The sequence below is a fragment of the Lolium rigidum genome, chromosome 1, assembly GCF_022539505.1.
Source record: "Lolium rigidum isolate FL_2022 chromosome 1, APGP_CSIRO_Lrig_0.1, whole genome shotgun sequence".
Classification (NCBI taxonomy): domain Eukaryota; kingdom Viridiplantae; phylum Streptophyta; class Magnoliopsida; order Poales; family Poaceae; genus Lolium; species Lolium rigidum.
In genome coordinates, this window is record NC_061508.1 from 334560182 (window position 1) to 334632270 (window position 72089).

Consider the following 72089-nt stretch of genomic DNA (forward strand, 5'->3'; position numbering starts at 1 on the left):
TACTATGACATATAAAATGACCTCACGCGACTCTGTGGGATTTTTTGACTTCGTTCAAATTGCCATCTGGCCAAAATAGGACCCCCGAGACATGCGGTATCGTCGTACCGGGTGTGCGGGTGCACCCATTCGCGAACAAACTAAACGGACAAAAATTAGCACATATAATGATGCGTCGTTGAACTAAAAACAATTTTTCCGGAATTTCTGGAGCGACGGATAGTTGACCCCTAGTTCAAATCCGGTCAGTTTCCAGCGGATACGGCGGGACACCGCCGAAGCCGCATGGGTTCCAAAAAGCTAACGCGTGCACATGTCATCTGATAGGTGGTGCGTAGGTGGTCTACTATCATCGCACGGAGGTTTCACTTCATACTAAAATGCGCCCCATGTAGCTGCTTCACAAATAAAAACCGTTTGGACACGCTAAAAATGAAAAGATGGCCGACCGTGGATCGGATTAGAAATGCGCATCCGGGGTGTTATTTCCCATCCTAGGGCCCACACACGTGCCAAATATGATCTCATTTCGGCAAACTATGCCATGCCGAGGCCGTTTCCCACCTCATTTCCCTTGAAATCCATAGAACTACGGATGTGATAGCCCTTTTCGTGAAGGGTTTTTCAAAATAATTGCCGTATCCCAGTTTTAACAAACGGAATAGTTACTATGACATATAAAATGACGTCACGCGACTCTGTGGGATTTTTTGACTTCGTTCAAATTGCCATCTGGTCAAAACAGGACCCCCGAGACATGCGGTATCGCCGTACCGGGCGTGCGGGTGCACCCATTCGCGAACAAACTAAACGGACAAAAATTAGCACATATAATGATGCGTCGTTGAACTAAAAACAATTTTTCCGGAATTTCTGGAGCGACGGATAGTTGATCCCTAGTTCAAATCCGGTCAGTTTCCAGCGGATACGGCGGGACACCGCCGGAAGCCGCATGGGTTCCCAAAAAGCTAACGCGTGCAAATGTCATGTGATAGGTGATGCGTAGGTGGTCTACTATCATCGCACGGAGGTTTCACTTCATACTAAAATGCGCCCCATGTAGCTGCTTCACAAATAAAAACCGTTTGGGCACGCTAAAAATGAAAAGATGGCCGACCGTGAATCGGATTTGAAATGCGCGTCCGAGGTCTTACTTCCCATCCTAGGGTCCACACACGTGCCAAATATGACCTTGTTTCGGCAAACTATGCCATGCCGAGGCCGTTTCCCACCTCATTTTCGATAAAGTCAGTCAAATTTAAACTAGAGGTACTTGATCTAATGCTCATGATTTTTGGGTAAGTTAACTTTGTAGGTTCAAAAGATGATATGGATGTCATATTTGTATTCCTCTCATTTTTCCAATCAATTTAGACATATTATTTGCCAAATTCGCATTTACTGATATTAATTATTCCTTATTAAATAAAAAATAAAAAATAAAATCATTTAATTGTTTTTCAAATTCTATATTAGTATTATTCATATATATTCATTGTTGTTTACTTAAATAATTGTTTAGAATTTAAAAATATAGAGGTGTGACATCACGGTCAAAGGGTTAATATGATAGATATGGTAATATTAACATCAAGGTGTCATTTCTTTCAGGGAAGCTCATCCGAAGAGAACCAAGAAGTTAAGCGTGCCGGGACGAGAGTAGTGTGAGGATGGGTGACCAAGGACGAGAGTAGTGTGAGGATGGGTGACCAACTGGGAAGTTTGACCATAAGTGCAATTTGACCTAAGATTAAGTGTACTAAGTGTGATTGTGAAAGATTAACAAGTAAAAAAGTAGAAGAAGAAAAGTGGAAAAAAAATAATTTTTTTTTCAAAAATTTTTTTGAATATTTTTTTGGAATTTTTTTTGAAAATTTTGAAATACTATGCCGACGGTTTTACGGTCGGCACAACAATCTATGCCGACGGCCAGTCTGTGCCGACGGTGATCGGGCAGTCCCCGACCAGAACTATGCCGACGACGCTATGCCGACGGTCACCGTCGGCACAGTCTGTGCCGACGGCCTTCTAGGCTGTGCCGACGGCTGGCGGTCGTCGGCATACTCCATCTCTCCCGTAGTGGTATAAATATGTTGGATTCTGCTGTACAAGATCCCTGCGATTCTCTCCAGCTCCTTCTTTTCTAGCGTCCATGGTAGCGCCCGGCTCTAGTCGAAACAAACCCACACGGAAAGAAAAACTGGAGCGCCGGCGCAATCAAATTTCCACCGATCGATCGGGATTCAAGGAAAACGGCCGGGATCTAGCACCTGCTGTTAGCATCTGCATTGTAGATGCTCTAAGAAATCAATGCATATTCCATTCATTCATATACGTAAAGAGTACTAGGGATCAACAAAAAGTCTAAAACTAACAAGTTTCTTCCAAAAACACTTTAAAGCTATATATTACTCCGTATATCCTAAAAAGATAACGCGCAAAATTAGCAACTAATTCCCTAAAAAAAACTTAGCAACTAAAGCTACCGCGCCCGAAAATAGGCATCATCCGTTGTGTTGTGTGGCTGTTGAAGATCAAGGAACATATTCTCGATCAAGGAACTCCTTCAAAGGCTCTTCTAGCGCCTTCATCACGGCCTTCCACCCGGCATTGGTCGGGTGCATCTCGTCCCAGTAGAAGAACTTGTCGGGATTCTCGCATAGTTCGTAGAGGCGCTCCCCTGAAGGACTGCGCTGCCCACAATACCCGTTATCGTAAGCGCTAGCACAGCACGGGGCCAAATTGCGGTTGAACTTCTTGGCATCATCGGACAGTCCACCTGCATATATATATGCACAAGGAATTTGCATATATGATCAGATGCAATTTCAGATGTTGAATCACATGCGTTCATGAATAGACACTTACCGGAGGCGTGGTTGACGATGTCGGTGAAGGCTGTGTAGACAGTGGCGAAGGACGAAATTTTTTTGAGGTCGGGCGAACTTTATAACAAGAAAAATTGACAAAAAAAATGGTCTTGACACAATAATATTTTATATGTTGTTACGCATAGTCAATGGTACTATGGTAATAAAAACATATTCAAATATAAGTATAACCTACGAGCACGTAATGAAGCTTTAATGTCTTCTAGAAGTTTCAGGCAATGGCAAAGCTCTACCTTCGTTTTGAAAATCTTTTTTAATTTCACCAAGATCAAGACTCTTGATGTTCCATAACAATTTCATTTCCATCAGATTCATGGGTGCTTGGTGAATTAGAGATGGTGCGACTAGCAAGTGGCATAAAATATCTTTTTATATCTGCAATCCACAACATTAAGACATGAGTATTCAGTTCTGTGAGTATTTGCCAATTTACCTAGTTCACAATTCGTAACTTCAAACCCCACTATCCGCATCCAATAATGAAAATATGAAATCATTACATAGTCAAAAACATTGTACCTCCTCTGTTTGCAGCTGCAGTCCCTTCATTTTTCTGTACTCGATCGGCGATCTACTCCTGAAGTCCGGATGCCGGCCTGGCCTAAGCGTTCGCCGCTGCTCCGTTCTCTCCAGTAGGCAGCAGCCAGCAGTAGTCCTCGAGGCTCCAGCAGAAGAGCAGCACAGCGCCTCGCTGTTTTTGGTGGGGGAATCGGAGAAGAGTTCACGAATCACGCGATGGCGTCGGTGCGTGGCGAAGAAGAGGTCCGATCGGCGATCGCATCGAGCGACCGGGGATTCAGGGACTAGCGAACGATGGCGTAGAAACAGAACCAACGATCGTAGTGGCTTCAGGGCCTTCTGCGCTCGCCCAGTCGTGGCTCCCCGCGAGCAGCCCATCAGGCCCAGTTCGGCCGAGTCAATTGGAAACCAGCCCAGTTTATGTACTTCTCTTCATTTATTTCCCAGAAACGAGCAGAAACGAGCTGAAACTGCTGTACCTCAAATATACACTGACAAATACCTATATATATGTAGTTTTTTGCTGAAAATCAAGGTAGGGCGGCCGCCCTACCTTGCCCTACTGGGAGCTCCGCCCCTGTGTGTAGAGGTCTAGTATGTGGGCGTTGTTCTTCCTGCCCATTAGCCTTTCCAGGTTGCTGTTGTGCAGAGCTGCGCCGTAGTTGCCGAGAAGGTCGCAGGAGGTGTAGTTGCTGGAGCTAGATTGCAGAGGCGTGCAGCCGATGGGGTGCAGGTTGTTCACGATCACCTTCCTCAGGCCGAGCCTCTGCAGCCGTTCCACGTTCTTCACGATCTCAGAGGTCACGCCCGCAATGTAGGTATTCATCTGCAGGAGAAGTTGATTAGTAAGGTGGAAATATTTATGTTTGTACGTGTGAGGTACTCGATCTGTTATTACTCACGTCGCTGAAGCTACTCAAGTGGGCGTGGTCGACGTCGGCGCCGCTGAGGTAGTCGTTGCCGGAGATGGCGACGAGCGCGACGGAGCGGCGGAGCTGGTCCTTGGAGATGACCCCGTCGTTAACTAGGCTTGCGAACATGTTGACCTGCGCGTCCAGGGTTGGCGCACTCTTCGATACCGTGTGCACGCCAGCGCCACCAAAAGCAAAGGTCATCCCGGATGGATCGCAGGATTGATCTGGGGTGAGCACGTACGCCGGAGGGGCTTCGGTGAGACCCAAGAGTCTTGCTGCAAGGACAAAACCATATGTATTAGGGTTTAGGAGTAAACATTAGCCATCAGAAATCTAGAAATTAAATTTGCTAGCTAGGAATCTGAGTATAGCGTACCGATGAAATCTGATTGAATGTTTTTTTTTTCGAAATAGGGAATGGAACCCCGGCTTCTGCATCGTAATGATGCACACGGCCTTTTATTAATAAAGTAATATTACAAAATTAAAATATCTTAGGCATCGCCTAGAATTGATACAAGAATCAACCAGCGAAAGACAACTAGAAGAAACGGACTACACATCATTGTATCCGTCTATTGTGCCGCCAGCCAGCCTGGCACAAGATATCCTGAGCGACCATCTGGAGCCGTGTGCATCCAGTAGCCATAGCATCCCGCTGTCCCTCTGGTGACAGAGAGCCCACAACCGGACCCAGTGTGACACCATATGGATAACCTGCAAAAAGTGAAATGAAAGTTTCTTGTTAAAAATAATATCATTCCTTGTCCTCCGGATAGACCAACGATAAGGCGTAAACCCCTATACGGATGAAAGCCTTTGATTGTCTATCAACTCCATTTAGCCAGTTACCAAACATATTGGTAATACTGGTTGGAGGTGGGAGAGCAAAAATAAAATTAATCGTACGCCAGAGAATTTTAGCTAAAAGACAAGTGATGAACAAATGCTCAATAGTCTCCTGCTCACCACAAAAAACACATTTTGTACAACCATTCCATCTTCTCTTGGCTAAATTGTCTTTAGTGAGTAAAACTTTGTTGCTTAAGAACCACATAAATATTTTTATCTTTAAAGGAACTTTAACTTTCCAAAGATATTTTCGCAAGAAAGGGGTGTGATCATTCATTAAATCCTCATACATAGATTTGACTGTAAACACGCCATTTGTTGTCAACTTCCAAACAAAATGATCCTTCTCATCAGATAAATTAACCCTCATAAGTTTTCGGCATAAATGCAACCATGAAGTCCATTTGTTACCCACCAAAAGCCTTCTGAAACTAATATTCAGAGGCGTTTGAGTTAACACATGAGCTACAGTTACATTCTTATGATGCACAATATTATATAAGGATGGATATTGTTGAGCTAATGGAATTGTACCCATCCAGGTGTCTTCCCAGAAACGAATATTTCTACCATTACCCAACTTGAAAAATCCTCTTCTAAAAAAATCGTCCTTAACCCTCATCAATCCCGTCCAAAAGGGAGAGTCTGTTGGTTTAGCTTGTACCTCGGATAAGGTCTTTTGTCTTAGGTATTTATTCTGCAGCAGCTCCTGCCACACCCCATCCTCATTAAGAAGTTTATAGAGACACTTACTCAATAAACATCTATTTTTTAATTCAAGGACCTCAATACCTAAACCTCCTTGATCCTTGGGTCTGCAGACGATATTCCACTTGGTGAGTCTATATTTCCTTTTATTTTCCTCAGATTGCCAAAAAAATCGAGATCTATAAAAGTCCAATCTTTTCCTTACCCCAACAGGTATTTCTAGAAAAGATAACATGAACATCGGTAAGCTTGTTAAAACTGAATTGATAAGGACAAGTCTGTCCCCATAGGACAGTAATTTGCCTTTCCAGCATCCCAATTTGCTCTCAAATCGGGTCTCTACTGGATACCAATCAGAAATTCTAAGCTTTCTAAAATGAATAGGGATGCCTAAGTATTTAAAAGGTAAGGAACCAGCATCACATCCAAAGATCTGTTTATACTGGTTCACTTCATCATTTGCCTTCCCGAAGCAAAAAATCTCACTCTTGTGGAAATTAATTTTAAGCCCAGAGAGCTCTTCGAAAAGACATAGAATTAGTTTCATATTCACTGCTTTCTGGAGATCATGTTCCAAGAAAAGGATAGTATCATCGGCATACTGTAAAATAGAGATCCCCCCTTCAACCAGATGAGGAATAAGCCCCCCTACCTGATTATCATTTTTTGCTCTCTCAATTATGATAGCAAGCATATCCACTACAATATTAAAAAGAATAGGAGACAAAGGATCACCCTGTCTCAAACCTTTTTTTGTCTGGAAATAATGACCAATGTCATCATTTACCTTAACACCTACACTACCCCCTTGGACATATTGGCTGATCATCCTACACCATTCAGGAGCAAACCCCTTCATCCTCAAAGTTTGTTGTAGGAATGACCATTTGACTTTATCATAAGCCTTTTCGAAGTCAATTTTAAATAAAACCCCATCTAATTTCTTATTATGTAACTCATGTATAGTTTCGTGAAGAATGACCACCCCTTCAAGAATATTCCTTCCCGGCATAAAAGCGGATTGTGTTGGTCTTATAACTCGTGGAGCAATCCCCGTTATACGATTTGTACCAGCCTTAGTAAAAAATTTAAAGCACACATTCAGAAGACAAATAGGTCTATATTGTTGTATTTGCACCGCGTCTTCTTTTTTTGGTAATAATGTAATGACGCCAAAATTCAATTTGTAAAGAGGCAAATCCCCAACACTAAATTGATTGAACAGCGCCATTAAGTCGTCCTTTATTACCACCCAAAATTTTTGGTAAAACTCAACCGGAAAACCATCAGGTCCCGGCGCTTTATTACGTTCCATCTGAAAAAGTGCGTCATGAACTTCTTCCTCAGAAAAAGAAGCTGTCAAAATCGCATTCTCAACAGTCGATATCCCTGCACCTCCTCCTCAACCAAAGAAACGTTGTTTGACGCCTGTGCCCCGAATAATTTTTTATAGAACTCAGTAATGTAGACCTTCAAGTTATCTTCCCCAACAATGGTTCCTTCTTGTTGTTCTAATTGGAAAATTTTCTTTCTTCTGTGTTTCCCATTTGCAATCAAATGAAAATACCTTGTATTACTCCCCCCTTCTTGGATATGCTTAACTTTAGCTCTCTGCGCCCATTTAGATTCTTCCTCTCTCCGTAGTTTATTCAGCTTATCATTTGCATCTTTAAGCTTGTCTCTTTCGGCCCTCGATAAGGTACTCGTTTCAGCTTTCACATCTAACACATCAATAATTCCTATTAACCTATCCTTTTCTTTTTTGTATTGCCCGCTTTGGTTCTTAGCCCATCCTTTAAGAAATTGCCTAATGTGTCTCAATTTATTCAACCACACATCCATTGGATTTAAACCCACTAAAACAGACTTCCACTCCTTTTCAATCATGTCAAAAAAAACCTTCTTGTCGCAACCAATGCAATTCGAAGGAGAATTTTGGCTTATTACCCAGATGTGCTTTCACCCCTGAGTCAATAAGAATCGGAGTATGATCAGAGTCTGCTCTTGTCAATGCACGCACAGTGACTAGGGGAAATTTTTGTTCCCAAGAAATGGAGGCGAGCACCCTATCTAGTTTCTCATAAGTTGGTATATCCCTTCGGCTTGCCCACGTAAACTGTCTTCCCGATAGAGCAATTTCGCGCAAGTTCAAATGTTCAATAATGGCATTGAAAACAAAAGGCCAACGAGCTTTAAAATTATCATTATTTTTCTCCTCACGCTTTCGAATAATGTTGAAATCACCACCTACCAACATAGGTAATGTTTCGATCTCACAGTATTCCGACCAATTCGGCTAAAAATTCAGCTTTATGTGCGTCTTGGGCAGCCCCATAGACTGGCACAAGTATCCATTCAAAACCATCCCTCTTACACTTAATATGGATCTTAACACAAAAATCTCCAGTACTCACTTTGAGCACTTCGAGAGTATCAGAGTTAATGCCAACCAAAATGCCTCCTGACCGACCATGCGGTGGTAAACAAAACCAGGAATAGCTATAACCCGCCGCCAATTGGTTTAAAAAAGGAATAGAGAAATTAGACCTTCCAGTCTCCAATAAGGCTACAAAGTCTAATTTATGTTCTCTAATTGCCTCTTTTACGAACAAATGCTTAGCGGTATCCCCAAACCCCCCAGGATTCCAATTCATTCCTTTTAGATTCTGCATCATGAAAATTGTTTTTTAATTTTTCTTCTCGTACTTTTGCGGATATTATTAGTATCATACGTTTTCCTCACCCTAGTCTTCTTTGCCTTAATTACCGTATTCAAATGTTCCAACTGATCATCTAAATCCAGTGGAATGCAATCATCCTCAACCAGATCATCACATAGGGTAGAAACCTTAGACATGACGAGTGTGGAAGGGTCCTCCTCCCTATTTACATACTCCTCTACATTTTTTTGCAGAATAGTTAAAATGCGTTCCTCTTCTCGCAATTTAATTCCCTTAATAGTTTTCCCTACCTCTCCTTCAGATTTACCTAACGAGATACCCAAACTTTCCGCCTTATGCATAATCTCATCATCAGACATATTGACAATAGAAAATTTAGGAGGAAAAGAATTACCTATGCTCGAAGCCCCATCTCTCAACTGTGCATTTCTCATAGCCTTCTCCATTTGAAACATATCCCCATCAGGCTGGCCACCCAGTCTAGCACTAGTCCTCACATCAAGTGAAGGCTGAGGGATTCCTCCAAATGCAATAACCTCCTCCATAGTTGGGCGAGCTGGCACATTATCAATAGAATTTTCAATTAAGGATAGACTCACATTAGATATCACCTTCACTGGAGAGTTCCCTACAGTATCTAAAGGCTTACCAGTGGACACTGTAGATGAGGCAACCCCCACCGCTCCTTTCATGCCCTTGCTTGAAACATCACCCGTCTCTTTTGCCAAGACCTCCTTAGTAAAACCTTTCTTGGATTGTTCTACCGACCCACTTGAACTCATTCCTGTATGACCACGTTCAACATTAGGAAGTACAGGATTACAAGACAAATCGAAATCATATCGCTGCAAAAAACCAGAATTTAGATCATCCAAAATATTTTCAACATTCTCACCAGCAGGCACAACATGGGCCACAACATTGTGGTACACAGCCGATCCGAGACCTCCAGTCCTGACGCCAATCATTGGCCCCAGACCAGTCTCGTTTGGCGAGCTGTGCCCTGACCGGCTGAGTCCTGCATGCGGGATTTTCTGTGGCACAGGCGAAGACGCCGCAGCCGGCGCAGCACCTTTCCTCAGCACAGAAGATCCAGGGCCTCCGTCTGCACGCGCACATGCAACCGCATGAACGACAGTGGCTGGCACAGCGCGTCTGCTATTGGAGCTCGACATCCCGCCAGGCGACCTGACGTCTGCGGGTCCTGACAGCAGCTGTCGGCGGTCAGAGAGCACCCCATTGGCTGCATGCTGAGAAGACACCGTCACGGGTGGGTGGACGTCTGCGGACCCTGGCAGCTGTCGGCCAGCAGGCGGCACCCTACTGGCTGCATGCTGTGCAGACACAACATCGGGCAGCACCTGCCCAATAGCAGGCTGCTGACCCTGTGTATCGATCCCAACGTCCACCGATCCCGAAGCAGCTGTTCTGGGAGGCAAATCTGCATGAGAGACCGCGCCAAATTTGTCATTTTGTACAGAAAATTCAGATTGAGAATTAGAGATGGACACAAGGTCGATTTGATTCAAATTTTTTGCAGTATACGGATTACCTTGAGATGCGCAATCAACATCTAAAGTCCCAAACTGAATGTCCTCTAACAAATCACATTGTTCTTGCATACCTTCCACTCCCTTCTGGGAGGTCGAACCATCTTGATCAGTATCCTTAGTTGCCTCATCTGCATCCTTTTCTTTGTAATCCGTGTCCATGTCATGAGCATCTCCACTCTTCCCCTCACCCTGGTTACCATCATTATTCTCATCAGAACCATTGTTTGCATCAGCCATGTTAACCTCCTGAGACTGCTCTTCAATTTCCACCTCAAACCGTAATTTATAGAACCCTCTCCTGATGAACATGTCACTATCTTCTGGGATAAGTCGATAATCAAGGCATCCAATCTTTGTTCTGAGCACTTTATTCTTACGAGTATAAGCCATATCCACATCCAGAGTTTTGCCAAATAAGGTTCCAACTCCCCATAAGGTTAGATAGTCCGATCTAACATCCGATGGCAAACCCGACACACGAACCCACACCTCTGGAAGCATGTGCAGGGGCTCCTCCACTGAGGACCATGAATCAAAAGCCAAACAAGCCTCCTTGTCAGTACAGATATAAGTGCCAAAATTCTTCAATCGCTGAACCTCTAACTTGCTAGGGAGCTTAACTCTATAGATATTGTCCTTGAAATGAAAAACCTCCCAGTTAAACTTTTCAGAAGGAACAATTTTCTTGAGCTGTTCTATAATCTCTCGGAATAGTCAAGGTATCACCTTCAACAGCTTACTCTCGCCAATTTGGGATTTTCTCGCCTTAGCTTTGAACACACCACATGCGAGCTCAAAAAACATAAGACCCTCATTGGCATACCCATGAAGAATAGCAGTTGGTTTCGGAGCATTTAACGAGGTGGCAAGCAGCAGTGACATGATGGATAGATTCACAAATGTCACAGAAAGGAGCAGGACAATCATCAATATAATGCCCAGGCTTTTTACACCGAAAACATCCAGCTTTATCTTCCTTTTTCTTCTTAGTGGCTCCCTGATTCTCATTCTCTTTGACAGTAGCATCCGTCTCAGCACCTTCTGTAATCACCTGTGTCATCCCCACTTGTTGTGGCTCAGACGCCGGGGCCTGCACAACCGGAACAGCAACAGCAACCGGCTCCGAAGCCTGCGCAACCACAGGACCATGAGCAACCGGTGCATCCTTGGTCTTTGTAGCTGCCGTAACAGCCGCGACCACAGCCTGGACAGTTTGCTGTAGAAGATCAGCATCAAAGCCTCCGCGAAGAGCCCCCTCCGCCTCCTGACCCCTATTCCGATTTACCATGGCATCACCCCGACCTGAGCTCCACCTTTGCTGATTCCCACCATACCGCGAATTATCCCAATTTCCATTAGAACCTGCCCCCACCGAGCTACTTGATTCCCCCTGGACAAAATTGCGGTTACCTCCAAAACCACCATAACCATTACCCTGGTAGCCACGCCCGCCGCCGTAACCTGCATTACCATGACCAGCAACATAATTGTACCTTCCTCTCGGAGCAAACTCAGCGCGGTTGTTGCCGTAGCCGCCACGACCAGCGCCATAGCCGCCACGACCGGCGCCATAGCCAGCCCGACCACTGCCATAGTCACCGCGCCCCCCACCAGGGCCGTGGTCACCGCGGCCACCACCAAAATCGCCGCGGCCACCACCAAAGTCCCCGCGACCACCATAGTTCCCGCGGCCTCCTCCATATCCCCCTCGCCCGGGGTTGAAACCACCACGCCCAGGGTTGAAACCGCCCCGGCCTCCCTCTCCGCTCATGGCAACCTCGACAGTGCGTCGTCGGATCACCGGAGCCGCCGCCGCACACTTTTTCCAGGTTAGCCCTAGGAATTTTCGAAACGCAAACCCAGCAGTCGCGTTACCGACCTTGGCTACCCTGGGAAGGAGATCACCTTCCAATTGAACGAGAGACGGATCAGCCTGTCCATGCCGATTTGGGCCAGAACGGCGCCCAGTTTTCTGTGTACAAGCCCGCAACCGAGCTTGGCCCACAGACAACAAATTTGACTTCTCCGTCAACCCCGGATCTTGGACCTTCCGGACGGACGCCGGCGACCAACGCCACCGACGAACCAAAGTCCAGCCTTCCATTGATTCGTCAACAAAAACAGACGGCGCAAGGACCGGCAAGTTCTTGTGACTAGCATGGTAAGATTTCATGTCAAACCGCGAAGAGGAAGAAGATCCCGTACCTTCACCAGAAGAGAAGAAAAGAGCAGCGCGAGCCGCCAGACGCTGACCATCCCGCCGTCGAAGCCTCTTCAACTGCCTCTGATTCAGCTCGGTAGAATCTTCAACCAGATCTGGATTCTGCGACGGCGTTGGAGTGTGGCATAAGTAGTATGCCAAGCGCTCACCGGCACGACCAGACGAACTTTCATCTCCAGCCTCCTCCTCCTCCTCAACTTCGCTCCCAACTTCTTCTTCAACCTCCGACTGCAGCGCCTAGAAACGGCTCCCGATGGGCCTCTCCGACGAGCAGACAGATTTCCCAAGCAGCGCCTCATATGCCGGCGTCCCGGAAACCAGCGAGCCTCGCAACGGCGGCACCGTCGCCGGCGTTGGGGAGGCGAGATCGCCCCCCCGCGTCGCCCACTTGACTCCCAACGGTCATATTTTCCACATGTGTTAAAGCTACGAAACATCCACAAGAGTGAGATTTTTTGCTTCGGGAAGGCAAATGATGAAGTGAACCAGTATAAACAGATCTTTTATCTGATTGAATGTGATAGTTGGAGAAGCGTCCTGTCGGAACAGGGGTTTGTCCCCGAGAGCTAAGATATGAGCCGTAGGGATAGCTCCACTGACGGGTGGTGTCTTCACCGATGGATTCAGATGCAGTCTGGCCGCGCTTCAGCTTGGGTAGATTGCCGTTGTCGCCGAAGTCGTCGCCGAAGACGAACATGCTGGTCCACTGGTTCCTTGACCCCTGAGCCGAAGGCGTGCCTCGGGCCTCCACACGAGCAGCTGTTAGAGCAGGTCTAACAGGCCCCTTATAACCCGCGCACCCCGTAAAATTCCGGCGACATACGGGGCAGGCGCAGTTTGGGCCGTCTAGCAGGCCCCGTATTCGGGCCGTCCCGTTTCGGCGGAATACGGGGCCCAGGATATCGGCCCCTCCGCCCACTATTTATATCGGGCCGCAGGTGCGAGTGAGGGGTTAACCCCTCACTCGCTACCCTAGCTCCGCCGTGCGCCGCCGCCGCCTCCACCCTGCTCCGGCGAGCAATTACTTTCTCCCCGCGCCGCATTCGACCCCAGCTCCGCCATGGACGCCCGCGGCCGCAGAGCGCCCTCCGGCGAGCGGATCGAAGCGATCCCGCTCGCCGGACAACGTGGTGGACGCGTGGCGCTTGAAGTGCAAGCGCTCCGCCGCGGGTAGCCGTCGTGCGGCCTGCAAGTACGCCGGTGCGTACTACATGCCGGAGAAGCTCCAGGACTTCGCGGCCGGTGGGCGGTGGTACCGACAGGATCCGCCGCTCAAGCCTATGAGCGGCGCCGACCCGAGGCGTGGCGCGCTGAGTGGGAGCGTGATCGCGCGGCGAAGGCGGCATGGGCTGTGCGCATCGGCAGCACCAGCGGCGGAGGAGGCGGAGGCGAGGAGGAAGCGGAGGCCGGCGAGGAGGAAGCGGAGGCCGGCGAGGAGGACGCGGCATTACTGCGGGCGTTGGCCGAGTCGGAGGTGGAGGCCGCCGAGAAGGCGCGGGCGGAGGCAGAGGAAGAGGCGGCGGCCGTCGCCGCCGTGGCTGAATTCCAGGCGAAGGAGGCCGCCGCCAGGGCGGAGGAGGAGGCTGCCGCCAGTGGCGGAGGAGGAGGCTGCCGCCACCGTTGATTTCGTGCCATACATCATCCTCGAGTAGCTAGGATCGCTATGTATATGTATGATCCAATGTATGATCAATGAAGAAGAACTATGGTTTCATTTTCCCGGGGTTTTAATTTTTAAAAATACAGGGCCAAATACGGGGTCTGCTAGACGGAATGGTTGAGCAAGACGCACTTTTGGGATACGGGGCGAAAAAATAGCGTTATACGGGGCAGAGAAATAAGGAGCCTGTTAGACATGCTCTTATACACGTATACATATGATCATGTCAGTGGCGTACATGGATGCAGAACATAAACGATCCCTTAACGATTGACCAGATCGAAATAGTACTTTTTTGTGATAGCTGATAGATTGGAATAGCACTACAGTAGCTAGCAACGCAGCATAAATTATATATCGATCTAAAAGAAGAGCAAAGTAGGCAGCTAGCTAGCAAGGCAATATCAAATACGTAGTATCGATCTAAGGAAGAGCAAGGAGGTGGTAGTGCGTAATGCATATGCATACCATCGAAAAGGAGGACGAGGACAATGCAGCAGACAGCGGCGGCCGGAAGAAGCTTCATGGTTGCTAGCTGGCCGGCGCCCGACGAGGAAGAAGATCGGTCGATATCGTATGACCGTACGGGTGGCTATAGCTATATTTATAGAAGATAGTTACCGCCATCACACAGTCCTAGTACTCAACTGCACGTATGAGTACAAGGTAGGAGTACAATAAGGACTCTGCAAGCATATATACACTCCCGTGCGTTTACAGGGTTTACGCGGGGCGGCTAAAAACAACAGCTGCGTACGCCCACGCGTGCAACGGGATCGATCGGAACAAAGGAGAGTTGACGCGCAACGTAATTGAACTGATATCCCACGCGTGAACAGGTTTCTGGAACTAGCGGCTTAGCTAGGTCACTCCTCAGTCTTCATCGTGGCGGTGTTGTACTCTCCGTCCCATTAAAATTTCTCTCCGTTCCATATTTTTTTGCGTGATTTTTCTTTGGATTTTTTTTTTTGCGAATTAAGAAAATTTATTACGCTACAGGAGAAGCCTCCTGTAGACAGCACTGAACAACGTTTTCAGGATCAGTCCTGATCCAGGTTACAGATGTAGCGGTCGAACGACCATAGTTTGCTAGTAAATGGCTAGCTCTATTCAGGCTACGATCAATAGTAAGCAACTGAAACCTAGGATCTAACTGTATCATCCTCTTTATTTCTTCAACAACATGTGTGAGCCTGCATCTGTCCACCACCGGTGAGTTCAGCATGTGCACAGCTTCGGTACAGTCCATTTCCACGATGCACGGACTGGACGTGTGCTCACGCGTCCGTGCAATTCCTTCACAGCACGCAACCAGCTCTGCCTCAAGCGGAGAGGAGCAACTGCATTCAGAGAAAATGACAGCACCCAACTCGTCACGCAAGATAATCCCAGCACCGCCATTTCCATATTTCTCAGAGTATGATCCATCGATGTTCAGTCCCTTGAGCTGGCTTGGTCCAAAGGCGAGGTTGTTTCAAGTGCTCCAAGTTCCTCTGCTGTGACATCTTCAAAGCTTTATAGTCTGTAACTAGCTCTTGCTTGCCCTTAACATCATCAGCTTGCGGATGATACTTGATCGACATCAGGGAGTCCATGTAACTACACAGGAAGTTTCTCGATCTTTCAACCGACGGTGTTGGTTTATTATGGACGACTTCATTACGGACGTGCCAAATCCTCCATAATGTCATCAGGATCCTGGTACGCTCTAGCTCGGTTCTCCCATCCAGTAGGTTCAACACCCACTCTTTGTCATAGCCTGCCAGCTGCTTCACTTCTGGGAGGCTCCATTCTTCCATCATCTCCCGCCAAAGCGCTCTTGCCATGGGGCACCTACAAAGGGCATGGTGTGTGCTCTCGCATTCCATACCACAAATAACACAAACATTAGTGATTTCCATGTGTCGCCGACACTTATTTTCCCACGTGGCTAGGGAGTTTGTTGCAAGCTTCCATCCAAATATGCGTACCTTTAGGGGGGCAGGGCACCCCCAAAGTTGCTCCAAATGGTCCTACGACCATTCGGTGCCCTGCTAGCGGCGCCTTGAGTAGGCCGGCGTTTCTCCTCAAGGCCAAGCCAGTAGGCTGACTTGACCGAGAAGATGCCAGTACGTGTTGGTTACCATGCTAGTAGGTCCTCTTGTCCACGCGAGGATAGCTTGGTCCTGAAGATTGCATCGACATCCACCTGCAAGAAATACCTGCGAAGCTTGCCGACGTCCCAAGTTCCCTCCTCAGTCAGCAGTTGAGACACCCGCCGAAGCCGACAATTATTTTGCCTAGAGATTGGCCTGAAGGAATGAGGTCGAGGTATCCACGGATCACGCCAAATGCGAACATTTTCTCCATTACCAATTCGCCATATAAGGCCTTTTTTCAGCAGCTCTAAGCCATACTGTATTCCTTGCCATGAAGCCGAAGCATTAGCAGAAAACACAGTATCTTGTAGTTGTCCGTTGGGGTAGTACTTTGCCCGTAACACACGAGCACATAAGCTCCCAGGATTCACTAACAGCCTCCAAGCCTGCCGAGCCAAGAGAGCCTGATTGAAGATGCGGTAGTCTCTAAATCCTAGCCCACCCTGGGACATTGGGCAAGTGATTTTCTCCCAGGACTGCCAGTGTGTCTTTCTCTTTCCTTCTCGAGAACCCCACCAGTAATTTCGGACCATACGGGTTAGATCATCACAAACTGACATTGGCAACTTGAAAATCCCCATAATGTAGGTCGGAATAGCCTGAGCCACCGCTTTAATCAAGATTTCTTTCGCCCCTTGGGATAAGAGACCATCACACCACAACATAATACGCTTCAGTAATTTCTCCTGCAGATTTGTGAACCGACCCTTATGCATGCGCCCCTCAGGTGTAGGTAAACCGAGGTACTTCTCCTCAAAGGCATTGGCCTGTGCCTGTAGTACTTCTTTAACATCCTCCTGCACTTGCTGCGGACACCCATCACCAAACAGAATTGAGCATTTAGTGCGGTTGATAAGCTGACCCGTGGCTGAGGCGTAGGCTTCTATGGTCGATTTTTCTTTGGATTTGAATACCACTTCTGCTTCCGTGCTTCACCCTTGGCAAAATTTTGGCGACATAAACAAGGACGGTGGAGATTTTTTCATACCCCTTCGTAAGCGGGTGCATGATCATAAAATTGAAAAATATGAATATACGTACAACCATGTAGTGACTCGTATGACCAGCGTTGTCTTGTAAGAGTAATTTCTGCACGTATGGCGTAACAATACGGTCACGTGCGTGTGTGGTGTCATGGTTACCTGGTCACGTGGCCTCTTTTTTTTCTAACACGGCATATAGATACGTATGTATACAGACAAATATACATGGTCTGGATATGGCTTTCGGGGGGCCTAAGATAGGAAAAAAAAACTTAAATATAACCCCTCAACTTCGGTTAGGGAGGAGCACTGAAGCAGGGCTCTTCAAATACAGTTCGGTTATCGTGGTTCTTTCTCTCCTTGCTTTCTCTCATGCTTGCTACCGACGATTCACATTGTAAGAATTAAGAAACAGAGGGAGTATTTCTCAATAGTTACAAATCAAAACAGAGTACTTCTAAATATAAATCCAACCCCTTGAAGAAACAAGAGGAAGAGTTATAACACAAGGGTGACTTGAGGGTTTGATATTCAACATAATGTTATAGAAGCAAAGGCAACACTCTGTATATCTTAAATCTGGTTCGTGGAGTGTTCACTCACTAGAGAAGCATTATTGAGATATGTTGCATTATCTCAACCATAGGATGTAATGACCATATAAATATTTATCAAACACAAGATGAAGTTACATCAATAGTGTGCTTTCTTTGAAACCATTTTAATTCCATCATGTTTAAAAAAGAGTAGACAAGTAAAATTATGAACCCAGACCATTTTTAATCATAACAAAAACCTTTCACTTGCATTTACACACTTTTACATTTTTAGCAATTAATTAATCCGAAAATACAAAATTAATTATCACACTTGCACTTAGTTTATTTCATATAATTTAAACCACTACCATCACCCCACCACTTTACTTTTCAATAGTATTTAGTTTACCTTCCATATTGCATTTATTTTACTTTGCTTGTTGCATATTTAGTTTATTTACAACACTTTACATTTTTTAAATTCTAATATGAAATCTTTTGCTTGAAACCCATTTTGTGGAGTTGGGACACAAGTCAATAATATTTTATTTTATAGGTTATTGGTAACCTCCAAAAATAGGGGATCACTGTAGCACCTCTCAATGTGAAAGTATGGGTAGCGAACCGCAAGAGCAAGAACAAAACCTATTTTCTCTCTTTAATTAGAGTGTCACGGTTTTAGTTGTGTATGCAGTAAACAAAACAAAGTAATAAATGGGGTTTAACTTGATGCTTGAAAGTAAAACAAACAAATAAATATAAAAGTGTCACAATCCTGTAATATGCAAGAGGACAAGACATATGTTTAACCTTTATGAGAAAAATGGATATGGGTTCATGATTACACCTGATCTCTCTCTTTCTCTCCCAAATAATGGTGGCTATCATCTTATAAGATGATAAAAGTACACACAAATTGTCATGATTTAATGGTTATCATTTATAGGGGCAACATGTCCTAAAACAAATAGCTGAAAAGAAGAATACATGTGTTTCTATGCCACGCATCGTGAGATTATTGTCACTTCTCTAAATCATACATCTCCTCTTTTACCCCTAGATCAATAAAGGATGATGGTGGTACCATTTCTATCGCTTGGATGTGCCATTGTTGTCATTTTCTTACACACCTCATCTACATACACCATATTCCTTTATACAAAAAAACACACTAACATAATATAGAAAAACTTGTTTGTTGTGTGAATATCGCATCTCTCTCATCTTCCTACACTCAATGTTGTAAAAGACCTTGTGATGTGGGCAGACAAGGAATTACCACTAGCATTACCCTGATGCTTCCATGATGTATAATAATAAATCAATGCATAGATATCATAACCATGCTAGCAAATTATGACATGCTATAAAGTCTCAACACAATGGTAAATTCATAACATGTATCATGTCATACCACAATATCCACCGTAGGAATTACATTGTCAGCACCATGATCATATAGGGAAGTTCATACGGGCTAGAAATATAGAGGTTGGATCAAGGTACTACCACAAACCCAAAGTCCAGGGGTGGACTACTCCCCTCTCATGGTGGAGAGAGATGCGGAGTTGTTGATGAAGAAGAGGAGGTGGTCGGAGGCGATTGGGCAGCGGTTCCTCCTCCAATTTTCTGCTGGCGTCGAACTGCAGACTCTCTGTTTTGTAGTTTTCAATCTCCGCCTCCACCCGTCGTGAGATCGCGAGTGGGACCCCTTTTATAGATGGTTTAGGTCAATATGAAGATATTGACATGAAGACAGATGGCATTGGAGCTACACGAGCGAGATGGGTTATGGAGGCGCGGTCGGGGTATTAGGGCATGCCGCCTACCCTCTTTCCGCCCTCTAGCTGGCCCAGGTGAGCTACAGGTGCTTCATGAATTCATTTTGCATAAAATAGTAATGTAGATAAAAATCCCAGATCTTTTTGAGTTCGCGAATGTCCCTGACAGTCAAAAATACAAAAATAGGGTTTTTTCTGCCCTGCGGGTTTATAATACAAATAAAAGGGATCTTTTTATAAAATCCCTAAAATCATTCTAAATCATGATTATAATCAATAATATGAATCAATTATGATGCAATATGGCACAATAAACTGCAAAGAACATATATGTATTTTCGCATTCCCAAGGTTAACCTATGCATGTCCTAAAGCATAAAGGTGGTAACTAAATGGGCTTTGTAGTTTGTTGTCAATAGATAAACATTACAGAATTTATGATCATTTCTACTAAGAGTGTAGTGGTTCATTTATAAGTAAACTACATCAAGCAATCATCATATGAAGTAAAAGAAAAAATAAACTTCATATATGAATAAGAGTAAAGGCATCTTCCATAATAGTAATGAACAAGTACTACTGACAATTAAGCAAACTTGTATGCAAGATATAAATGATTCATAAGAAAGCTTATGCATTCAGAATTGTTCCTAACATTTGGTCTTAAAATATATGTTTTAAGAAACTTTGTTTCTTTGACTCGGAAATAAGTAGGAAGTAAGGAGGGATTCAACATGAGTAAAACATCTATATTTGAAGTTAATGGTTAAGATCTTGGTTCATAATAGTGTTGATTTCTATTGCCCCTATCATAAGCATCTTTAATAGCGTTTATAGCCTTTTTATGTCCCATATGTTTTAAGTTAAACATGACATAAGAAGAGTAGAGTTTGACATGAATATTTAGAGTATATATCACCCCTTTGTACGAGTAGTCACACCTCGTTAACACCATCATGTTTATACCAATGACTATCCATACTCTAATTATAATAAGATCGCCCAGATATGTTATTACCTTAAAAGGTACATACGTAAGAGTGGATTAAGTTAATGGTCCAAAAACCATATCCAACTCAACTAAACAAATGACATATGCAACGTTTGCAACTAACATATTTATTTTTCTTTTCTTTATCATAAAGATGATACCACCCAAGATGGAGGATTTATGCCCTCATATTTTAAAACTCATTTTATTATTATAAGGGTGGTTGTGCTTGTCAAGTTCATGGTCACCCCACAGCTATTTCACTATGCCAAGAATAGAAAAAGGTACAAAAGTTTTGGAATATACATAAAGTATTCCATGAGAAATATACTTCGACTGTAATTGAAAGCGATATATAGGTAGATATGGTGGACTCACTAGAATAACTTGGCTCATATTAATTTAATGCACACACACTATATGATGTTTCGTATGTGAAAGGCTTGCAATAGGGAGAAGTTTGGCCAATAGGAAAATCATGCAAACATGTCCATATATAGTCCTAGTCATGACCTAACATGAAAGATAAACTTAAAACTAAACATAAAAGTGGTAAATGAGTGATGGTAATACATGTGACACTTTCAAGATATCATAAACTCAAGAATAAAATATCACACAAAGTGTAAGACTAGTCACGAGTTCCTCATATGTTTTTAATAGAAGCCACACTTAATTTAATATCAAACCATTAGATAAATTATAACAGCTAAGCACATTAATAGGTGGTGGTATTTACTCAAAAGAAATATTGGTAAACAATAGTAAAAAACTAAAATTGGATAAAGACGTTCCAAGTTTTTGTGAAAATCCTATGTTGCTAAAAAAAGTTTAGCTGTGCAAACCCACAGTGTGATAAATCCAGTGGGGTGCCTTGCGAATCCCTAACTTTAAGCTTTTCACCATTCTGTGATAGTTTGTTGTTCCTCCGTTAAATGAAAAAACTTCAACACAAAACATTCTCTTATTCTTCTATGTGGGGTGACATTTGTGGCATAAAGATAATAGGGATTTCTAGTTTCGTGCCCCTGGTTCGTTAGTTGTACTCAGTTTTCCCCAGTCCCTTAGTTTTTCCTCAGTTTTCCCCTCCTCTAGTTTGAAACACGCACAAGTGCTGGAACGGCCGGTAGCCGTCAGGTCAGAGGCCTTGACCGTTAGTCTGACCGGGTGGGGCCGCACAGGGGCAGCTCCTCCCTGACCGTCTCGTGCCGACGGGTAGGGTCGGGAGACACGTCGGAGCAGCCATCCATCTATCGCTGACGTGTGGGCCGTTTTATTTCATGATTTTATACGCGGTGCTGCCAATGACAAATGGGGCCGCTCTATAGGGCTGCCGCAGCCAATGACCGGTGGGGTCGTATATTTTTCGATAAAAGACATATATTGCCGCTCCGTGGGCTGCCGCAGCCAATGACCAAGTGGGGTCGTCTATTTATTTAGGGAAACTCATATATTGCCGCTCCGTGGGGCCTCCGCAGCCAATGACCAAGTGGGGTCGTCTATTTTTCGAGAAAAGACATATATTGCCGCTCTGTGGGGCTGCCGCAGCCAATGACCAGTGGGGTCGTCTATTTATTTAGAGAAACTCATATATTGCCGCTCCGTGGGGCCTCCGCAGCCAATGACCAGTGGGGTCGTCTATTTTTCAGGAAAAGACATATATTGCCGCTCTGTGGGGCTGCCGCAGCCTATGACCAGTGGGGTCGTCTATTTATTTAGAGAAACTCATATATTGCCGCTCCGTGGGCTGCCGCAGCCAATGACCAGTGGGGTCGTCTATTTATTTAGAGAGAAAAAATCATATCTTGCCGCTCTGATATATGTCTTTAGAGAATATCATAGAGAGAAGCAACAAGTTCGCTAATTAATTATTCTTAAGCTAGACCGGAGAACCGCCGGCAGCTCGTTCCCCACCGTCGGACGGAGCAGCCATCGCCGGCGGCGCGCCGGCGCCTCGTCGCGCCGCCGGCTCGTCCCCCGGCGGCGTCGGACGAACGGCGGCGCTGCACGTCAACCACGGCTCCAGCACTTGTTTCGTCCGCACGCATTGTACCCACCGCAGAAAGTCCGCCGCAAGCGCATCCGCCGCCCACGACGACCGGGATTTGTTCCGCGCACCAATTGGTAGACCTCCGCTTCTGCCTCCCCCGCCCCCTAATCGATTCGGTTCCCGTAATTTATTGGAGTTTGCAGTGTACGAAATAGTCCTCAATGTCTCGTCGTAGCGGGTACACCGGCGAGGGTGGGGATTCGATCATGTCGTGGCCACGTTCTACTTCTCCTACCTCGTCGGAAGTGCAGGTATATAGCTTCAGCTCTCCGTACTACCGTTGAATTTGAAGTTCCGCCATGGCCTCGTTGGGGTGATTTCAGTTGTTCTTTTTTCCATTATTGTTACAGCTTAGCCGAGCAAGCCGATGATCCATGGTACATTGCATACCAAGATGAATCAACCCGGTGGTGTAGCCAGAGGATGGATTTGGAGGAGAAGGTGGCCAATTTAGGTGATGAATTGGCCCGTAAAAACCTGATGATATTCGAGCTGAAGCGTATTGTGGATGAAGAAAAGAAGAATTCGGAGCTTATTCGCAAGGAGAAGTTGAGAGTTGAGACAGATCTTGCCGTATTTGATCAAGTGGTAGAAAATCTAGAACATGAACTAAAAGTGATGGGAGAGGAGAAAAGTAGATTCATCTGTGCAGTTTTATTAGGTGTCATCCCTGTCCTAGCAGTTATGTGGTTCTGGTAGACGATTTAGTATAGAATTGTTATTCAGTAGATGGCTCTAACCACTGTATTTTGTTGTGGCTCTAAGCACTGTATTTCGGTGTACAATTTCCTACTTGTGCTAAGTATTGTGCACGATAATTTTAGCAAGGGATCCCAAAAGTGAAAGCATGTACCAGCCTCCGGATCAAATACATATCAATATCTTCCCAATCAAGTTGGGATAGAATTCAAATCATACATACGGATGTACATGGACACATCAAGAACGTGAAGAAGCTTTTTTTGAGACGGAGGTAGTAGTTCGAACAATTTTATCCCATTTGGAAATTGAAAAATACAAATTTATAATAATTTATCCCAATTTGCGGCGTCGAACACGGTCGCGCAGCGATGGGCAAGAAAGGCCGGGACGACGGGCGGCTGAGGGGTGGTCATCCGCGCCATCAAACGTTGAAGCGATGTTATCGGCGATGGCTTCAATGTTCGTGGCATCGATGACCGGTGTCGGAACCGCCGCTGTCTTGGTGTTCTTCATCGCCGACGGATCTGCGGAGGGCTGGATCGGCGGCTTTGCAGCGCGGTTGTAGACGATGGCTTCAATCGTCTTGGCATCGATTCGCACTCTCGGCACCGGAAGTGAGACATCAACAGGCTCCGACATTGAAGGCTGGGTCTGCGCCGTCGAAGCGATGTTGTAGGCGATCGCTTCAATGTTCGTGGCATCGATGACCACCGTCGGCACGGCTGCCGTCTTGGTGTTCTTCATCATTCAACAGATCTGAGAATAGAATCGAAAGTGAGACAGAGAGAGACATTTCAACTATTTCTGACGGTTAGATCCTCACCGGCACTCTTAGATCCACGGTGCACGCACGGTTAGATGCACGCCGCCGCACGCACGGTTAGATCCGCGCCGCCGCACGCCGACGCACGCACGGTTAGATCCCCGCCGCCGCACGCCGCCGCACGCACGGTTAGATCCGCGCCGCCGCACGCACGGTTAGATCCGCGCCGCCGCACGCCGCCGCACGCACGGTTAGATCTGCGCCGCCGCACGCCGCCGCACGCACGGTTAGGATCCGCGCCGCCGCGACCGCCGTAGTAAGAGAGGAAATACGAGAGAGGAGGATGCGACTGGAATATGCGACTGCCATGGTTGGTAGGTATGTGCTCTGCTCTTGTCTCCGTATGCGTCCATCGTGGTAGAGAGAGAGATACAGGCCGTCCGATCATAAATGATCGAACGGTGCAAGCGTTCGTTGAGCTTTCAACTAACCAAGATCCGTGTGACATACATCTCGACCAATCGGAGATCAGCCAGGTGAGTACAAGTTAGGAAAACTGAGTAGAACTAAGAGGGGGAAAAGTGAGGAAATGTTTATCGTAAGGGCAAAACTGAGTATGACCGAGTAAAACAAGTGGGCCCGGAGGGGGAAAACCGAGTAACACTAAGTAAAACAGGGGCACCCAAATAATAAACGGACTAAGGGAAATTGAAGCTTTTGGCATAAAAATTGTAAAATTGTGTTATTTGAACAATATATTACATTTTGGCCGACTAGATATTGTTTGCAACTCAAAGATACACAAGTGTGACGAATTTGGACTCATTTGGACAAAGTTTGTAAGCATAGTGTGTATTTGGGAGGTGTATTGAGCAGTAAAGCCCCGCATCTTCATATCTAGTAGCTCATGGACTAGGAAGTGGTTTTGAAGCTTTTGGCATAAAAACTTCATATCTCTATATTTCCTTTTCCATTATTATTTCTCTAGGTTGTAGGTAACATAATAAGGCTCCATGGGAAGGTTCCACCATGTTTTGAATTATTTTGAATTGAACCCTAAAACCCTAAAACCCTAAAACCCTAAAACCCTAAAATGATAAATGTGGCTTAAATGTGGCATACAAATTGTTCATACAAATTCAAATTGTTCAACACAAAGGGATCCCCAATACAAAGGGAACCACAATACAAATTGTTCATACAAATTCAAATTGTTCAACACAAAGGCATCCCCAATACAAATTGTTCAACACAAAGGGATCGCCAATACAAAGGGAACCCCAATACAAATTGTTCATACAAATTCAAATTAGTTGTTCAGAATAAAATCTTTCTCTTGCTCCTGGTGTGACTCGCCGGGGCCACCACCTTACTCCGGGTAACCCTAACAGGGATATTACCGGTGTCTACCTTCCTTTTGCCCTCTTTCTTGTTCTTCTTCTTCCGCAAAGCTTGTGCTTTTTCTTCGCCATGTACTCTTCGAAGTTAGCTTGTATCATGGCCTTACCACTTTCGTGGCATTCTCGACTATACCTGTTCCCTCTCCTCTAGACTCATCGGTTGAAGCCATTCTATATCCATCTTTTCCTCTCGCTCTCCATCCAATGGTTCAAGCAGCTCTACATCCATCCGTTCCCCCGCTCTCGATCCATCGGTTCAATCTCCTCATGTTGAACTGTCTGCTTCAATCTCCTCTCGCATTTGCTGCTTCAATCTCCTCATGTTGAACTCGCCGCTTCAATCTCCTCTCGCATTTGCTCGCTTCAATCACATCATGTTGAACTCGCTCGCTTCAATCTCAAGTTGAATTGCTGCTTCATTCTCCTCTCGCATTTTCTCGCTCCCGCCCGATCTTCCATTCCAAAAGCTGGGTCAACTCCATTTTTACAAAGCCTAGCAATGTGTCCAGGGATTCCACAACGTTTGCACTTACGTTTTCGAATCGGTGCACCACCCTCTCGCACTAGCTCTGATCCTATTCTTCCTCGGCCTACCTGCCGGTCTAGTCAATACTGGAGAGTACAGTTTGAAGCCTGGATCGACTTTCATCCATTGGTCTTTTCCCAACAAGGTAGGAACATTCATAGCACACTAGTAGGAAAACCCTTATAGGCGAAGCTTAGTTCTGTGGCGCACCGTTTTGAGTGCGCCACAGAAACTTATTTTGTGGCGCACGAAGCTCGGTGCGCCACAGAAATAGCTTAATTTTGTGGCGCACTACTAGACCGTGCGCCACAAAAACTTGGTGGGCCCCACACCCTGTCACCCCCAATCATTGGTTTTACAATTTCTATGGCGCACAAACCTCGGTGCGCCACGGAAATTACTTCTTCGTGGCGCACGGCGACAGTGCGCCACAAAAATAAGGTATTCCGTGGCGCATCGTATTGTGTGCGCCACGTAAATAAGTTATTCCGTGGCGCACTCGCGCTCGGTGCGCCACAAAAATAAGCTATTCCGTGGCGCACCGTGGTTGGTGCGCCACGGAATTAGCGAACCGGATCTACAAAAGTGAGCAACCTCCCACCTACCACACTACACAAGCCATTCTTCTTCCTCCATCTAGCTCGTCCCCCCTTCTCTCTCATACCATTTTGACTCCACTTTTCACTTGCTTGGGTATTTATTACACTTACTTTGGTTGATACTTAATTGGAGTTGAGGAGAAGGCTCTCCATACTCTCTCCTCCTCTCGAAGTCATCGATCGCGGTCTCGTCTCGGTATCGAATCTAGAAGGTGAGTAGTTGGAGGAGACATACATATGCTTGGAGGAGACATGCATATGCTTGTAGATCTTGTGTGGCCGTCGTGTGTATGGATGCTTGTTGCGGGTGAAGCGCTTGTGTGTGTGCCGGTGTGGTGCATGGATGTTTGCCGAAATGTTGATTCATTTCCGTTTCGGCAAGTTTTGCACTACCCATATGTCCTACTTTGAGGAGAGGTCATGCCGAATTTTTCCACTCCATGTAATACCTTGAGGAGAGGTACGGCCCATGCATGTGTGTGCATTTGGTGCGGTTCTAATTTCCTGTTCTATGTATACCATTTGCGGGCAAGCATGGTCCTCTCGATGAGTTCCGCTCGAATCTCTAGATACAAGATAGACGCGAAGGAGGACATGATTCGGAACAATAGGCGCCGGATAAGATGTCCGTGTCGATCATGCAAACTCGAGCGCCGGATCAACCCCGATTCCGGACAACCGGAGGAGCACTCCGCCGAGGCGCGGTTTCATGCAAGACAACCAGGCGCGGCCGGCCCCATCAAATGGTGCGCATGAAGACCATGTCGAGCGAGACGACTATCATCATGAAGAAGACTATCATCATGCCGACGGGGACTATCATCATGAAGAAGAAGTCGACGGAGAAGATCATCATGAAGAAGAAGATGCCGGCGGAGAACATCATCATGATGAAGAAGAAGATTCCGGCGCGACCACGCTAATTTCGGCCTTGCGGGACTCTCATGTTCAAGATCTCGCTCCTCCAGGAGACGAGCAACGATAGAGTTGCAGCTAGAGAGAGAGCCAAGCTGTCGCAAATGGAGAAAGACGGGATGACTCCGATCTTTCCCGGGTGTCGTCCGCAGGATACGCGCTTGCATGTAACGCTTGATTACCTGCGGATGAAGACGCGGAACAAGTGGACCGATTCCGGCTTCGGCAAGAGCTTAAAATTCTGGCACGATCGTCTCCCGGAGGGGAACACATTGCCAAGTAGTACCGAGGAGGCCAAGAAAGTCGTGTGTCCCCTTGACCTACCGCACGAAAAATACCACGCCTGCATTAATGATTGTGTGATTTATAGGTGCGAGTACAAGGACAGAACCACATGTCCGGTGTGTGGCCACGGACGGTACAAGGTTGGGAACAAGAAGGTACCTCGAAAGGTGGTATGGTACTTTCCTATCACTCCCCGTCCGCAGCGGTATTTCGTGGACCCTAAGGAAGCAAAGCTCATGCAATGGCACGAGGAAAGGCGAAGCCCGAAGAAGATCCGGAGATGGGCTATATGCCGACACACCCTTCGGACGCCGGACAGTGGCAAACATTGGACATCGCCTTCCCTAGGTTCGGGGCGACGCAAGGAACATCGAGCTGGGTATGAGCACCGATGGACTCAATCCGTTCGGCAACCAGAGTAGCACGCATGGCACCTGGCCTGTGTTTGTATGGCCTTACAACCTACCCCCGTGGCTGTGCACCAAGCAAAGGTACATACACCTGAGTATTCTCATTCAGGGGCCGAAACAACCAGGTGTCGACATGCATTTGTATCTCGGGCTGTTGAAAGAGGAGTTAGACACGTTGTGGAAGACGCCACCCCGTACGTGGGACGCCTACACTAGAACTTATTTCGATATGAGAGCCGCGTTGATCACGACGGTCACGGACTATCCTGGTTACGCATATGTATCCGCCGGATGGGCCACGGATTCAACGGCTGTGTGAAGTGCATGGACGATACCCCGCATCTACAACTACCAAGGGATCCCGGGTCCTCGAAAACCGTCTACCCGGGTGCTCGAAGGTGGCTTCGCTTGGATCACCCGTGGAGAAAACGCGGTGATCTGTTCAATGGTAAAGATGAGCCCGATGGACCCCCACGCCCGAGGAGCGGCGCAGAAATCGATGATCTTCTGAAAATTGGAAGGAGTGCCCAGCGCCGGGAAAGAAGCGACCGAAGGCAGAGCCGCTGCTCGGTGTATGAAAAAGCGAGGTCTGTTTTCCACGACTTGGAGTACTGGAAGGTCCTCCACACGCCCCACAGCCTCGATGTCATGCACATTACGAAGAACGTTACCGAGAGTCCGCTTGGCACTCTTTGCAACTTACAGAAGTCCAAGGATGGACCGAAAGCAAGATACGATCTTAAACATTTTGGCATCAGGAAAGATCTTCAAGCCCCCGATACTGACGATGATGATGATGATGATGATGATCAGACGGAAGGGACTCAACGTCTCCGTAAAAGGGCTAAGAAGAACGCGGTGCAGCTTCCCGCTGCCTGCTTCACAACGAGTCCGGAGGAGCTCGAGCAGCTTTTCGGGTGCCTCCTAGGAGTGAAAGTTCCTCACGGTTACTCGGGAATATAAGCGGATATCCGGACGTAGCGAAGAAGAGGTTCACCGGGATGAAGTCTCACGATTGCCACGTGCTAATGACGCAGATACTTCCCGTTGCGATCCGAGGCATAATGGACGAGCACGTCCGTGATACGCTGTTTGGCCTATGCAACTTTTTTGACGTTATCACCAGGAAGTCGATCGGCGTGAGGCAGCTCAAGATGCTACAGGATGAGATCGTGGTGATACTATGTGAGCTCGAGATTTACTTCCCGCCCGCATTCCGTGATATATGCGTCCATCTCCTTCTCCATGTCGTTGAAGACATCAAGCAGCTCGGCCCAACGTTCCTCCACAACATGATGCCTTTCGAAAGGCGGAACGGTGTCATGAAAGGATACGTTCGCAATAGGGCCCGTCCCGTACGCAAGCATGGCCAAGGGGTTTCTAACCTACGAGTGCATCTCCTTCCGCCAGAATTATCTAAGCACCGAGGACGACGAGGATCATGTTGGTCTACCACCCGGGACGCACCTCGGGAGGCTCGCCGGAGTCGGTCACCGCGAGGGCTACCGCTCAGTCCATGTCGGCATTGAAAATCGACGCGACGACTTTGACAGGGGCTCACCGGGTCGCGCTACAACACTTAAAACTGACCGAACCTTTCGTGCAAGAGCACAAAAGCATGGTCGAGCAGAATTACATCGATATGGGCCGGCCGAGGAAGATGGGAGACGTAACCAAAAAGCACAACTCCAGCTTCACGCGTTGGTTCAAGCAAACTCAACCTGGTTGAAGCACGAGAGAAATACGCCTTCTACCGAAGATGAAAAACTCATATACACCTTATCACAGGGACCCGCGCATAACGTAAGGACCTATCAGGGGTACGACATCAACGGTTACAGATTCTACACCGAGGAAAAGGACAGAAATAGTGAAAATCAAAACTCGGAGTAACTATGCTCGTCATACGCCGATGACGAGACTAATGTCAAGGAAAGATTTTTTGGAAGGATCGAGGAGATATGGGAGCTCAATTACTGTGGAGAGACGGTGCCAATGTTTCGTGTGAGATGGGCCAAGAAGGTCGAAAAAGAAGGCCGATATTTCACAACCATGGTTATACCCGATGCAAAATCGAAGAACGCATCCGCGAAAAATGAGCCATGGGTACTCGGTAGCCAAGTTGACCAATGCTTCTTCATCACCGATCCGTCGAGGCCTAGCCGTGTTGTCGTGAGGAGGGGCAAGAGGAGCATCATAGGAATGCAAGGAGACGCCAACGAGGAAGACTTGGACAAGAACGGTGACCCGAAGATGGAGGAGGAATTCGACGAGCACTTCGACATGCCTACTACTAGTAAAGTAAGAAGGAAGACCTCCCTACCCTCTAAAGGTTGTCCATTCATGCGAAGAAATCTCAAGGTGGCCGGTATAAAGTATTCAACCGCCAACAACCGAAAGGGCAAGAAGATTGCGAAGAGACGCTAGCTAGAGCTCGGAGCCGGGACGAAGAAGATCTTTTTTTGGTCTACACATGTGTGTGAGTGTGTGTTAGACAAGTACATGCATGTGTGTGTGAGAGAAACACGAACGTACATGTTTGTATGAGACAAGTAATTTATAATACTCTACTAATTACTAAATAATGTTGTGTTATTTATTGAAATGTAACTAAAATATGAAAAAAAGGAAGAAAAATTGTGTGGCAGCCGGGGTTCGAACCTGGCTACTAATGGGCTAACATTGACCTTAACCACTGGGCTAGTGCTAAGTAACTCGTCGGTACACAGCGAGTAAACCATTTTGTTTTGCTAAGTGTCTAAATTCACGTGGCGCACGCCCCTTTAGGTGCGCCACTGAATTAAGGTATTCCGTGGCGCATGTCATAGTTGATGCGCCACGGAATGCTTAATTCCGTGGCGCATATGGAGTGGTGCGCCACAGAATTTAGACACTTGGTGAAATAACTCGATCGACCCTTTCTTCCCCACTCACAACGGCGGTTTCTTCCCCGACAACCCTAGCTCGCCCACTGCTCTCGCAACCACCACCACCGCCAAGCGCCGCCACCTAGCTAGCGCCGCTGCCACCGAGGAGGAGGAGGAGGACCGCCACGCCACCGTCGAGCAGGACGCCCAAGCCCGAGCCGCCACCGCAGATCGAGGAGGAGGACGCGCGAGCCCGAGCCGCCTCCGCAGAGGAGGAGGAGGAGGACCGCCACGCCACCGCCGAGCAGGACGCCCAAGCCCGAGCCGCCCCGCAGATCGAGGAGGAGGACGCGCAGCCCGAGTCGCCGCCGTAGAGGAGGAGGACAACGCCATCACCACCGCGCCCTGCCACCGCCGCCGTTCGGTGAGAGTCCCTCTCCCCCTCCCCACTCCCTTGTCCCCCTCCCCACTCGTCTTGTGCCCGAATTTCGGAGAAGAAGGGCAACATTGGTCAGATTTTGTATTGTCTCATGTTCTCGTTCCACGCAAGCTGCCCCTTGTACAATATGTTGTTTGCATTGCCATGATCCAAGCCATCAAAGAATTGCCATGATCCTAGCAGTAGCTAATTTCTTGGTTATGGCATTATATTCTTTCTATGTGATGAAATTCAGGGGCTCCATAGCTAGATGTAGAAACAAATGACCTATATCTACTTTGGTGGCATGCTGTAGTGTAGTATGTATATGTTCATCCTTTCGTATTAAAGAGTTTGCAAGGATGTGCGTCGACAGACACTACATCATGTAGGCCAATAATACTTAGTAGTGTATCATGTAGGCCAGACACTACATCTCCATTGAACAATCATTCATGAAATAGAATAATGACTCCAATGCTACTGCTAGGATTTGTTAGCAATTCTTGGTGAAAGCTAATGATGCTACTGGTTTAAATGGAAATGATGAAATGATGCTATGATGCTATGATGAAATAATGAAATGTACAAGCTAGAAATTGATTTAGGTTCTCTTGTTCATGCAAATGATGCTACTGGTTTAAATGTAAATGCAAATGATGCAGTCAAATGCTATTTAATTTATTGCTTGCTATTTTTTTTATTCATTGGTTGCTGTTTTTTTAATTCATTGCTTGCACTAGAGCTAATAAAGTTCTTGCTATTTTTTTTTAATTCATTGCTTGCTGTTTTTTTAATTCATTGCTTGCGAGTAGAGCTAATGGTTCAATAAAATGAACAATGCAATAGGGTTTTTCAATACAATACGAGTAGGTTTTTTAATAAAATGAAATGCGGATGGTAGGAAATAATGTATGTAATGTAAGGTTAAATGATGCTCATGCTCACATGTTGGCAGTAGCTACTTGGTTGGCTTGCTCTATAAGCTTGTATTCTTGGTTATGAAGAAGCACATACTGCCTTTTTAAATTTAAGTAATTATGTACTAAAATTTGATTAGCTATTGGTATAATTCTCTTTGAATTTATAAAAAATTTAAGTCACTAGCTACTGCCTTTTGTAATGTATATTTATGAGTAATAGCATTTTCATTTGAAGACACTAGCATTTCCATATGATGCTCAAGCTTCTGCTATTTAATTATCTCTGGAATTTTATATGTTGATGTTCTTTATTGCTACTGCTAGCTAGGATTTGTTAGGTTTTTTAATACAAATGAAAAAATGAACAAGCTAATCATGAAATGATACTGCCTAGTTGATTTTGAATGAAATGCTACTGCCTACTATTGAAGTCATTTTTCTAAGTCATTAGCTACTGCCTTGGCTGCACTAAATATGCTAACGAGTTGGTTAAAAAGATGCTCCAGGTTTGTTGTAGTGCTCCAGGTGATTGCTCCAGGTTTTGTTTGATGTATTGTAGATTCTCCAGGTTAATTTGTTGTATATGCTCCAGGTTAATAATATTTGTTGTATTGATGCTCTAGGTTAATAATGCCAGCTGTATTGATGCACCAGGTTTTGTTTGATGTATTGTAGATGCTTCAGGTTAATTTGTTGTAGTGCTCCAGGTTAAAAAAATAGGAACTATATATGTCCATCAATATATGTCCGAGGTTTTCTGGTTTATGGTGGATATGGTGGATATATGGTGTATATGGTGGATATGGTGGATATATGGTGTATATGGTGGATATTTTTGCAGGGATTTCATTGAGTTGCCCATTTCTCCCGAAGCGTTGATTAACTTCCGTTTCGGTTGAGAAATGGGCACTCCTACGTAGAAAAATTAGCAAAAGTCATGCCGAATTTTCTGGTTGACTTTTGTACTAACTTGTTGCCTCTTTTTAATGAAGTGCAAATAAACATGTCGGGCAACACTTCTAAGCCCGGGAGCCGAACGATGAAGCGAGAGAGGCCAACAAGGACTTCCGGGAGGGCTACGAGCAGCCCCGGAAGGCCGCCGCCGAGTCGCCCGACGATGAGGAAGAGGGCCGGGACGCCGCCTCCGAGGGAGAGGGCCGGGACACTGCCTCCGAGGGAGAGGGCCGGGGGGGCGCCGCCGACACCGGCGACGATGACGATACCTGGGACGACGCCGCCCAGACCGGTGAAGAGACGGCCGGTGAAGAGAACACGGCCAACCGCACGGAAGGTGATAGCGGCGGCAACCCTCAGGAGGGTAAGAAGAAGAGGACGGCGAGGAGGCCAAGGAGGGATCGGAGGCCGCAAGTGCTCGCCAACGTCACCGATCATTTCACGGTAGTCTCCGAAAGTGGCCTACCCTTGGAGCCTTCGTGGGTTGCCAAAGGGTACGGCATGCAACTAGGGTGCATCGTCCGTGAAACCGTGCCGATCCTAACTCGGGACCTCGAAGCAAGGAGAACGAGGCTATCGCCCAATCCCTCCTCCGAAGCTTCACCAACGATACACGTTCCCGGAGCCGTTAAATAAGAAGGTGGACTCTTTAGCTCTCACGAAGATGAGCACCGCCTTGAGCAGCTGGAAGAACCGGCTGAAGGGAAAGATCGAGGCCGGTGAAAGCCGGGAGAGGATAAGTAGCAAAGACCCGTCGCTCTCCTTAGAAGACTTTAATGCATTCAAGTCTTACTTACGGAGTGACGCTGTTAAAAAATGGACCGCTCGGGGGAAGAAAATGCGGGATTTGAACTTAGGGACCCACCATTGCGGAAGCGGCGGTTACCGAGGAAAACAGCCCACTTGGGACAAGGAGGATGCCGAGATGGTACGTCCGGGGAAAGAAAACTCCGGCACAAAATCCGGGATGAACGAGGCTAGGAACTTTGTCCGGTCCCGCTACTACTTAGACCGGAAGACGGGGGAATTTATTACGGATCACGAAGACGTGAAGGGTTTCGAGAAGTACCTGGTAAGGATAGTTCTATATTATTTCGCTCATCTTATTAGGCAATGAAGCCAAATGGGCTAACCTTAAGTTCCTTTGTCTAAAGGATGAAGAGTTGACGAAGGCTGGCCCGTCGTCCCGGGGGTCGACGGAACCGTGGGACACGCCTTTCAACAGGGCGATGAACAAGTACAAGGAGAGGGAGCCAGACAAGCCACCGACGTCGGCTGGCCGTGTGTCCGGCTTTGGCACAAGTATGAAGCTATCCGAGTACTACGGATCGGATGCCAAGACGAGAAAGTTGGAGAGGAGGTCATCGGCTAAGGATAAATCCGAGGTTCAGGAGCTGAAGAAGAAGGTGGAGTCACTAGAGAAGCTGGTGGCCGAAAAGCCCGTGGAGAACACGGAGATGATGAACAAGTTATTGGACGAGAAGATCCGCAGATCATCCCCCCTGGGTTGATGGAGGGGTTAGCTGCTTGGAATGCGGGAGGTCAAGTGGGGCCGATACATGTGCCCAGCCTTAGCGGCAGCAACTCAAGCTTCCACGTGTCGCCGACGGTGCCGCTCCACCCGACGCCGGCGTCGGGGCTCCACCAGACGCCGCCGCAGCTCCAACCGCCGCCGCAGCTCCAACTGGTCGCATCGACGCCCCCAACCGCCGCCCTTGTATCGACAGTAGCCGAGATCGACGCCATCAAGGAGGTAAACTCATTAGTTACTCCTTCGCGTCATCTTCTTTAACTATATATGCCTTTCGTGACTGCCATCTCACGATGCCCAACATGGCGCCCCGACTCAGGATGAACAATGCATACTTCGCAAACGGTGGAGCCCGGCGGCAAGTTGGTGGAAGTTGCTAGCGGCTTTGTCATGGCTTCCCGCGTTATGCACGGCGCTACATTGACGGAAGACGTGGCGAAGGTCAAGTTGGTAATGGTAGTGCCGGAGTACCGCTACGCCATCCCCCCTTTCAACCTCCGGGCACGAAGAAGGCGAGGTTTTGTCCCTTGGGGATTGCACCTCATGGCTTATGAAATGGCCGAAGAACCAGCATTCGTCCGGGGGGGGGTCTTCCGAGTTGTAAGAGAAGCACCGGCGCCACCTCCCCTATCATCCGGCCCAAGATCGCCAACGCCGACGACACCCTTAAGGAAACGGCGGTCGCCGCCCCCACTACCCTCGAAGGAACCGACGGTCGCCGCCGCCACCCGGAAGGAACCGACGATCGCCGTCACCACCGGACGCCACAAACAGCTTGTTGGGAGCGCTACCGCAACGACCGCCTACTAGACGCACGGGACGCCAAGCGGCGGCATCGCAACCGCCACCACCTAAGGTCCAGGACATGGCGCCACTTGATGGCAATGATGTAGATGATGATGATGACATCGATGCCTACATCAACACTGGCGCCTGCAGCCAAGATATGTACATGCCTCCTATGGATGAACAAGCCTTCCGCACACACGGCGATCAACTTAGTCGTCCCCCTACGGTCACGAAGCAGCGCCTGGTCTTCACGGGTCTTTCTCAAGACACTCCTCCGGAGGCTGGCAATCCAGCTCAAGTCAAGCCTCGCTACCGTTTTCAGCCCTAACACGCTCGCGTAAGACGATCATCGGGGATCCACCCAAATCAACCCCAAGCAACCTCGGAAGCACCACCAAGCACCCGAAGCACCACCATCGGCACCACAAGCACCCCCGGTAGGTCAAGTGAAGAAGGGAAGGAAGAGAGGAGCCAAGAAGGGCGCATCTTCGAGCCAGCCTGCTCCTAAGAGGATCCGGGCCGACGACATGGTACCACCTACACCGGATGGCTTGCCCCGGTGTCATGAAGTCTGGTAAACCTATACTCGCTCCGGACATGGAACACCTCGCAAGTGGACAAATGCTCCCTTTGCAGCACTCTATTCATTATCAAGAGAGCGTCCTTCTTAAAGAAAAGGATCCAAATTACCCGGTGTTCTCGGTCAAGGTGCCGTCCAACCAGAACTTCGTCAATGAAGACCCCGCGGATATCTTCTTCATAGCGTTCGAGGACGTCTTCAATCTATTTCACTCGAAACGGCTCGACTATAACTTGGTCCGCCTATACGCGATTAATCTTCGGATGAAGATCAACGAGAGAGAGACCCCGCCACATCGCGGTAGCGGATCCCTACTACATGCGCGATAGCCGGCTCCGGGACGGCTCAAGGACACGGACCAAGGCGGTGCGGTACCTCCGTAACTTCATGCTCATGCACAAAGAGAGCAACACCATTCTTCCGCTCGTCTTTCCCGAGTAAGTACACATCCGCTCACGGCCGTCGTAACTTATGCTTTCTTATATATTTCTTCCATTGCCGATCATTTCCAACATTCCATTTCAATTGCATGTGTTGAGCAGGGACAAATACGCACACTCATCATCCTAGATCCAAAGTGGTCACTAGCCCGATATTTCGACTCGTCGAGTACGACGACGAAGAAAGACTACACGAGAATAAGGGGTGTTCTCGATGAGGCTATCCTTGGCTACTCCAAAAGTGGAGGCACCTTCGACAAGAATGGGCAATATATCAGGCCGGACACTAAAAAGATCGGTTTCAAGCACGTGATCAACTTCCCCTGTATCAAGCAGCCAGCTGGCAGCATTAAGGAGGCCTTCTATGTCCTCCATCACCTTAAAGGGTTTGTCGAGGATGCAGAGATGATGTCTCTGCCACCTAGTAAGCGAGACCCCATTAAAATGTCGAGGGAAATCAGTGATGATGATCTTAGAGAAGACTTCCATCGCATCCAAGTAAAGCTCTCGGAAATTATCTTACAAGATGTATCCAACGGATCGAGGCTCTTACACGTAGCCAGAGCGTTGCCTAAGAGGGATATCGAAGAACGCCTACATAAGCAGGGTGATGGAAGGACGTGGACGACGAAGGACTTGTACAAGCCGTTCCCGCAGCCGCTCAAGAAGACGTCTCGTTGACCGAGGCCAGTGTGCCTAGCATTACTTTGAATCGATAGACAATTTGCACCATGTTGTAAACTAAACTTGCTTAATTTGCTCGAAACGGTGGTCGTCGTTGTTGGACTTCAGTTACTATTGTAGTCGTTATCGTTGAACCATATTACTTATGTGATACCGATGCTATATTTCTTTTAGGTTTATTATTATTTCCTTGCTTTAATTCTTGTGAATATGTATGCATGTGAACCCTCTAACTCTTTCCATTGCGTTATATACTAATATGCCTTGTGTCCATAGAGATGACGTACTACGTCGTGTTCGAGGGGAGGGTTCCGGGAGTGTACGAGGAGTGGGAGGAGTGCAAGAAACAGGTGCACAAGTTCAGCGGCAACTCGCTACAAAGGGTACCCGACTAGACACGAGGCGGTTGCCAAGTGGAGGGCGCACCAAGCTAACAAGAGCAAGATGAAGACCTTCCTTGTGCTCTCGCTCTTGCTCACCATCGTCGCGGCGGTACTCTATTTCATCCTAGTGTAGGCGGCGGCCGGTGTCACTTCGTTTGTATCTAGAGATGATGAGAACTTTCTTAATTTGCATGGATTATGAGTTGTATGGAGCTATATGTATAACTCGATCGGGCTCTAAGTAATGTGATGATGATGTGATGATTATATATGTCCATATTATATCTGTCTATATTATATCAGTATATAACCTGTATACGGTGTATAAAACCAAGTATAAAACCCGTATAATACACCGGGGAGCACAAAATCGAGTATACTCGTACATAGTTCCGTGGCGCACCAAAAAATAATTCCGTGGCGCACTCGTTTCGTGGCGCAGCTACACCACATGCGCCACGGAACTACTTATTTCGTGGCGCACCCGGCCCGGTGCGCCACGGAAACCTTATTTCGTGGCGCACGACCGGGTGCGCCACAGAAAGCTTATTTTTGTGGCGACGTTTCTGTGGCGCACCACCCGTGCGCCACAGAATCACATTTTCGTGCGCCACTGATGAGGCTTTTCCTACTAGTGGCATATGCAGCCCTAAATTTGGCAACAGAGAAGTACTCTGACACATACTGATCAACTTCACCATCTTCACCCCCTATAACACTCATGAAAAACAATGCGTGTATGCAGGGTATCCCACGGATCTGCCATCCCCTACAATGGCATGTCCTATCAACCAAACTCACCGGATACCTCCATCGCCTATTTTCTTTGTCGGTGTAGGTTACCTCAGCCTCCATTCCTTTTCGACGCACTCGCATCCTCAATTGTTTTGCCCTGGCATGCAAAGACTTAATCAAAGACGGGAGCATGAGATGGCCAACATAATTTGTGGATGCAATTCTTTGACGCAGATCGATCTTTATCATGATCATCCGCCTAATCTTATCAAATATTTGCCACAAGCATAAGCCCTTTCAATGACTTGACCTTTGAATTGAAACTCTCCGCAAGGTTACTTGTTACATAGTCTACCTTGCAAATTTCATTGAATTGGCTTCTTGACCACACCCTACCATGATGTTCATCCAAGTACTCCTTCACCCCGAGGTTTTTGTTTATACAACACATCCAAATGAAACGGATGCTTCCTAGAGCTGCATGTGTATGAAGCTGGCCATAGGTTGTCGAGTAAAAACTTTACCCTTGAATTTCTTTGTAAAATTCTGTACCAAGTGTCGCATACATTCCCTATGCTCCACTCCGGGGAATACTTGCTTCTACCGCGAGTCTCCAAACCTTTGCAAGCGTCCGTGTGGATAACAAGTCCTGTTGGATGACCTATAAGGTCGCGCAAATTCTGTAGAAACCAAGTCCAACTTTCCAGTGACTCAACCTCCAAAACCCCATAAGCAACAGGGAACATCCAATTATGTCCATCAACTGCAGTAGCAGCAACTAGCTGTCCTTTAAACCTGCCATGAAGAGCTGATGCATCCACGGCCAAATAAGGCCTGCAACCGTCCAAAAAGCCTTTCCAGCAAGCTTTGAAACAAACAAAAGCTCTTCTGAAACATTCCTTGTGCATTACCTTCCCGCTTTTCAATTTGTAGGGAACTCGTATGCTTGTCTATCGCTACAACACCGCTCGGACTAGCCATCTCCACTTCAGCTTTGAAAGTGTAAAGCAACCGAAAGCTTTCATTCCATGGACCATTGATCTTGTCAAGAGCCATTTCCTTTGCATAGAACATTCTCATGTAAGGTACCTTCATTTTATACTTCTCAACCACCTTTTTACGAGTGCTCGTTGGACCAAGTGAAGGATCTTCTCTCAGCCAATCTAGGATTACATCCGCCAACCACCTAGTCTTCGCTAGCTTTGTTTTCAGCTCCGGCTCTCCCCTAGAGGTGGACACCTATGGATCTCATTATTCTTCTTTATCTGAAACATAATGATAAGGGATGTCGATAATAGATAACAAATTTTACACCGTGATCTAAATACACAACCGGTTGGCGTAGTACCCGAACCAAGCCGCTTCGCGCATTGTGGATGCATGCAGCCTAAACCTACACCTTGGGTATGGGCATTTAATTGTGAACCTACCTGGCTCACTTTTAATAACCTCGAAATTATTCTTAGTGAGAATGTGATATGTAGTAATTGCATTACGGCAGTCCATCATCGTTTGAAACACGGTGCCTTGTACAAGCTGGGGTTTCTCCATGTTCCACTCAATTGTTGGCAAGTCTTCACCTTCGTAATCGGCTAAAACGAGGCTGTCATCATTCTCATTCTTCTCTTCATCATCAGTGTCATCAAATCTGGCACCAAAAGCCATATTTTCCATGTATTGATCCTCCATTGCCCGCTTATCGCATCGATCTACCAATTCAGGAAACATCAACTCATCCTCATCATCTTGAGGAGGCTGATCCTCAATGTCCGCATCATCCTCCACATCGACCGTACGAACGATCCGGCTACCACTAGCACCGGGGACGAGATGGTGCCGCTGTGGACCTACAAGGAGCGCCACGGCGCACACTATTAGCAGAGGCAGCAGCGAGTAGAGAGACATGATGCCCGACCACCCGATGACGCCCCAGCACCGCGATGATGCCCGGCCCCTGTCCACATGGATACGAATTTTACCGAACCGGCAAGAAGCATTCAAAGCAAAAAGAAATCCCGGATCGTCTTCGGAAATTAGTGGAACAAATCTTCCCTCCGAGCTGTTGAAATATTCGAAATGAACTGCATCGAGAGAGCTCCGGTGTAGTTATCGTAGATGTTAGCTTTGAAATCCGTTAACGAGATGGTGGTTGCAACCACCGCAGGGAAGTTAAACCCAGTCTTACGACGTTTAGAATCACGCGTAAAGCTAGAATCCAGCCTAACCACCAGCCGAAAAGCCAGCGCTGGATCCATCCTATTCGAAAAGCAACGCAGTTAGTTGAGCAACAACGATTGGCGCTCAAAAACTGCCTAGTGTTAATTCACATGGGATAGGCAGACGATGCTTACCCAGATGGAATCCATGCGTTAGATCCCTCCGATTCCCAATCTTCTCCACGACTGGCGGGAATAGTCTGCGCACCAGACGGAATTACAAAGAGGACAGGGGTAGATCCGGATCTGGTGGAGGCGGAGCCCGGGGGTGGTGGTGGGGGCGGGGCCGGCTCGGCGGCGGACGACGCCATAAGGTAGGTGGGCAGGATGGCGTGGCGGCGGAGGGGCGGTGTGTGAGCTCCTCCAGTCTCGGACGGAGGGGAAAGCTTTGGGTCAGCTCTTCCAGTCAATAGTCAACACATTTCGAAAGCAACGGTCAAGTCAAAACCACCGCGGCTCCCTAGCCGTCACCGGTAACGGAAGGCCTCTCGAACAGACGGCAACCCTCCCGTCCGAGCCTCTGGAAGGGGTTTCAAACTAGAGGGAGGGGAAAACTGAGGAAAAGTTAAGAGGCTGGGGAAAACTGAGTACAACTAACGAACCAGGGGCACGAAACTAGAAATCCCAAGATAATATCCAATCTGCTACACAAACTTCAAATAAACTGGAATCTCAAATTTCCAGAGATTTTCTTAAGTGGGTAACATTAAAAAATATTTCAAGAGATTCAAAACGAATAAAAAATAAACTCAAAGAAACCATTTTCGCATCAAAAGACAGAATCTATCTAGAAAAACAACCGGCCGAAAATATAATTATTTTGATGACTTAGAAGTGCCAGGATTTTTTTCTTCAGTTTTTGTGCATACACAGGATGAAAAATTGTAACTACAGTATAAATATTAGCCTAATCAAAGTTACCCGTAAAAGAACAATAAATATTTCTTCAACGGTACCGTGCGGAAATCTCCAACTCCGCATATATATTATCAACTTCATGATCCATAATTGGTAAAACTTGGTACTATTTTATTAAAAAATGTAGTAAAAACCCAAAAATGAAACTTTATTGCTACAACAAGGTCTCAAAACAAAACAAAAATAAAAAAAATCAGGTTGCCTCCCGCAAAGCACTTTCTTTATAGCCATATAGCTAGCTAGACTTCATACCTTGTTTTTAAGAGGGACTTGGATATTATGGACAATATTGATTTTTATTCCTTCATCCTTCATTCTTAAAAAAAATCCATCAAAATACCAGAGTCCCATAGCGTGATCTTACCAATAGAATTGGTAATCAAACTGAAACATGAAACAGAGCAACACAAAGCATAAGACGTGCAACAACTAAATTTAACTTTCTTCATATGCATTGGAAATGTTTATTTGAATAAAGCATAGTAAATAGAGACATTACATTTCATATTATCAGTATTTAAAGGAAAAATATAATTATTATGAACATAAAGAGGGCATTATCACAACTTCTTTCATAATAGTTGCAAGCATGAGAAGCAAACTCAACAATATATCAATTTGAAGAATGTCACTTGGCATTAATAGGAACATAAAGAGAATCTTTAAATATATCTTGATAATTATAAGCATGCTCCCCTCTCTCAAAATAGTTGCAGGAATTAATATCATCATTAACATCATGGTTGCAAGTAGGATTTCCATAGGATAATTTCAAACCATGCATATATTTCTTATGTAAAGCATATTTCTCCTCTATGGTGTAAATAGGAGAACTCAAGAATGATATATGGCTATCATGAATGAGTGTATCATCACAACCGACAAGTTAATAATTTTTAGCCTCCCATCAGATAGTGGAAAATTTTAAGCATGTAGGATTACCAAGCAAAATAGGACGACCATCTAAAGCATTATCATATTTCATATCTAAAACATACTCATTTGAAACCATAAAATCAATGATATGCATATGATCACAAGATTCATCATAATAAAAAGTTACGTGAAAGAATAATGAGTTTTGCGCTTGAGAAATGTTATCATATTTGGGAGGTCCCCATTCTTGCTTTTCTTGCTCCTTTTTCTCTTTCTCTATCTCCTTTTTTTGATGATGCATGGACATCCCCAAGCTTATGTTTTCATATCTTATTAATTTTTCGCATTGCTCACCTTTATTTTGGGTGCATGGGTACCACCAATCTTATGCTTTTGTCATCTTCTTTCTGCAAAATATTAGTACCCTCCATTGCACTCTCAACAAAATTTAGTATATTCAAAGCACTTATACTATTAAAGAACTAGACGCCTTGCACTCAGTAGCCTTTCCATCACTCTTGTATATGTGTGCCGCAGTCTTGCCATCACCCGTGTGTCAATATGCTGATGAGTGCATTTTTAAGCATATGTATTTAATTATTTTGCATTACTAGTGATAGGATTTTGGTATTTTACCTCTCACACGCGTACCTTTTATATTAGTTTCAACGGGATCCCCGAATGGAAGGACATAATGGACAAAATCAATTGAGCAGCCATTTATGGGTGCAAATATGCCCATTGAAGGACATTTAAAGCAATAAAGATAATTGCCTTAGCACGTAGAAGAACCTATCTAAGAAAATAGTCAAAATGAAGCAATCAGAGAGTTTGGCGTCCATTGATACAAACAAAGTCGGCCAGTACGGCATGGTCATACGACTCTTCACCGTCTTTGTCTCTTCAAATAGTTTCACCCCATGCAAATAGATCAGAGATCCAACATTCAAAAACTCCAAAAAGTGCAGAAACTTCACCTCGGGAAGGGATCTGGCGGGGGAACTAGCAGAAGGGCACCGATCCTCACTAGTACTCGGATCCAAGGAGGCTTGGGCATCATCTTCATCACCATCAGCGGCATCAACACCATCATCATCTCAATCTTGTATTTCTTATACTTTGTTGTAGATTTGAACAAGAATTCATTCCCTTATGTGTTTGGTCCATTTCATTGCTATGATGATGTATCCTCCCTCTATGTGTGAGTAGATTCCTTAGTTCTTGGAAATATGGTGAAACCATAGTCATGGATTATAGTTAAAATAAGGATTTTTTATTCATTCTTTTATCCTTTTATATTAATTATCTCTCTTGATATTGTATGAAGTTGACCATGCAATATTTTTATTTAAGGACAAGAGAGGGCATTACCCTTAGACACATGGTAGGGAGGAGGCCTCAAGTGACACTCTCGCGTCAATCCTCTATCACATGGTCAAGGGGGAATTAGGGGAGACTCATAGAGCATATATACATCCATAACCATGGGATCCTAGCGAAACCCTTAATAGTAATTTACTGAGGTGGATACCCCTTTACATTACTGTGGTTATGAGAGGACGGTTGAACAGATGACTGGTATGCAACCGTCCTATGTGGAGCTTCTCCCATAGATGAGCATCAAAGAATGGCTAGAATATCCTAATTCTTTACACTCCAAATGCTAGAGGTGAATCAGAGAACACTTTAGCCCACTCCAGTTTCATTACCTTTACAATGTGATGTTCTTTTTCTCTTTAGTTACTTTAAATTCTTTTACTTTTACTGTTCAACTCACTCAATCAACCTTTTTTCACCTTCACTTGGAATTAAGTGCATCCTTCTGTAATATTTGGTGAGTTATAACAAAGAACAAATATTAGACCATATCATTTTTCTGTGGAATCGTTAATCTTATTTCGAAACTAGCTCACCCGCCGAAGAGGACACTAGGGTTAGACGATATTGGAGTTTCGCTGACCGGGGAAAAGATGGGGCTCGCGTCACTCCTCATGCGGTCGAGGCTACTCATGTCCAACGTTGCGCCTGCTACTGGCCACACCACGGACACATATTTTGCACGGTGTTTCATGTTAATGGCAGCCTCCTTCCCGCGTCATGACACCATACACTAGTGGAGAAGAGGCCTTTGGTCCCAAGCAAATGTCACAGTGCTGAACCAAACCGGGTCCAATGGTGGCATTGGTCCCGGTTCGTTTCTGCCCAGGACGACCCCACCCGCTGGAGCTTGTCCGGTAGTGGCCTTTGGACCCGGTTTGTAATACAAACCGGGACTAAAGGGTCCACTGGCAGGGCGCGACAGGCCGTGTCAGCCGTGGGAAACCTTTAGTCTCGGTTTGTATTACAAACCGGGTCCAAAGCCCCACCCTCTGGACCCGGTTTGTGTTACAAACCGGGACAAGGTCCCCAATCTGGCTATATTACCTTGCCCTGCCCAAGTGTGAGCCACACTTGGCCATTTTTTCACTTTCTTCACAAGAGGGGTGTATTGCTCTCCTCTCTTCTTCACATGCACAAGAGGTGTTTGATGAAATGCTTAAGAGGATTTGCCACTTGAGTTTACACAAATCAAGCCACACTTAACTTGTTTTTTTCTTCTTCATCGAGGTTAACAACTTTATCCTTTTCATCTCGTAATTGATAAAATGCATTTGTATATATACATCGTGATGTTCCGTAATGGTTTTGATCAGCTAAATTATATCATGCGGATGAATCGGCAATGGATGTACATTGACCGATGGTTTGACGAGTTCACTTCGGGCCTGGATAATTTTATGGCCGTGGCGGAGACAAACAAACATGGTGGCTTCATGTATTGTCCATGTGTGAACTGCAAGAATACCGTAAACTACGGTCACTCGAGTCTCATTCACAGCCACCTTCTGCGATCCGGCTTCATGCCCAGTTACTATTGTTGGACCAAGCACGGAGAAAGAGGGGTTATGATGGAAGACAATGAAGAAGAGGAAGAGGATGATGACGGTTATCCAAATTTCCCTGAATACGATGATACCGTCGAAGGCAATGAAGACAATGAAGTAGAAGATCAAGAGGCACCGGATGAGCCCGCTCGATGATGATCTTGGTCGGGCCATTGCCGATGCAAGGAGAGAATGTGAAACTGAAAAGGAAAGGTTGGCCTTCGACAAGATGATAGAAGATCACAACAAATTGTTATACCCAACTTGCGAAGATGGCCATAAAAAGCAAGGCAGCACGCTGGAATTGTTGCAATGGAAGGCAGAGAACGGTGTCACTGACTCAGGATTTGGAAAGTTGCTGACAATAATTAAGAGGAAGCTTCCAAGGGGTAACGAATTGCCCGCCAGTACGTACGAAGCGAAGAAGATTGTCTCGCCCTCTAGGATTAGATGTGCAAAAGATACATGCATGCATTAATGACCGCATCCTCTACCGCGGTGAGTACGAGAATTTGGATGCATGTCCGGTGTGCACCGCATTGCGGTATAAGATCGGACGAGATGACCCCGGTGATGTTGAGGGCGAGCGCCCCAAGAAGAGGGTTCCTGCCAAGGTTATGTGGTATGCTCCTATAATACCACGGCTGAAACGCTTGTTCAGAAATAAAGAGCACGCTAGGTTGTTGCGATGGCACAAATAAGACCGTAAGAAAGACGAGATGTTGAGGCACCCTGCTGATGGATCCCAATGGAGAAAAATCGATAGAGAGTTCCCAAACTTTGCACAGGATGCAAGGAACTTAAGGTTTGGTCTAAGTACAGATGGCATGAATCCTTTTGGAGAGCAGAGCCGCAGCCCATAGCACCCGGCTCCGTGACTCTTTGTATATATAACCTTCCTCCTTGGTTGTGCATGAAGCGGAAGTTCATTATGATGCCGGTGCTCATACAAGGCCCGAAGCAACCCGGGAACGACATTGATGTGTACCGAAGCCATTAGTCGAAGAACTTCTACAGCTGTGGTCCCTAGCAGGTGTACGTGTGTGGGACGAGCACAAGCAGGAGGAATTTGACCTAAGAGCGATGCTTTTCGTAACCATCAATGACTGGCCTGCTCTTGGTAACATTTCAGGACAGTCAAACAAGGGATACAATGCATGCACGCACTTTTTACATGAGCTCGAAGGTGATTATTTGGAAAAAGGTCAGAAGGTCGTGTACCTGGGGCATCGTCGATTTCTTAGGACTACCCATCCCGTAAGAAAGAAAGGCAAGCATTACAACGGTGAAGCTGATCACCGGAGGAAGCCTCCCCATCGTGATGGTGTTGATATATTTGGTATGGTCAAGGATCTAGATGTAATATTTGGAAAGGGTCCTGGCGGACGGTCCGTTCCGAATGACGATGCCGGACACGCGCCCATGTGGAAGAAGAAATCTATTTTTTGGGAGCTAGAATATTGGAAAGTCTTAGAGGTCCGCTCTTCAATCGATGTGATGCACGTGACGAAGAATCTTTGCGTTAACCTCGCTAGGCTTTCCGGGCGTGTACGGGAAGACAAAAGATACACCGTAAGCACAGAGGACCAAGCAACGTTGGAAAGACCCCAAAAAGCTGCATGAGAGAGTTAAAGGACATCATTTATCCAGCTACGCTATTACAAAAGCAGAGAAGGAAATATTTTGTGAATGTCTGCGCAGTATCAAGGTCCCGTCTGGCTTCTCCTCCAATATAAAGGGAATAATAAATATGGAGAAGAAAACATTCCGTAACCCGAAGTCTCATGACCGTCACGTGATAATGACACAGCTTGCTTCGATCGCATTGAGGGGGCTTCTACCGGAAAATGTTCGACCGCCCATTGTGAAGCTATGTGCATTCCTCAATGCAATTTCTCGAAGGTAATAAATCCAGAAATTCTACCGAGGTTGCGTAATGATGTGGTCCAATGTCTCGTTAGTTTTGAGCTGGTGTTCCCACCATCCTTCTTCAATATTATGACACATCTCCTCGTTCACCCGGTCGATGAGATTTCCATTCTCGGTCCCGTGTTTCTACACAATATGTTCCCCTTCGAGAGGTTCATGGGAGTCTTGAAGAAATATGTTCATAACCGTGCTAGGCCGAAGGAAGCATCTCCAAGGGTATGGAACAGAGAAGGTCATTGAATTCTCGTGTTGACTTTATTCCCGACCTTAAACCGATTGGTGTTCCCGAATCGCGGCATGAAGGGAGACTAAGTGGAAAAGGCACGCTAGGAAGGAAATCAATGATATGTAGGGACGGGATTTCTTTGACTCAAGCACACTACACAGTTCTACAAAGTTCCACCATGGTGGCTCCGTATATCGGTGACCACAAGAACTTTCTACGCTCCCATAACCCGGGGCAGTCGAACGATTGGATTAGACGTGAACACATGTCGACTTTCGGCGGTTGGTTGCAAAAACATCTCCTCGAATAACGAAGATATTGAAGATCAGCCGTACTTGCTAGCCTAGACACCATCTTCGACCGTAGTGACTTTCCAAGGGTACGAGATAAATGGGAATACATTTTACACGATCGCCCAAGATAAAAAGAGCACCAACCAAAACAAGTGGTGTCCGCTTTGATGCAATAATGAATGAAGGCCCAAATGACACATATTATGGTTACATAGAGGATATATGGGAACTTGAGTATGGACCTTCTTTTAAGGTCCCTTTGTTTAGGTGCAAATGGGTCAACAAAACAGAGGCGGGGTTCGTGTAGACAAGTTGTATGGAATGACAACAAGTGGATCTCAACAATCTTGGGTATAGAGACGAACCATTCGTCCTAGCCAAGGATGTGTCCCAGGTTTTCTATGTGAAGGATATGTCTAGCAAACCAAGAAAAAGGAAACATAAGGAAACAAATACATCAAACGATGAGCCAAAGCGCCACATAGTTCTTTCCGGAAAAAGAAACATCGTGGGAGTGGAGGACAAGACAGACATGTCGAAGATTGTAATAAGTTTGATGAAATTCCACCCATCGTAGTGAACATTGATCCAAGCATCAAGTTAAATGATGAAGATGCTCCATGGTTAAGGCCGAAGAAGATTAAATGATGAAGATGCTCCATGGCACAAATGAGTATCTCAACATGGCAATCAATTTCCCATTTATTTTTGTGTAATCATTTAAGTGTATGTAAGATATGAAAAGTGGAGATGCGCCACGGGAGATTTCCCAACCCTTTCCCCAACACTGTTAGATGAGATGTAGTCGTTCAGGGGCTTGCAGGAAAAGATTCCAAGGCGCAGCTTCGAAGATGCCGTAGGGCATGTGCACCAACGACATCTTCGAGAAACCGCGCCACGGGAGATTTCCCAACCCTTTCCCCAACACCGTTAGATGAGATGTAGTCGTTCAGGGGCTTGCAGGAAAGATTCAAGGCGCAGCTTCTGAAGATGCCGTAGGGCGTGTGCACCAACGACATCTTCGAGAAACCGCGCCACGGGAGATTTCCCAACCCTTTCCCCAACACCGTTAGATGAGATGTAGTCGTTCGTGGGCTTGCAGGAAAGGGCTTCAAGGCGCAGCTTCGAAGATGCCGTAGGGCGTGTGCACCAACGACATCTTCGAGAAACTCGCGCCACGGGAGATTTCCCAACCCTTTCCCCAACACCGTTAGATGAGATGTAGTCGTTCGTGGACTTGCAGGAGAAATTCCAAGGCGCAGCTTCGAAGATGCCGTAGGGCGTGTGCACCAACGACATCTTCGAGAAACCGCGCCACGGAGATTTCCCAACCCTTTCCCCAACACCGTTAGATCAGATGTAGTCGTTTAGGGGCTTGCAGGGAAAAATTCCGAGGAGCAGCTTCCGAAGATGTCGTAGGGCGTGTGCACCAACGACATCTTCGAGAAGCCGCGCCACAGAGATTTCCCAACCCTTCCCTTCATCCATGGGAATGAAACTCGCTTGGCTTGTTGATCTCGCTTGGCAAGGCGTATCGATGCTCCTTTTATAGGCACGGCACCTCTTCTACTTTGTCTTGTTCCTTCGACAGGCGTCGTGCGCTACATGCTTTATCTCATCGAGCGCAGTGCGTCCACCCATGCGTTCTTATCCTGCCGACATCTTTAGTCCCGGTTGTACCCACCAGCCGGGACTAAAGGTTACCCACACGTCCTTATCCCACCGACAGTTTTGTTAGATGACACAAAAAGGATCTTTAGTCCCGGTTGTACCCACCAGCCGGGACTAAAGGTTACCCACACGTCCTTATCCCATCGACAGCTTTGGCGCCACCGCGTTCCCGCCTATTTTTCTTCCCGCGCTTTCCATCGCTTCCCGCCTCCGTCCTCCCGCCATTTTTTCACTATATATATGTTGGCTTGGCCTCCATTTACATATCACATCTAGACTCATATCTGCAAACCTCATCACCAGGTCACATGGCTTCCATCGTATCTCTAACCCTCTGGGAGGCGGAGGCGCTTTGCGCATCGAACTACCCCTGCCCGCCGGGCTACCGCGTCCCTACCGGCTGGTTGCTGAGCATCGGAGGGGTACCGGTCCCTCCTGTCCCTCTAGGTGTGGCGCGCGAGATGGCCATCACGAACCACGGCACTTCGAGCTCACGCCGAGCAGCGGAGGAATCCCCGCTGGCATCCCGACTATAGCCCGACTTGGGAAAGCTTCTTCATCAATCGGCGTGAGAGGGCGCTCGCCAGGCACGAGGAGGGCGGCCCGCCTCCTTCGAACTTCAACGAGGCCGGCCGTCGGCTGTGGTGGTGCGGCCGGACTCTCCAGGGCGTCATGGCCTACCGTGGCCCCCGCCTGCGCTACCCTCAGTCCCAGCCCACGCGTGCTCTCCCGTCGAGGTTCGACTCCCGCGACCCCGATGCCAGCGACGATGATGACGGCGACTACGACGACTACAAAGTGGCGAGTACTATAGGGCTAGGCAAGAGTATGACCGAATGACTAGAACAAGTCGAATCCGGCGTTGTATCTTAATTAATTTTCAGTTGAGCTCGTACTTTAATTCCATGTATGTGGCGGGAAACTTTTCTCCGAGGAGCTCTGTACTTTAATTTCAGTTCAATCGTAATAAATTTCGTGTCAACCACTTTATTGAACAAAACCAACCGACATCGACTTTATAAACTAAATTTAAACTAATAGAACCGACAACGACTTTATTGAAATTACAATAAAATAGATAAATTACTAGTCTAGTCTCTACTCGTCGTCGGAGGTTGTTTCCGTCCAAATGTCCTCCCACCGAGGGTCATTTTCGGTCCAAGTTGTATTCGGGTTCTCGAGCTCGAAGGCGGCGACGGCCCGACGGTGGCGCCTGTCGGACCTGCGTTGTGCCCTAAGGTTAGCAAAGAACGCGTCGGTGTTGTCGGCATCGTTGGGGAACCGCACCCTCCACCGGCGCATCAACCGCTCGTCGCGCTCGGCGATGGCGATCCCGCGCTGCACCTGGCGGTGCCGGCGACGGTCCTCGTCATCGACGAGGCACGGCGGCGGCGCGAGGAACTCCGCCTCCTCTAGCGATTCAACATCCGGGAAGTTCATGTCTCGCCCGGCCGCCGAAAGCGCCACGCCGCCGCGTCGTAAGCGCGCGCCGCCAGCTCCGGCGTGTTGTACGTGCCGAGGGTGAGGCGGAAGCCACCGGCGCGTATCTCGGCGGTAAACCTACCGCTCGGACGCACTCGAACGCCACGGAAACCGGACGCCCCTAGACGACGTGGAGGCATCCTGGAGATGAATGAGCGGAGGCGGTGGCGACGTGTGGTTGCGCCCGCACTCGTCGCTCTATATAGCGCACGCGGGGCATGGCACGTGTAAGCCACGGCTACACACGTCGCACGCCGGCGTCGGCGGGGCGAGGCACGTGGAAGCGGTGGCTACACGTCGCACGACGGCGTCGACGGTAAGCGACACGTGTGGCACGGCGGAGGGACACGTAGCACGGGGAAGGGACACGTGTGGCACGGCGGCGGTGGCCAGTACATGGCGGTGACGGTGGTGGCCAGTACACGGCGGTGGCGGTGGCGGCAAGTGGCCGCACACGGCGGTGACGGTGGCCGCACACGGCGGTGGCGATGGCGGCGGTGGCCGGCACACGGCGGTGGCGGTGGCCGCACATGGCGGCGGCGGCGGTGGACACGTGTGGCACGGTGGTGGCCAGTACACTCGCGGTGACGCGGTGTTGGCGGTGGCCAGTACACGGCGGTGGCGGTGGCGGCGGTGGCCAGTACACGGCGGTGGCGGCGGTGGCCAGTACATGACGGCGTCGACGGGTAAGCGACACGTGTGGCACGGCGGAGGGATACGTGGCACGGTGAAGGGACACGTGTGGCACGGCGCGGCGGTGGCCGCACATGGCGGTGACGGTGGTGGCCGAGTACACGGCGGTGGCGGTGCCGCACACGGCGGTGGCGGTGGCCGCACACGGCGGTGGCGGTGGCCGCACACGGCGGTGACGGTGGCCAGCACACGGCGGTGACGGTGGCCGGCACACGGCGGTGGCGGTGGCGGCGGTGGCCGCACACGGCGGTGGCGGTGGCCGGTACATGCATGGCGCGGGCGGCGGTGGACACGTGTCGCAGAGTGCGGTGGCTTTTTTTCATTTGAAATAAGGCGGGAATGAAACTTTTTTAAAAAGTGGCTTTGGACTCGGTTTGTAATACAAACCGGGACTAAAGGCCTTTTTGTGCGCGCAGCGAAAACGCAGCAGAAAAAGACCTTTAGTCCCGGTTTGTATTACAAACCGGGTCCAAAGGGGGGCCTTTGGTCCCGGTTGGTGCCACGAACCGGGACCAAAGGGTATGGCCAGTATAAAAGCCAACACTTCGTCTCCGCGGAGATTGATACGTCCCCGACGTATCCATAATTTCTGTCGTTCCATGTTTGTTTTATGACAATACTTACATGTTTTGCTTGCACTTTATGATGTTTTCATGCATTTTCCGGAACTAACCTATTAACAAGATGCCACAGTGCCAGCTTCCGTTTTCTCGCTGTTTTTGGTTCCGGAAAGGTTGTTCGGGCAATATTCTCGGAATTGGACGAAATCAACGCCAAACCTCCTATTTTCTCCGGAAGGCTCCGAACACCGAAGAAGAGTCGGAGAGGGGCCAGGGGGCCACCACACCTCATGGCGGCGCGGGCCAGGCCTAGGCCGCGCCGGCCTAGGGTGTGGCGCCCCTGTGTGCCCCCGCGCCGCCTCTTCGCCTATAAAAGCCCTTTCGACCTAAAAACGCAGTACCAATTGATGAAACTCCAGAAAGACTCCGTGGGCGCCGCCACCGTCGCGAAACTCCAATTCGGGGACAGAACTCGTTCCGGCACCTCGCCGGACGGGAAGTGCCCCGGAAGCCATCTCCATCAACGCCATCGCCTCCGCCATGCTCCGTGAGTAGTTCCCCCATGGACTACGGGTTCTAGCTGTAGCTATGTCGGTATACTCTCCCCCATGTACTTCAATACAATGGTCTCATGAGCTGCCTTACATGATTGAGATTCATCTGATGTAATCGGTGTTGTGTTTGTTGGGATCCGATGGATGATACATTATGATTAATCTATCTATAAAGTTTGTGAAGTTATGGTTGCTGCAATCTTGTTATTCTTAATGCTTGTCACTAGGGCCCGAGTGGCATGATCTTAGATTTAAGCTCTATACTTATTGCTTAGATTGTATCTACAAGTTGTATGCACATGTCATCGTCCGGAACCGATGGCCCCGAAGTGACGAAATCGGGACAACCGGAGGGGATGGTAGTGATGTGAGGATCACATGTTTTCACGGTGTGTTAATGCTTTGCTCCGGTGCTCTATTAAAAGGAGTACCTTAATATCCAAGTAGTTTCCCTTGAGGCCCGGCTGCCACCGGCTGGTAGGACAAAAGATGTTGTGCAAGTTTCTCATTGCGAGCACGTACGACTATTATTGGAAAACATGCCTACATGATTAATGAATTGATGTTCTTTCTTAATGCTTTATCAATCCTATCAATTGCCCGATTGTAATTTGTTCACCCAACACTTGTTATTGGAGAGTTGCCACTAGTGTAGATAGCTGGGAACCCCGGTCCATCTTTCATCATCATATACTCGTTCTACATGTCAACTGTTTTCTGGTGCCATTGCTCTCATATTACTACTACTGCTGCTGTGTTACTGTTACTATTGCTCTCATATCACTCCTACTTTCACATCACCCCTGTTGCTAGTGCTTTTCCAGGTGCAACTTGAATTGACAACTCGGTTGTTAAGGCTTATAAGTATTCTTTACCTCCCCTTGTGTCGAATCAATAAATTGGGTAATACTTCCCTCCAAGACTGTTGCGATCCCCTATACTTGTGGGTCATCAAGACTATTTTCTGGCGCCGTTGCCGGGGAGGCATAGCTTTACTCATAAGTTCACCTGGGGAGTACACTCTACCTCTCTCGCTGTTTTTGTTTTACTTTATTTTGTTTTGCTTAGTTTACTTTTGTCTAGTTTATTTGTGCTTAGTTTATTTCTTTCTAGCATTAGTTTGCTTAGTTTACTTTTGTCTAGTTTATTTCAGTTTTGTTTTACTTTTCCTATATATTCAAAAATCCATAAAAATTTGAAAAACCAAAAAATTAAAAAATGCTGTTATGGGAGAACCTACAACCTACTTGGAGCTTATAGAATGTTATAATTGTTATAGAGAATCAAGAACTGGTAAAATAATGAGTGCTATGATAGAAAAATTGAATACAATTGCTAAAATCTTGCTTGAACGCCATAATATAAACTGTTGCTCTCAACAGGATACTAAACATCTTAAATTTCAATGTGGCTTTAGTGAGGAATTTTTAATTAAGAACTATAATCGGAATTGCTATATTCATTATGGGTTCGAAGAGGTAGAACAATTTGTCTTATTTATGGGAGCCTCCGAGATAGAATCCTTCATGGTTGAGAATTATGAAACTTGTGTTGTTTGTAAGGGCCTTAAAGATTATGTCTCTACTATCCTTAATTCTTGCATAGAATGCTACAGTACGAATCCTTATATCCTTGATTATAAAGAGAGACACATTAATGCACAAGAATGCACTCACAATTTGCAGGAACCGGTGGAAGAAGAAATTGATGAACCTGAAAGCTCATTGGATGAAAAAGAGGAGGAAATTGATGAACCCGAAAGCTCATTGGATGAAAAAGAAGAGGAGAGCGACGAACAAAAGGAGGAAGAATGGATTAGCTACCCATGCCAACCTTCTAATGAGAGTAACTCTTTATCTCTTACACTATTTGATTGTCCTCCATGCTTACCGGAAGAGGTTGAATGTTATGTTCCTGTGGATTCTCTTGAAATAGTACCTATGAGTAATACTTGTGAGAATGATTATGCTACTGTTATATATGATAATCCATGCTACTTTGATAAATCTTATGATAATGCTTTGTTTGTGCCCGATGTCGAAATGCATGGTACTAAAGAATTTTGCTTGGCAAATGTTTATGATAAAGCTCTAGATGATGGTCCTATGTTACTTGATACTATTAATTGTACTACTAATGAAAATGGGATTGGAGAGTTCTTGACTTATTCTATGAGTCCCATATCTCTTGAGATTGATCAACCATCTTGTTATATTATTAATAAAAGTAAGTTTGAAAGTTTTAATTCCACTATTCTTGAACTTGATAAAAATTATGTGTTTGGAAATCATGAAAAGTATGCTGCATGTGATAGTTATATTGTTGAGTTTGTTCATGAAGCTACTGAAAATTATTATGAGAGAGTAAAATATGGTGGTAGAAATTTTCATGGTACTAATACACCTCTCTATGTGCTTAAAATTTTGAAGTTACACTTGTTCTGCCTTCCTATGCTTGTTACTTTGCTTTTCATGAACTTGTTTATTTACAAGATTCCTATGCATAGGAAGCATGTGAGACTTAAATGTGTTTTGAATTTTCTTTTTGATGCTCTCTTTTGCTTCAAATACTATTTCTTGCGAGTGCATCATTAAAACTGCTGAGCCGATCTTAATGGCTATAAAGAAAGAACTTCTTGGGAGATAACCCATGTGTTATTTTGCTACAGTACTTTGTTTTATATTTGCGTCTTGGAAGTTGTTTACTACTGTAGCAACCTCTCCTTATCTTAGTTTTGTGTTTTGTTGTGCCAAGTGAAGCCTCTAATCGAAGGTTGATACTAGATTTGGATTACTGCGCAGAAACAGATTTCTTTGCTGTCACGAATCTGGGTCTAATTCTCTGTAGGTAACTCAGAAAATTATGCCAATTTACGTTTGTTCCTCGGATATGTACGCAACTTTCATTAGTTTTGAGTTTTCTGATTTGAGCAACGGAAGTATTTTATTCAAATTCGTCTTTACTGGCTGTTCTGTTTTGGCAGATTCTGTCTCTGTTTTTTGCATTGTCTCTTGTGGACTTTAAGCGAGGTTTTCTAGACGTAGAGGGCTGTAGCTAATGTTTTATTGAGTTCTTGCAATGTGCCACTACAGGACCAAGGTGGATTCAAAGTTTTTGAGTACTAACCCCTCTAATGAAGTTTGTGAGAAGTTTGGTGTGAAGGAAGTTTTCAAGGGTCAAGAGAGGAGGATTATAGATGATCGAGAAGAGTGAAAAGTCTGAGCTTGGGGATGCCCCCGTGGTTCATCCCTGCATATTTCAAGAAGACTCAAGCGTCTAAGCTTGGGGATGCCCAAGGCATCCCCTTCTTCATCAACTTATCAGGTTCCTCCCCGAAACTATATTTTTATTCGGTCACATCATATGTGCTTTACTTGGAGCGTCTCGTGTGTTTATTTTCGTTTTGTTTTGTTTGAATAAGATCGGATCCTAGCTATCCTTGTTTGGGAGAGAGACACGCTCCGCTTTTTCATATGAACACATGTGTTCTTCGTTTTACTTTTAATGTTCAATGATAAAAGTTGGAAGCTACAATACTTATTGGTTATTTGGTTGGGAAAAGAAAATGCCTCATATGTTGTGGATAATTTGACACTTGGCAATTGTTTTGAGCTCTCAAGTAGATCATAAGTTTTTGCATGTAGTTTAAACCTATTAGTGGAGAACTACCGTAAAGCTTGTTAAAATTGGTTTGCATAATTGATCTCTCTTAAGGTCTAGATATTTTCTCGGTAAAAGTGTTTGAGCAACAAGGAAGACAGTGTAGAGTATTATAATGCTTGCAATATGTTCTTATGTAAGTTTTGTCTGTACCGGTTCATACTTGTGTTTGCTTCAAATAGCCTTGCTAGCCTAAGCCTTGTATCGAGAGGGAATACTTCTCATGCATCCAAAATACTTGAGCCAACCACTATGCCATTTGTGTCCACCATACCTACCTACTACATGGTATTTCCTGCCATTCCAAAGTAAATTGCTTGAGTGCTACCTTTAAACAATTCAAAATTTATCACCTCTGATTTGTGTCAATGTTTTATAGCTCATGAGGAAGTATGTGGTGTTTATCTTTCAAATCTTGTTGGGCAACTTTCACCAATGGATTAGTGGCTTCATCCGCTTATCCAATAATTTTGCAAAAAGAGCTGGCAATGGGATTCCCAGTCCCAAATTAATTAACCAAAAATAGACACTCCTCCATGGTATGTGATTGTTGGACGGCACCCGAAGGATTCGGTTAGCCATGGCTTGTGTAAGCAAAGGTTGGGAGGAGTGTCATCATAATAAAACTAAAATAAAAGGGCACTCCTTCATGGTATGAGATTGTTGGCAGGCACCCGAGGATTCGGTTAGCCATGGTTTGTGAAAGAAAGGTTGGAAGGAGTGCCATCCAAAAATAAAATAAAATGGGAGCCGCTCTTTGAAGGTTTGTCTGGCAAGGGGGTTAGAGTACCCGCTACCATTCGTTGACAACAACATACACCTCTCAAAACTTTATTTTTATGCTCTCTATATGTTTTCAAAACCAAAGCTCTAGCACAAATATAGCAATCGATGCTTTCCTCTTTGAAGGACCATTCTTTTACTTTTATGTTGAGTCAGTTACCTACTTCCTCCCACCTTAGAAGCAAACACTTGTGTTAACTGTGCATTGATTCTTACATACTTGCATATTTGCATTCATCATATTACTTTGTGTTGACAATATCCATGAGATATGCATGTTGAAAGTTGAAAGCATCCGCTGAAACTTATATCTTCCTTTGTGTTGCTTCGATGCCTTTACTTTGAATCTATTGCTTTATGAGTTAACTCTTATGCAAGAATTTTGATGCTTGTCTTGAAAGTACTCTTCATGAAAAGTTTTACTATATGTTATCTACTTGTTAGCAACTATAGATCATTGCCTTGAGTCACTTCATTCATTTCATATGCTTTGTAATAGTATGATCAAGGTTATGTAAGTAGCATGTCACTACAGAAATTATTCTTTTTATCGTTTACTCGCTCGGGACGAGCGAGAACTAAGCTTGGGGATGCCGATACGTCCCCGACGTATCCATAATTTCGTCGTTCCATGTTTGTTTTATGACAATACTTACATGTTTTGCTTGCACTTTATGATGTTTTCATGCATTTTCCGGAACTAACCTATTAACAAGATGCCACGGTGCCGCTTCCGTTTTCTGCCGTTTTTGGTTCCGTAAAGGCTGTTCGGGCAATATTCTCGAATTGGACGAAATCAACGCCAAACCTCCTATTTTCTCCGGAAGGCTCCAGAACACCGAAGAAGAGTCGGAGAGGGGCCAGGGGGCCACCACACCTCATGGCGGCGCGGCCGGGCCTAGGCCGCGCCGGCCTAGGGTGTGGCGCCCCGAGTGCCCCCTGCGCCGCCTCTTCGCCTATAAAAGCCCTTTCGACCTAAAAACGCAGTACCAATTGACGAAACTCCGGAAAGACTCCGTGGGCGCCGCCACCGTCGCGAAACTCCAACTCGGGGGACGAACTCGTTCCGGCACTCCGCCGGGACGGGGAAGTGCCCCGGAAGCCATCTCCATCAACGCCATCGCCTCCGCCATGCTCCGTGAGTAGTTCCCCCATGGACTACGGGTTCTAGCTGTAGCTATGTCGGTATACTCTCCCCCATGTACTTCAATACAATGGTCTCATGAGCTGCCTTACATGATTGAGATTCATCTCGATGTAATCGGTGTTGTGTTTGTTGGGATCCGATGGATGATACATTATGATTAGTCTATCTATAAAGTTTGTGAAGTTATGGTTGCTGCAATCTTGTTATTCTTAATGCTTGTCACTAGGGCCCGAGTGGCATGATCTTAGATTTAAGCTCTATACTTATTGCTTAGATTGTATCTACAAGTTGTATGCACATGTCATCGTCCGGAACCGATGGCCCCGAAGTGACAGAATCGGGACAACCGGAGGGGATGGTAGTGATGTGAGGATCACATGTTTTCACGGTGTGTTAATGCTTTGCTCCGGTGCTCTATTAAAAGGAGTACCTTAATATCCAGTAGTTTCCCTTGAGGCCCGGCTGCCACCGGCTGGTAGGACAAAAGATGTTGTGCAAGTTTCTCATTGCGAGCACGTACGACTATTATTGGAAAACATGCCTACATGATTAATGAATTGATGTTCTTTCTTAATGCTTTATCAATCCTATCAATTGCCCGACTGTAATTTGTTCACCCAACACTTGTTATTGGAGAGTTGCCACTAGTGTAGATAGCTGGGAACCCCGGTCCATCTTTCATCATCATATACTCGTTCTACATGTCAACTGTTTTCTGGTGCCATTGCTCTCATATTACTGCTACTGCTGCTGTGTTACCTGTTACTATTGCTCTCATACCACTGCTACTTTCACATCACCCCTGTTGCTAGTGCTTTTCCAGGTGCAGCTGAATTGACAACTCAGTTGTTAAGGCTTATAAGTATTCTTTACCTCCCCTTGTGTCGAATCAATAAATTGGGTAATACTTCCCTCCAAGACTGTTGCGATCCCCTATACTTGTGGGTCATCAGAGATCAATCCCGCGGAGACGAAGCATTGGACGCCGCTAGGCTGCCGAACCACCGCGCGCCATCGCCGCCACCACCGCGCGCCATCGCCGTCGCCCTCCCGCGCGCCACCGCCACCGCGCCCGCCGTCGCCGTTGCCACCGCGCCCGCGCCCGCCGTCGCCGTCCACCGCTCTGTCGCCGTCCACCGCGCGCTCGCGTCGCCCGCCGCCGTCGCTCGCCGCCTCGACCTCTCTGCCCGCCCGCGCGCGTCGCCCGCCGCCTCCTCCTCGACGACCGTCGGCCGCCGCCCGAGCCGCCGGCAAGGTAAGCCCCGCCGGCCACGGGCCTTCTTTTTTTCAAGTTTTTTTTGTTAGTTTATTTGTTAGTTTGTTTTCATTTGTTAAAATTACATTAGTTAGTTTGTTAGTGTTAGTGTTAGATAAAAAATTAGTGTTAGTGTTAGATAAAAAATTAGTTAGTTTGTTAGTGTTAGTGTTAGTGAAAAAGTTAGTGTTAGATAAAAAAATAGTTAGTTTGTTAGTGTTAGTGTTAGTGTTAGTTTGCTAGTGTTAGTGTTAGTTTTTTTGTTAGTGAAAAAATTAGTTTGTTAGTGTTAGTGTTAGATAAAAAATTAGTTAGTTTGTTAGTGTTAGTGTTACTGAAAAAGTTAGTGTTAGTGTTAGTGAAAAAGTTAGTGTTAGTGTTAGTGTTAGTGAAAAATTAGTTAGTTAGTGTTAGTGTTAGTTAGTAAGTATGTAGTGCCACCGCGCCCCCGGCCCAAAATAAAGTATGTAGTGCCGGCGCCCCCCAAACGGTAGTGCCGGCGCCGACTAAGTAGTGAATTTATTTTTTAATTTATGTTAACGTTGGTACATATATATATGATTTGTTTTCGTAGCTACGATGCCGCGACAGCCGCCGCGCCGTGGTCTGACTCTTCTAGAGGAGATGGAGCAGATGGGGGAGGTCCGGGACTGGGCTCCGCCGGGGTGGCACTGGGAGGTCTTAGCTTCCGGGTCGCGCACCTTGGTGCGGAATCCGGGTCCCGTTGTCGACCCGGATATTCTTTGGTGGAGGTCTTATGGGCCACGGTCGTTTCAGAGGGAGCCGGCCCCGCCGGAGGAGGTAGCTCAGCGCATTGAAGCAGAGGACCAGCACGTTCGCCGTTACATGTACGTGTTAGACAACATGTATAGGACCGGATGGAGCGTTATGCGGGGATCTCATGTTAGCTATGCTCCCGTTGTTGTTCCGTGGCTTTGGGGGTACACCCAGCCGCGGCTCAGGACCCGGTCGGCGCCCTCTAGGACCCGGTCTGCGCGGTTGAGTGGTTGTAGTAGTGATTGATATGTATTAGGGTTAAATAAACATGAAACCGATCTATGTATGCATGTAACTGCACTATCTGCTTTCAGCACTATATTATCGATCGTTATTTAAGAACTACATATGTAACTCCATTTTCAGTTTTCTGCATTATCCTTAATTTGATCATATGATGGTTCCTATGTATAGCTTGCAGGTCGTTGTAGAAAGCATGGACAGAGATGAATTTCAAGAAAATTTCATGGAGAACCTCATAGCAAACGGTACTCGGATGATCGCGACGACGACGTTATTCCAGATGATGGCGGTGACGATGTCACCGCAACTTATTTGAATGACTCCGGTGAGGGAGCGGAGAATATTGAGGAAGAAGATCCTAGTGGCGCCGGTGAGGAACAAGATCATCATAATGGCTCCCGAACTGTAGTTATCACCGAGGTATATAAACTAATTAAGCCGATGTTGATCGACTAGATGCATTAACTAATTAAATTGTACTGACTATGAATTATTTCTTTTTTAGCCCTCCGGATCGAGCACTTCTTCTGTAAAGTCGAGGAAGCGAGGCCCGGCCAAAAAGTTGGATGACGGTGTTAGGCACGACATCACGCACATCGAAAAGGATGGTAAACCGATTGCTCCAGAGAAAGGTGCAAAGGCATTTATAGCTCAATGTGGAGTGCTTGTTAGGGACCACGTCCCGATCACCGTTCGAGAATGGCACAAGCCGAAGGGACTAGTGCTGTCTGCAGAGGAAGAAGGTCAAGGTCTTTATATCGATGATGTAGCCAAAAACAGCATTATGGACAAGCTCATGTCACATTTCAACATAGTACCCGAAGAGGGGGTGACGCTGAAAAGGCCAAGATGGAGCAGGCCCTCCGCGAGTTTGGCAAGAAGAAGATGGCCGAACTATTCAAGAGCCACAAGAAAAGATTGCGCCGCCTTATCAAGATAAAGAAGACTCCGGACAATGAGAAGGTAAAAAATCACTCGGGAAGAATTCGTGAAGTACAAGCACGGAGTCGAAGAATTTAAGAGAAGGTCGGAAATAAATAAGGCAAATGCTGCGTTGAAGCTATATCACCAAATTCTGGGTCCGGTGGATACGGGGCTAACCGTCCTAAGTGGCAAGCAGCTGAGGCGGAACTGACCAATGAAGGGATCAAATTAGGGACACACGGTTGGATCGAACGGTGCAAGGAGTGGTTCTACGGGATTGGGGGAACGTTGGATCCGGAAACGAGGAAGTGCATCTATAAGAAAGCTCATCTGAAGGTTCCCATTGATGCCCTGGAAAGAGCACATAGGGACGTGGAGGCGGGGTTGTTCCAGCCCGAAAGAGAGAATGATGAGCTGACACGCGTCCTTGGGAACAAAGAACACGGCGGACGAACACGAGGCACAGAAGGCTCTGTTCCGTGGAAGTATGGCTTTCCTGCGGAAAGGAAGAGATTTCCTGATAAAAGCCATGAGAGGAGGAAGGCAAGGGAAACAGACCGCCTGGCTAACTTAGAGGAGGGTATGAGCACCATGAAAGCCCAATTAACCATGGTAACCCAAGTACTTACATCTCAGATGGCTTAGGGGCAGGCTGTAGATCCTGCATTGCTCAATGCCCTTGCCCCGCTGCAATCTCAACCACACCGGAAAAGCAGCGTGGCTTCCTCTCAGCAGGTGGATAATGATGATGATGATGACCAGGTGGTCGAGCCTCCTCGCTACCCCCCGTGGATGATCTCACCGAGAGCCGTCCTTGTGAGCTGCATGTTAAAGTTTTCAACCTATCCTTCAAGGCGGCGGTCGGCATCCTCTTACCTACAAGGTCTTACCATTGCCGTTCGGTCCAAGACGACTCTGCTGTTGTGATGGTGGATGAAGTGTTGAGAGATTATGAGGGGTTGGTGCTTGAGCACCCTGCAGGTGAAGATGGGGAAATCAAAGAACTGGGAGAAGCCCGTAGAACCACCGTGCAATGGCGGAAGGAGAACATTGTGTTTCCAGGTGAGAAGCCAACAAGCATGCCACCTCCGCCTCCTCCGCCACCCGTGCAGTCTCCTCCGCGTGATGATTCTCCCGTGCGCGATGATGATTCCCCTATCCATGACCGAGTCTGCTCCGCGTGAAAATACTCCGCCGCCTCCTCCTCCTCCTCGTCGGGAGACTCCGCCGCCTCCACTTAAGCAAAAGAGGAAGCTGTCCGCGGCACCTCCTACAGCTCCGAAGAGATCATCAACTCCAATGAGGGCACGGACTCCGAGTTGTTACCACATGAGCAGGACCGAAGAGCAAAAGGCGTTTCTTGCGCCGAAGAAGATGTTTATTCGACCGCAGACAGGGAAGCACTTTGCCGAGACGAGAATGAAGAGACCTGAGCTGAGAGCTGATTATGACCGCTCTCTTGGACAGTCCTCTAGAGCGAGCAAAGAAGCAAAAAAGTCGCCCAGCTTGGACAGCAGGACATTCGAGGCCGCACCCCACTTCATCGTGGAGCCATATCATGATCCGGAGACGGCATCGATGATCGAACGGGCGGCTAGAGCTCGAGGAGCATCGGTTGAGTACGAAGATTACTATCCAACGGCTCAAGTGGTAAACAAGTATAGATACGGATCTGATCTCGTCAAACCTGGCGAGCTCGCGCGTCTAGGGACTCGGATGCGAAGGTTGCATGAATGGTACCTGAAAGCCTCGTCGAAGATGTGAAAGCTACATCACGGTGTATCTTAGAGATGAGCATTACTTCCGGGGGAAGACGAGATAAACCTTGAGTTAGAAGAAGCTGTTTCAGCTTATTCAATCAAGACGCCCTCGACAAAGCTGTCATCAGTTGCTACTGCCTGTAAGTGATTTATCTGTGTAATTAAGTTTGTAGCTCATTCATTTGCACTACCAATTATCCTCATTATATTCTTTGTGTACGCTATACATTTAATTATGCAGAATGAAGAAGCTGGAATACAAAAGAGGCAAGCTCGTACCGCTGGGGTTCATAGACCCAAACACAGTTCATGAAGTTACGGTTCGACAGGTACCCCAAGGACACGAGAGGACAACATCGTAATGTTTTTAGAGAAGCAAGCAGACAAAGAGGATATATTCTTTCCCTACAACTTCAAGTGAGTGTTATATATAACATACATTATGCTTGTGCACCTTCCACTTTATTCTCGTAATCATTGAGCTATGCTTGTGCAGATTCCACTTTATTCTCCTAATCATTGATCTTCCCCTTGGAGTTGTAAAAGTCATGGACTCGAAACGTAAAGAATATGCGGAATGGGTCCAGAGGTAGTTTCAATCAATTTCGTATTGGCATCTTCATCTGTTCTAATTCGAAGATATCATCAACTAATCAATTACTCATTTACTCATTATTTTTTGCCGGGCAGGGCTTGGAAACGGTTCATCAATACTGTTCCGGGTAAATGGAAACCGGAGCTTACATTTGAAGATTACCCTGTAAGTAGTACTATATATATAGCTATGTCCGTGAAACTTTATATATGATATTTACTTTCAATACGATGCTTGATTATTAGTTTGATCGAACTATTTTTTCGTAAAGTGTATGAGGCAGGAACCAGGGAATAACTTATGTGGATACTACGTCTGCACCTTCATGCGTGACATGGCCTGTCCCAAGGGTGGGGATGCCCGTATACACCACACTCGTGTACGATAACAAAATTTCACAATTAATCTTAATTAGTACCATCTATTGTATTGAGTTCCATTCATATATTGATCTCCCTTTTTAAATATAGATGACACGCCTGCGGAACACTCTCATAACGGAGGATCAAATAAAAGCAATTCAAGAGGAAATCGCGGGATTCTTTATTACCGAGGCCCTTACCCCAGGTGGAGAGCACTATCGGCGGATCGTGACGGCGGAGGAAATTCGTCGAGAAGATGTTGTATTGTAAATATGCATGCATTATGTGTACTGTTGACGATGTCGTGTACTGTTGACGATGTCTATATATATTCATGATGATTTTTTGTGGTTTCTTGAATGATATATATGCATTGCTGAAACTCTGCCGCGGCAGAGAAACGCTGGTACAGCCTAAACCTGTGCCGCGGCAGAGAAATAGCAATTCTCTGCCGCGGCAGAGGAACCTAGGCCCGGTTCGTACCACGAACCGGGACCAAAGGCCTTCCACCGCGAGCTCCCCGGCCGCACCACGTGTCGAGGCCTTTAGGCCCGGTTCAACTTTGAACCGGGACTAAAGGGTACCCCCTTTAGTCCCGCCCAATTGGTCCCGGTTTGGGAACCGGGACTGAAGGTCCAAATGGACCGGGCCTATTGCCCCTTTTTCTACTAGTGATAGCCAGATATGTCTCCTTTCCTTCCTATATCTCAATTCTCACAAGCCTTCAACTGCTAGTTTTATTCTTCCTTCTTACGTATGGTAGTTTCAGCCCCTGCTCAGTTAGTCCGCCTACTTCTGGAACACATGTTGTGTCATACGTTTGCCAAAGATGAAGTTTTTCTCATCAGCCGAGCTAGAAAAATCAAATTTATGTGTATCACACGCCTGCCCACAATGAACCTGTTGTATCAAGTGCTCGAGCATCATGTATTACTCCACAATAAAACCTTAAATTATGTGATCAAAGTAACTTACACATGCATTAATTTACTTTTAAAATTAATATTCTATTAGAAATTTAAATATTTAAAGAAATAAGAAAATTAGTTTTGATATTCATGCATTCACATAGCTTATCGATCAACCGAGTAATCATAAATGAACAGTAATGAGGGAAATTCCTTCGAGGTTGACAGTTTCAATAGCGAACCATGGGGAAGTAAGAGCATCTCCACTCGTCTCCCCACAGAGCCCCCCATGGCCACTTTTTTCATCCGGACGGCGAAAAACGGCCCAGTCAGGCCCCCGGTTCCTCGTTTTGGTCCGGATTTGAGCCTATTTTCGTCCGGACTCCCCATGCCATCCTCGGTTTCCCGGGGGTCTCCCGGGGACTCCGGATGAAGCTAAACCAACCGCCCACGCCCACGTGTCTCCTCTTTCGTCCGGATTCCCCGAGCCATCCTCTTTTTCCCCGAGAAACGCCGCTTGGGGAGCACACGACTGGGAAACTACTCCTCCCCACGCCAAATCTTCCTCCAATCCGGACGAAAATTTCGCCGGATTTGGACGTGGGGAGCGCCAACGAGTGGGGATGCTCTAAGGCGCGCAGGGAAACTACTAGCTAGCCAGCTTGAAGCACAACCAAATGATGAGGACATGCCCGATCTAGGCTGTTAGATGGCTTAGCTGATGATGGATGGTAGAAGAAGGGAAGAGAGGTGTCAGTGATGGAGGTTTGAATGGAGACCATGTTTTTCACACAGTTAAGAAATATTGTTTGATCAGCATGTCTATAATTTTCAAAAAGTTGACATGGCAGTTAACTTATGGGGCCTGACAACAGTCATGTGTTTTTTGGGGGAGGGGGCAGGGTGGTGGGGGGGGGGGATGCATCTGGGATGCATCTGCTGTTGCAAACCATGATCGTGTGGCTCATACCATGTTGCGCCGCGACGCAGGATTACTCATGTTTGCCCGATATCACAGTCTATGATTTTGATATTTCATGGCAATACACGGGCATTTAACTAATATCTTTTATGCATTTTGTTATCCTTTTCTTCTTTCACTTCTATTTTCTTATAAAGTTGTGTTTATATCCATACTCGTGCAATACGATATGAGCAGAAAATAGTATCCTAAGACATATGCAAATTTGCACGCATCATACATACTTATGTACTATACCATCATTGGTATGCCAATTTGTTCTAGGAACATGTACTTTCTCCGCTATGTTTGCATATCCCAGAGTGGTATAGCCTGTTGGAAAAAAAATTCAGAAACAACTAGCCGCAGAACTGAAGCAATTTCAAAAACGACGGATGGATGGAAATATCTGAAACTACCTTGCGGCTTTTATTCTGCAAAATATCACGTGCCTATTGGTATTCCTACAAAAAAAAAACTTACAAAATCAACAAAGTAATGTGTGCATCCTTTATATCATTAGGGCATGATGTTGTTGCTGTAATTGGTATCTCCGCGATATTAATATAGTTTCTTTATTGAAAAAACAAAGCAATGTGTTATGTGGGAAGCATACATAGAAAAAAGAAGAAGAAAAAGAGGAACTCGACAGGTGGTGTTAGCATCTCAAAAAAGAGAGGTGGTGTTGGTTGGCAATTATCTTGCGCGGGAAGACCCTAGTTGCGGCGAGAGATTCTGGTCACCACCTTCGAGGACGAACAGCCTGAGGCCGCCCAGCAGAACCCCACCGAGGGCACCACCGATGAGAGCGGAGCCGCCGGCGTAACGGACCCCCCTGGGTAAGAAGGTGATTCCGCTGGCGCCGGCCGCTGCGACGGCACAGTCTAGGAACGGCTCCTCCTTCTGGCGCACGGAGACCATGGCGTAATCGATGGCGGAGAAGACGCCGAAACATACCGCGGCAGAGCAGCTCAGATGAGGCGCGTTCTTGCAGACGGCCCGGAGGCCGCCATTGCGCAAGTGGTGGAAGGAGCCGACCATGCCGATCGTGAAGCCGCTGACCACATGCTCGCGGAAGTGGTCCAAGAACGGTTTTCGCGGTCTCGGCGCGACCATGTCGTCTCCTCTCTTTGGTTGGTCTCGTTGCCTTGGATTGCAGGTTCTGTAGAGAACAGATCACGAGTTTGTTAAATATAAGGGCTCTAGGATAGGTACGTTCCACTGTTTCACAAAGGGTAATTTTTTTGCTGGTGTACAGGAACACGAGATGTACTTGAATCGGGACTCGAATAGGAAAACTCTGGTCTTTACAAAGTTCAGGCAACGGGCCGGATTCGCATCAATAACCAGTTCGGACTGTTGGGAGAAATACGACCTGCTGGAACGCTCTTGGAATGTGAAGAAGGGAAGGGAGCTAGGTGGGGCAAACCAAGACTGTTATATATAGGAAAATGATCCAATCCCCCCCCCCCCCGGGGGATCACGGTCTGGCTAACCTCCTGGTGCGCATCCGTTCGATTGAACAATGATCGATCTGCCTTCCGCCACGTCGCACCGCCCTTACACGAAAAAAAAATCCAGCAGCCTTATCCTCTCCTCCCACGACTCCATCTTCTCCACCTCCACCGAACGCTCGTTCCCCCATTCTTCTCGGCCACGCACATCACCGCAGCTCCAGCCACGCACGCTGCAGCCGCAGCCTCACGCGCCTCCATCGTGCGGCCTCGCCGCCGTGAGCCATCAGAGGAGCCCCGCAGCGAGAGCGGCTGCCACGGATCCCAGTCTCGACGGCGACGCCGCCTCCCCATCCCGACGTTGCGGTGGAGCTTCTCAGGGGCGGAGCGCACCGACGAAGAAGTAGTTCGGGGGATGGGGCGCGCCGGCGGAGGAGCAGCACGGGGACGGGGAGGAGCAAACAGCGGGCGGGCGCGCCGACGGTGGAGTAGCTCAGGGGCGGGCGCGCCGGCGAAGAAGCATCCCGGGGGTGGGGCGCACCGGCGGAGGAGCAGCACGGGGGCAGGAAGGAGCAAGCCGCAGGCGGGCGCGTTGGTGGAGGAGCTAGGAGGCTGCGCATTGGTTTGGGGCGTTGTGGTCAACGGCGGTTATTGCATCTCCGTTTGAGGCCATGAAGGAGGGTCAAGATAAAGTAGAAGGAAGCTCAGAGTGCTGCTACCTTGAGCGCCTGATGTTGCTACCACTAGAGGCCGGCTTTGCTACCCTAGCTGTCCGGTGTTGCTCCCAGCGAAGGATGGTTTGGCTACCTTAGGAATTGAGCGTTGCTAACAGCCGAGGATGGCTTTTGCTACAAGCGGAGGACTTTGCTACCGACTGTCTTTTTGGTGGACTGAGTTGGAGTTGATGTAACCTTAGGCGGCATTGGTGCCGGCTCCAGGCGAGGTCCCTGATTTTGTAGATTTGTAACATAGTATTTTTTTTTGCTACAAATTTTCTGCGTTATGCTACAATTGCATAGTATGTTTGCTACGGGATCTCTGGCAAGGTCTCCGTTGGTCTCTCCGAACGATATTGGTTTTTTGCTACAGTAGCACAAACATTTTGCTACAAGTCTCTGGCGAGGTCTCCATTCGATGTCCCGGTGAGGTCTCCGGCGAGCTCGGTCTATTTCTTTCGTTTCGTGAACGAACCGTTTTTTGCTACACTGAAGCAAAAACGAGATTTTTTTGCTACCCGGTAGCAAAAAGACACGTGTCAGCACGGGAAGCAGGAGGCTGGGAAATCAAATCCCCCGGGGGATTCCTAGCACTGTCCTTATATATATATGGGTTGCTATCATGGGCCCACCCACCCTTACACTAGCTCGAACGGCAACATCCATGGGTATGATATAGGAACGGACCTAAAGTAATTGTTTCTCGCTGACTCCGGTAACAATGTCACATGTGATGGGAAGAAAATGAGATTCAAGGAAAATGACTAGATATGACATTCTTCTTTATGTAGAAGCTTTGCTAGAACAAATATCTTGAATTTTACACTGAGGAAGCATTGTCCGGTAGGTTTTTAAAGTGGCTAATAATACTCTACGAGAAATGTGCTTACCTATAATGGACTGCATTTTTTCGACAAAAGAAATATATTATATCGCAAAGATATCAATTACACTCAACATCTACAACAACGAAATATCCTAAAGACACTACGAATGCACACAATAGTACTACAAGAAGATCCCGCTAACTTGTAGTTGCAACATAAACCAATACCAAGACATCACCCGAAGTCTAATTCTCCAAAAGCGATGCCTCAAAGAAGGAAACATCGCACAAGACCCATCGCCGCCCTCGTCATAGATCTTAGCTTTTCACTATGTAGAAACTTTGCGCTCCCAAAACAATGCCTTCAACAAGCATTGCAGATAAAACCAACTAAAACCGGACCTTGAATTTTCACTCCTAGGCTGCCTCCCTGGCTCTCCCGCTTGTGTTATCGCTGCTGCAGGTCGAGAAACACCAAGCGAAGTTTTCATCTCCTCGAAGACTCAATCCGCCATTACTAGACTTAAGACCTCAGCCGCCATGATATTATTCTCCGCCATTGTCTTCTCCATCAAAATCTAAAACCGATACGTCTCATGATGGAATCCCCCTAAAGCAGCACAACCAGAAATATTTGGGTGCACACGACCGAATCACATTCGATCCAGCAATTTAGAAGCATCAACACTAGTTGAAAAATGCCTATTAGCCGGCGTGTGCAAATCAATTACTAGTCGCGGAACCCCGCCCACGGCTCCTAACATGCCACTGGTAAAGACATACTAGTCCTGTAATATGGATATTGGTAGCGCGTCGCGCGAGCATGTTACTACTATCTTTACTGGTCGTGTGCTACTCCCGCACACTACCAATGTGAAGTACACGGTCCTATTTTTTCAGCCAATATATATTGTTCGAATTTCAGCCAACATATTTCAGCAGGCGTGATAACATATTTTGAATGGGATATAAATAGTTAGAATTTAAGCCAATAGTTAGTATTAGCAACCTCAAAACCTATCAATTTTGACAGTTTTAACGACCACACAAATTATATATAATTAACAACATAAAAAATAACACTATCCCTCGATCAAATCATAGATGATCTTGAAGACAAACTACCATTTTGCTGGTGGGCTAGGGAGTAGACGTTTGTGTTTGGATCGCCCACGAGGGTGGGAAGTGATGAGGTTCGTAGCATAGAAAACAAAAAAATTTCCTACCGCAAGACGAATAAATCCAAGATCTAATCTATGGAACACCCAAGATCTAATCTACAAGATCGAAGCAACGAGATTGATATGAGACTAACCCTCGAAGATTTCCAAAGCCTACGAGATTAGATCTCGTTGTTGGTGTAGACGATCGTCCCCGGTGCTGCAATCCGGCAGCACTTCCGTACTCGGTCGTGCGTACGGTGTCGATGAAGCCCGTCCTCTCCCCGTTCCAGCGGGCAGCGGAGGTGTGGTAGATCCCCTCGGAATCCCAGCAGCACAACGGCATGGTGGTGGAGGAGAAATTCCTGCAGGGCTTCGCCAAGCCTGCGCAGGAAGAAGGAGGAGGGAGAGAGGGGCGGCTAGGGCTTGGGGGGATGATGTGCTGCGCCCCAGCCCTCCCCTCCCTCTTATATAGGCGTGGGGGGCTGCCTTGGCCCCTCCTCCAAGCCTTTGGGTCGGCCAAAACAAGGGGGGGAACTTCCCCCCAAGTTAAGTCCCTATTTCCAAGGGATTTGATCTTATCCACTTGGTACAGCCACATGGGCCTTGGGGGGCTGGTGTGCATGGCCCATGTGGGCCTATGCGACCCCTCCGGTCCATGTTGGTCGTCCGGGATAGGTGGGCCCCACTATGGTACCCTCCGGAACCTTCTAGAACCTCCGGTACAATACCGAAAAATCTCGAACTTTTCCGGTAACCCTGAAAATGACTTCCCATATATGAATCTTATTCTCCGGACCATTCCGGACCTCCTCGTGATGTCCCGGATCCCATCCGAGACTCCGAACAAACTTCGGTCTCCATCTCATATTCCGAATCTACTTATGCGACATCGAACCTTAAGCGCGTCACCCTACGGTTCGTGAACTATGCAGACATGGTCGAGACTCATCTCCGACCAATAACCAATAGTGGGATCTGGAGATCCATAATGGCTCCCACATATTCAACGATAACTTAGTGATCGATTGAACCATTTACATACGATACCGATTCCCTTTGCCACGTGATACTTTACTTGTCCGAGGTTCGATCATCGGTATCTCCATACCTTGTTCAACCTCGTTACCGACAAGTACTCTTTACTCGTACCGTGGTATGTCATCTCTTATGATCCAATCATATGCTTGCAAGCTAATCAGACGACATTCCACCGAGAGGGCCCAGAGCATATCTATCCGTCATCAGGATGGACAAATCCCACTATTGATCCATATGCCTCAACTCATACTTTCCGAATACTTAATCCCATCTTTATAACCACCCATTTACGCAATGGCGTTTGATGTAATCAAAGTACCCTTCCGGTGTAAGTGATTTACATGATCTCATGGTCGAAGGACTAGGTAACTATGTATCGAAAGCTTATAGCAAGTTGAACTTAATGACTTGATCACATGCTACGCTTATTTGGGTGTATGTCCATTATATCATTCACCCAATGACATAACCTTGTTATTAACAACATCCAATGTTCATGATCACGAAACCATGATCATCTGTTAATCAACAAGCTAGTTATACAAGAGGCTTACTAGGGACTCCTTGTTGTTTACATAACACACATGTATCAATGTTTCGGTTAATACAATTATAGCATGGGATGTAAAGATTTATCATGAACATCAAGATATAACAATAACTAATTTATTATTGCCTCTTGGGCATATCTCCAACAGTCTCCCACTTGCACTAGAGTCAATAATCTAGTTTACATTTATAAAGATATAACACCTTGGCCTTCTGGTGCTTATCATGTTTTGCTCACGGG

General features: G+C 46.7%; 1 protein-coding gene across 1 annotated transcript; it reads right to left on the reverse strand.

Moving 5' to 3' along the window:
- Positions 1-2534: 2534 nt before the first annotated feature.
- Positions 2535-14525, reverse strand: LOC124684415 (GDSL esterase/lipase At5g03600-like). The gene is made up of 6 exons (XM_047218731.1): positions 14468-14525; positions 12826-13098; positions 4313-4599; positions 3999-4236; positions 2869-2907; positions 2535-2779 (listed from the first exon to the last, which is right to left on the reverse strand). The coding sequence occupies exons 1-6, from the start codon at positions 14523-14525 to the stop codon at positions 2535-2537; spliced, it is 1140 nt and encodes a 379-aa protein (XP_047074687.1).
- Between the last annotated feature and the right edge of the window lie 57564 nt (positions 14526-72089).

Coding starts and splice junctions, on each gene's coding strand:
- LOC124684415 (XM_047218731.1), bottom strand. CDS start 14,525: ATGAAGCTTCTTCCGGCCGCCGCTGTCTGCTGCATTGTCCTCGTCCTC. Junction 4,600..12,825: donor TAAAAGATCTGTTTATACTG/GTTCACTTCATC, acceptor TTGTCCTTGCAG/CAAGACTCTTGGGTCTCACC. Junction 2,780..2,868: donor CATCGTCAACCACGCCTCCG/GTAAGTGTCTAT, acceptor ATATATATGCAG/GTGGACTGTCCGATGATGCC.